Source organism: Rosa chinensis, chromosome 7 (assembly GCF_002994745.2).
Source record: "Rosa chinensis cultivar Old Blush chromosome 7, RchiOBHm-V2, whole genome shotgun sequence".
NCBI lineage: Eukaryota > Viridiplantae > Streptophyta > Magnoliopsida > Rosales > Rosaceae > Rosa > Rosa chinensis.
The window spans coordinates 45,211,268-45,283,356 of record NC_037094.1 but is presented as its reverse complement, the minus strand read 5'-3'; the positions used below and the strand labels follow the sequence as shown (position 1 = coordinate 45,283,356).

The window sequence follows — 72,089 nt, the reverse complement described above, 5'->3', positions numbered from 1 at the left end:
AGGTCTAATTTATCCTACTTCACAACAAAAATAACATTTACAAGTGCTTTTATCTTTTGGGGCTATATATTTTCTAATCCATGGTTTATTGGGTTCTTTGCCTAAATTGTCTAGGAATATATTTTCTTTTCTTAAAAGTTCTTGAAGGTTGTATATCAAAGTTCTTATGTTGTTTATATAATCTATGTTTCTTCGTAGAGCTCTTTCTATATGGTTCAATATTCTTGTTATGCTTATATTTTACATATCATCCATATTGTTATGTTTTTACAACTCATGTAAAATTGTTTTCTAATTTACCTCTTTGATTTTATAGTTGTCTACATTCTTCTGTTTGTATATCATATACATGTACGTTGTATTCTAGGTCTTATTACTATATCCTCTTTTCTAGGATGTTTTTGTCATTTTCTCCATATTTTTTCTCCAATTGGTCCTTTAATTTTAGTCATGTATGTGTTTAATATATATGGGTTAATGCTCATACACCCCAAATCCGGGAAAATACTTCTCATACACCCTAGTGTATTATTTTTGTTCCCTCTTACACAACCTTTTCTCACTTTCTTTCCTACCTACCCATCTTTTCAAATCCCTGCCATTAGTACCCTTTATTCTTCTAGCAAGTTTCTTTGCTATCTTTATTTGTTAGAGGTCTGCATATGCATATGTCTCTTTCATATATCTGTCTATATTATTGCGTATATAAGATTTTTAGAAACGTGGTGGGCCCATCAGAGTTTTATTTAAATATATATATGAAGTTGACAATCATCCTCTAAATTCAAAGGTAAACAGTGCTTACTACTATTCATAATTTCGATTGTAGACAGACTTGAGTTAATTGCAATCTGCAAAATCACTAGTAAAGAACTGCATAAAGAGAGAGAAAAGTTGAGAAAACTAAAATCCTATCGAGACAGTCTCGACAGAGAATCTCCCAATTATTGGGATATTATTTATAGACTTCAGACTAGAATCTATAGAATAGAAGAAGAGATAGATAATCTCCTATATGTTCTGGAAGAGGAACAAAAACCTCTTGATTATTTGAGCATTGGTTAGATCCGCACATCACTAGTATCAGAGCCTCATTCTCAGGTAAACAGCAAAAGCTGTTTAGCTATCCATAAGAATGAGAACAGTTACTTACTTGATAAAAGTGGTGATCTTACCCTTGATAATTATACCCCCAGAATTTGCAAATCTTACCCCCAGATTTGCAAATCTGCATTGGTTAGATCCCAGAAGGCAGCTTCGAAGCAAAAATATAGCAGTTCAAAATAGATTAGCAAGTGTGCTTCCATTCCTGTCTAGGTGTGAAGTAGTGTGTTTTTATCAAGTAAGTAACTGTTCTCATTCTTATGGATAGCTAAACAGCCTTTGCTGTTTACCTGAGAATGAGGCTCTGAATGTTTTAACTATATGTATATTTGAATAAATTCAGATGGTTGTTCACCCACTTCTTTAAACCAATATTATTTTTCATTTTATCAGTTTATGATAATTATCGTTCACAATCTACTATGCATGTCATGTTAGTTTATTTTAAAATGCATGCATCCCATGGAAATCCAAGGTTCTAAAACTTTACTGTTCATCTGAAAGAGTCAGTTTTAAAAACAGAAAAATTAGGACAAGCAGCAGTGATTCCGCCCTGTGAGTAGCCGCTTAGACAGGATGTCGTTAGGCGAAATGTGGCATGTTGAAGGCTAGTCTTGTTTTTGTTTTGAAGTTTTAATGATTGATTTCTTTTTGTTGAAAAGCACTGTAGAAGAGTCCAAAGGTCAACATAGGATACAAAAGGCATTTGTTTGTTTAAACCATCCCTGTTAGTCTTTTTCTATCAACAACAGTGTAATACCAAAGTGTTGGGCAGTTGGGAAAAATACCAAGGCTTTTTGGGTATACGGGAAAAGACCCTAAATTAAAATAATTAATTCTACTTAATCTTTTTGAATATTTTTAAATATGTAGTATATTCTCCTATAGTCTCGCTCACCTAATAGCATATGTAATAGTAGACTAGACATGAACCAAAATGCAGCATTTTGGTCAATTTACATAAAAAGGCCTATGCAGCAATTATGAATAGTGTAAGGCTTCGTGGTGGGGCTACCCTACCCAACCAATTCATTTGACAATATTTACCTAACCAATTGCCCAATCATGAATGTGAGGTTCATCTATGTTATCATCCTCACATGCTTTGTTCACTTGCACAATGGCCATGCTACCCTTACTTTTATCTCCTATACTAAAATATTTATGGGTTTTTAAGTCATTTTTATGTGGAATTAAAGACTAGATCCACATTTTATGCTTATATATTTGTCCATTATATCTAACCCTTCATTTTATTCGTTCTCTCTCCATTTATCACTTTTGGCCTATATATAGACCCTCCCTCACTTTGGATGTTTTTTATATTCCTTCATCCATTTCATCTCTTTTCTCTCTCCATTTCCACTCCATTTTCCTTAGTTCTTCATCTTATAGTTCATAGTTCTTAACTTTTGTGTAGAGAAAATTGTATAGCTTCTTGGGTTTTGTTCTAAAACCAAAGAATCTATACATTTTTTTATCAATCATAACTTTTGTTTTCGTACATTTTATTCTTCTTTCTTCATAGTTTCTAAAAGCTTAGTGAATTTGTATGGCAATTTGGGTTTCAAATTGATGTCGCTTTTGGCAAGCGACCAATTTAACCCTGAAATGTCATTAGTAGTATAGAATAAATAGGGATCGTTCTATTCCGGGGATTGAGGGTACACCTGTCATTATCAAACAATTAAACAATTAAAATTAAAACAAAGTATAATATTTACAAAAATATAACAAAATATATACATATTTACGAAATTAGGGGGATTTTTGGTTTTGATTTTCGGAAATTAAACTAAGTAAAGAAAACAATTAAAATGCAAAAACATAAAAATGCAAATGAAATGCACGAACAAAGATCAAATCGGAATTTATAATCAAAGTTAATTCAAGTTCATCATTGTTCATCATAGTCATGCAAGAGGAATTGATCATGTGAAACGTTCTAAGCAAACAATTTCCCATATTTTACTTTCAATGCTAATTAACCTAAGTGAAAGCACCTAGATTAATTCTATCAAACATGCAATCAAACCCTAGAAAGCTAGTCAATCATGTCATGTTCAACGCATTAAGCATCTAGAAAGGCTATCAATTCAAATGTGCAACTTAGTATGAAAAAGTTCACCTAATTGCAATCTCCTTTGATTAAATTTCGGTTTTTGTACAAAACCTTTACTACTTGTTGATTCAAGAACACAAAACCAAAAAGTTGATTCATGTTCTCAAATTCGTAGCAACATTCACATAAAAACCCTAAATGTTTCGAACCATTCAAGATTATCATACAAACGATTTCTATCATGCAAATTCAATCAAACACTTACACAAAAGCAACCATAAATCACAATATATGAATCTGAAAATTAACAATTAATCATAAAATTTCAGAAATCAATACTTGTTCATACATAAGTGTCAACTAAGGCAAACCAACGAAAATTACAAAGCAAAGGTACAAGGAGAATCGGATTACACCGTGATGAAGATGAGATGGATGAAGTGATGATGTGGTCTCTTGAATTTCGAAAGCAATCTTCAAGGTGGAGGGTGGATGGTATGCACGGCTTGTCTTCTTCTTCCTTGGCCTTGCTTGCACTTCGTGGTTGCCCTAGAGGATGGAGAGGAGCACGGCTAAACTAGAGAGTTTTCTGAATTATTTCTCAAGTGTAGAACGTAAAAAAATGGAACTAGGAACTCTTTGACGTTGAGAGAAGAGATGAATATATAGGGGACGGCTTCTAGGTCTTCAAGCCGTGTAAAACCCTAGAGAAACTCACGGCAATAGCTTGCCTTCTCCACATAATTTCCTCCAATGGTTTCGTGCCACATAAGCCCTATGAGGTGGTGCAACCAATCACAAAATTCCAATATGAATTTCCTAAATAATCTTGCCGAAATATATAGAGATATTTTCTTATTTCCTTCACCAATTTCGGCAACAATATATTTAGAGAATAAAGGGGGACGAACCTAGACTCCTTTGAGAGCTTTTTGTGTTCAACACATATTCTCTTTCCTTTAAAAGCTCCCTAAGAAATCTCCACGAAATCTCTCTTGAATTTCTGATTTTCCACACGGCAAAACCCTAGTTTCTCTCTTCATTATCCCTTGGCCGAATTCTCTAGGGTTTCTCTTTTATTTTGCACGGCAATTCCTTGTTTCTCTCTTGCTTGGACGGCTAGGAGTCTCTAGGGTTTATCTCTTGATTTATTTCCATAAAAATAACCCTAGAAAATCTCCTTTTAATTTCTGATTTTCTTGGACGCCACCTCCTTGTTTCTCTCTTGCAAATTCACGGCAACAACAACTTTAGTGCTAGGGTTTGCGTCACAAACCCTAGTTCCATGGGCTTTGGTGGGCTTTTATCCAATTAGCCGAAAATCCAACAAGTCTTGAGAGTTTTTGGGCCTCCATGCGTCACTTCTATGCCATGTCATCTTCCAACGTCACAACACTTTATTTTTCCATTTCTTTTTCATAGTAACGTTGGAAACTTCATTGGTGGGCTTTCCTCATTTTCGCAGGGTTTCCTGGTTGGACCAGGAAAACTTCTTTTCTTCATTTCTGCTCATTTCTGTGGCTCATTGTTCTTCATCTTTGCTCCCCTTGGTGATCGCAAGCTCCTCTTTCCATTTGTGAGTTCATTTCCACTTTCTAGCTCGGAGGTCCTGAAAATAGAAACTAGTAAGAAAATAGAAACTTTCCTAAAATGAAAAATGGCAACTTTCCTAAACTGAAAATGGAAACTTTCTAAAAAATGAAAAATAGAAACTACAAAAATAGAAACTTTCTACAAATAGGAACTTTCCCAATCAAAGAATGGAAACTTTCCTAAACAGGGTTTTAATAAGGAAATGGCGCATAAAATGTAGGGAAAAACAAGTAAAACGTCGCATTAAAATGCTCCTATCAAATTCCCCCACACTTAGCTTTTGCTAGTCCCTTAGCAAAATCACACTAAGACTCAACAGAAATTAAAGACTCTACAAAAACAATGACTCTATTGCCCTTCAACTATTTGTCTCAGCAATCTCTTACTTTCATAACACCAAGATTAGCACTCAACCAAAATTCAATGTTAGGCATTCGAGAGTTAATTTAAACACATAATTTACACATACACAAGTAGGACGTGGTTGTAACAATGGTGATGGTTCTGTTAAGCATGTTTCAGACAAGTATGATTCATATCCTCACAAAGGTATATCCACTCTTTCTTCTCTCAGATCATGGCAATGCTTAAAAGCTTATACACTCAAGTATATGTGAAAGATAACAAGTATATCACATAATGTAAGAAACGAAAGCACATGTATAATTTTCTTTAAAGATCTCATGAAGGATACTAACTACTTGCACAGATGGACCCAAGCCATAGGTTCAACTCTTGTAACTCATCTCCACATCAAGGGCTGTCCCATCTTAAGGATCAAGAAGGTCTTCTCAAGGGTTGTAATGGGGCTAAGGCTCAAGGTTTAAAGAAACGAAAGGTAAGGATTTATCAAAGTGTCCTAAAAACCTAGTAGAGCACATGTAGATGTAGAGACCTCTTGAATTTCCACCAATGCATTGTAAAAACGTCACTTTCCCTAGAGGTAATATAAAAGGGCCTAATGTCTTCATGTTGGGCCCAATCTTCATTGTAAAATACCCTTGAACTATAGTGAAATGGACAAAGGCCAAATTTTTCTGTAGTAGGCCTTCAGTTTAAAGTAGACTCCAAAATCTCCAAGTATGGGGGACTAAAATCCATAAACATTTCTTTTCTTTTGTAGCCGTATACAAATTTCTTTTCTTTTCATTTTTCACGGCTTTCACATATATATATATATATATATTTTTTTTTTTCTTTCATGGACAAGTCTACCCCCACACTTGAACTTTCACCTCTTCTCACTCTTCATCCTTAGCACCAAACCCACGTAGTATGTCTCAAAAGATAGCTCCACTAAGTTCTTAGAACAAAGGGTAGGGTTATAACTATACTAAGCTTCATGGTTAAGGTTTTTAAGGGTGATGAAAGAAAAGACTTAATGTAGGCTCAAAAGGGTTTATCTAGGGGAGTCCCACGACGGGCACAAATAGGGACACAGGTTTATTTAGCAATGGTGGTAATTCCTAGGGTGCCTCTATCCCTTCCAGAATCAGGGCCATGTATTGATACAACGTCTCAACAAGCACAAGAGTGAATTCTAGCATTCTCTAGTCCATCAAACTTAATCTATGGCAAGCAATCAATCAAATGAAGAATAATGAGATCATCAAAATATCGCCAAGAAATTAAGAATATATTTTCATTTATCACTCCAAGAAAAAGGGACATGGCTCAAATATCTCACATGGCTTTATGAATCAAAACTCATCTTAACATGCTTTATATTCTGTACCAAAGTTTCGAAATCCATATCCACTACACATGCACATATTTTTCATATATCTCAATTAACCAAAGAATACCATGTTTAAAAATCATCTCAATCTTGTGATCCTCTTTTAATCATGATTTCAGAGATATAGAATCATCCTAGACAGTTGAAAGGGCATCCTAAGACTCAAAACAAAAACAAAAGCAACGAAAATTTTTGACTTTTTTTTTTTTTTTTGACATTTTTCGATTCTTTTGTATTTTTCCATATATGACTCAAAATAAAAGACTCAAATATAAATCCCTTCCCCCACACTTAAATATTGCATTGTCCTCAATGTAATCAAGTATAAACATGCAATGAAACACTTAAGTATATAGGAAAAAGATTTACGAAAATAATGACTAAGTACAAAGAAAATTGGAGGAGTAAAAGGGAAAGATAAAACAAATCTGCGTTGATGACTCCTCCACAGCAACTTCTGAATTGGGTTGCCTCCCAAGCAGCGCTTAATGTTTATAGTCTTTCAGCCTAGACTTGTACCTCCATTTAATCCTCAGGGTTTGGAACGTTTTGGAGGGGTACGGCCTCCACTTCATGTTCCACAAATGCCTCATAGTAAGGCTTCAAGCGGTGGCCATTCACCTTGAACTCGTTATTTGTATGTTCACTCTTTATCTGCACAGCTCCATGAGGAAACACATGAGTGATAACAAAAGGCCCAATCCAACGAGAACGAAGCTTACCTGGGAAGAGTTTGAGACGAGAATGGAAGAGAAGAACTTTTTGACCCACAACAAAAGTCTTCCTTCGAATCATTTTGTCATGGAATGCCTTAGTCTTATCCTTGTAAATTTTAGCACTTTCAAATGCATCATTCCTTATCTCCTCTAACTCTTGCAATTGCAACTTCCTATGAAGCCCAGCTGCATCCATATCCATGTTGAACTGCTTCACAGCCCACCAAGCTTTGTGCTCCAACTCCACAGGTAAATGGCAAGGTTTGCCATAGATAATTCGATATGGTGACATACCTATGGGAGTTTTGTATGCAGTTCTGTAGGCCCACAAAGCATCCTCTAGACGCAAGGACCAGTCCTTCCTGTTGGGGTTCACAGTCTTCTCCAATATCCCCTTAATCTGACGATTAGAGACCTCAGCCTGCCCACTAGTTTGTGGGTGATAAGGTGTAGAAACCTTATGTGTGACATCATATCTCCTCAAGAGAGCCTCAATCGTCCGATTGCAAAAGTGGGATCCTCCATCACTAATGAGAACTCTAGGCATTCCAAACCTGCTAAAGATGTTAGACTTGATAAAATCTGCAACAACCTTAGAGTCATTAGTTCTAGTGGCTTTTGCTTCCACCCATTTGGAAACATAGTCCACTGCAAGCAAGATATAGAGAAACCCAAAAGATGAAGGGAAAGGTCCCATGAAATCTATACCCCAGACATCAAAGATTTCCACAGTTATGATATTAGTTAAGGGCATTTGATCTCTAGGACCTAGGTTTCCTGTTCTTTGGCACTTATCACAAGTTATACAATAGGCATGTGCATCCCTAAACAATGTTGGCCAATAGAACCCAGACTCTAGTACCTTAAATGCAGTCTTCTTAGACCCAAAGTGTCCCCTACATGCTTTAGAATGGCAAAAAGAAAGTATGGCATTTTGTTCATGTTCAGGCACACATCTCCTAATCAGTTGATCAGGGCAATATTTCCATAAATAAGGTTCATCCCAAACATATTGCTTAACAATTTTCTTTAGCCTATCCTTATGAGCACGTGACATGGTATCAGGAATCTTTCTAGACACAATATAATTCACAATGTCTGCATACCATGGTTCACTTACCTGAAGTCCAAAGAGCTGCTCATCTGGAAATGTCTCCACCAGAGGGAGATGGTCTTCTTCATGCACCAAGCGACTCAAATGATCAGCTACCACGTTTTCACTACCCTTCTTGTCCTTGATTTCCACATCAAACTCTTGCAAGAGTAGGATCCATCTGATAAGCCTTGGTTTCGCCTCCTTCTTGGTCATCAAGTATTTCAAAGCTGCATGGTCAGTAAAGATAGTAACTTTGGTACCAAGTAGGTAAGAGCGAAACTTCTCAAGGGCAAAGACAACTGCAAGGAGCTCTTTCTCTGTGGTGGAGTAATTCATTTGTGCATCATTGAGAGTCCTTGAGGCGTAGTAGATGGCATAGGGCAGCTTTTCCTTCCTTTGTCCCAAAACGGCTCCAACTGCGTAGTCAGAGGCATCACACATTAACTCAAAGGGCAAGGACCAGTCTGGAGGTAACATGATGGGGGCAGATGTCAACAACTCCTTAAGCTTGTCAAAAGCTTCTTGACACTCCTTGTCAAAGTGGAAGGGCACATCCTTCTGGAGTAGTTGACATAAGGGTCTCGAAATCTGAGAGAAGTCCTTGATGAACCTCCTATAAAAACCTGCATGGCCAAGGAAAGAACGAATCTCTCTCACAGAAGTGGGAGAGGGTAAGTGACGCACAATATCAACCTTGGCTTTATCAACCTCTATACCCCTAGCAGAGACAATATGTCCTAGAACTATTCCTTGCTTAACCATAAAATGACATTTTTCCCAGTTTAAGACAAGGTTAGTTTCCATGCATCGTTTCAGAATTATTTCCAGATTATTAAGACAATCATCAAAATTCTTTCCAAAAACTGAAAAGTCATCCATGAATACCTCTATGATTTTCTCAATATAATCTGAAAAGATACTTACCATACATCTCTGAAACGTACCTGGAGCGTTGCAAAGTCCGAAGGGCATACGTCTATAGGCAAATGTTCCAAAGGGGCAAGTGAAGGTTGTCTTCTCTTGATCTTCATTTGCAATTGCAATCTGGTTGTAACCAGAATATCCATCCAGAAAACAATAGTAGTCATGTCCAGCTAGGCGCTCAAGCATCTGATCAATGAATGGCAGAGGAAAGTGGTCTTTCCTTGTAGTTGCGTTGAGCCTCCTATAGTCAATGCACACTCTGTGGCCTGTGACTGTCCTTTGGGGCACCAGTTCGTTATCAGCATTCTTTACCACAGTGATCCCAGACTTCTTGGGCACGACCTGAACTGGGGAGACCCACTTGGAGTCTGAAATAGGGTAGATCACCCCACAATCAAGGAGTTTGATAACCTCCTTCTTCACAACTTCCATCATTGGAGGGTTGAGACGGCGTTGAGCCTCTCTAGTGGGTTTAGACCCCTCCTCCAGAAGTATCCTATGGACGCAAGTTGTAGGGCTGATTCCCTTGATATCCGCCAATGTCCATCCTATGGCGGTCTTGTGTTGCTTCAACATCTCCACCAATTTCTCTTCTTGTGGAGTCGTTAGTGCAGAGGACACAATTACTGGTAAGGTCTCCTTGTCCCCTAAGTAGACATACTTCAAATGGTCTGGAAGAGGTTTTAGCTCAAGTTCTGGGGCCTGGACCACTGAAGGTAAAGTCTTGTTAGTGGATAACTGAATGGACAAGGGAGAAACAGACTTACCTATATAGGGAGATGCCTCAAGGAAGGAGACGTTTTCAATGATTTTCTCCTCACAAGTGTCTTTCAACTTGTCCTCTGAAATGGTGACCCCTTCCTTTGTATAGCCTACCCCACTCTCAAGGGTAGTGACTAAAGTATCCTCATGCATAATGTCAAACATCCTCTAGGGGATACCTCATGGCTTCAAAAATGTTAAAGCCTATAATGTCACCATCGAACTCCATTGTAAGAGACCCTTCATACACATCAATCTTCGTCCTAGCTGTCCTTAAGAAAGGACGTCCCAAAAGTAATGGAGTGGAACTCACAGGGGAGTCCTCCATTTCTAAAACATAAAAATCTGCTGGGAAGATAAGATGGTTAACTTGTACAAGCACATCCTCTAACAAACCTTTAGGGTATGCATTGGATCTATCAGCTAATTGAATGATAACATTGTCAGATTTAAGTTCACCTAGACCTAGGGTTTCATACACAGAATAGGGCATAACATTAACAGATGCACCTAGGTCTAGCATGGCATTCTTAAATCTAGAGTTACCAATAGTGCACGGAATAGTAAAGCTTCCAGGATCCTTACACTTTGGAGGAATCTTCCTCTGAATCAGGGCAGAGACATTCTCACTTACCTTTACTACCTCCTTCTCACGGTTTACTCTCCTAGTAGTGCAAAGCTCTTTGAGGAACTTGGCATACTTAGGGACTTGCTTGATGGCCTCTAGGAGGGGTAGGTTCACTTGCACCTTCTTGAAAGTTTCCAAGATAGCTTGGTCACTTTCATCCTTCTTAGATTGGGCAAACCTGCGTGGGAAGGGCATGCAAGAAGAAGAAGGGTTAGCAATAACCGAATTTGTTAAGTTAGAATTACTACCTTTGAATTCCGGTTTTGCCTTTAATGGTGAGGATGCCTTGGTTTCTTCCTTGGACGTGGCAGGGTCCTTCTCAATACCCAACTTGGTGAGTTCTTGGGCTTCCTCAATCTCTATGCTCATTTGGGCCTTCTTTGATTGCTTGGGTTGATCCACAAATGGTCTTCCACTCCTTGTAGTCACAACTGATGCATTCTCCACATTAGGGTTAGGTATTGTGTTACTAGGGAGCTTGCCAGTTTCGTGGATCTTGCTCATAAAATCCACAACTTGACCCATTTGCTTCTTGAGCTCTGCAATGTCCTTGGTGTGGGTCTGTTGTCCTTGAATCAAAGCTTGGGTAGAGTTTGTCAAAGCTTGTGTAGAGCTAGTCAAGGCTTCCAACGTTTTGTCATAGTGAGACATTGAAGGTCCAGAATTCTGTGGAGGAGGCATGTAGGGCCTTTGAAAAGATGATCCTTGGAATGAAGGCCCTTGTGGACGTTGGAAATTCCCACCAAGAGGATTCTGAACGTTGTCGTTGTTGGTCCACTTGAAGTTGGGATGGTCCCTCCATCCTGGGTTGTAAGTATTTGAATAAGGGTCATGCCTAGGACGTTGAGGTCCTCCTTGATATCCTCCTTGGTATCCTCCAATAGCATTAGCAGATTCCCATCCTCCATTTTCATTGAGTTGGGGGCACTGATCTGTAACATGCCCTTGCATAGAGCATACCCCACAAGCCATTGTTGCACTTGGTCCCTTGGAACTTACCACTTGGTTCATGAGGAGGGTAAGCTTATTCAGTTGGTCTTCAATGGCAGTATTCTTGCTCATCTCATGCACCCTACGAGTAGAGTGTCCTACCCCCTCATATTGTTGGGAGTTTAGGGCACGATTTGCTATAAGTTCCTTCCCAACCGCAGGTGACTTATCCACAAAAGCTCCTCCAGCTGCAGCATCCAGCATTTGCCTTTCCAAGGGTAAGAGTCCTTCGTAAAAACATGTAAGTAGGGTCTCATCCTTCATCTGATGTTGAGGACATTGTGCAAGTAAGGAGTTGAACCTCTCATAGTAGGCAGCATAGGACTCATCATGGGCTTGCTCTATTCCACTAAGCTTCTTCCTAAGTGTGATGACCTTTGAAGCTGGGAAGTATTTCTCCAAGAATGCCTTCCTCATTGTTTCCCATGATGTGATACGTCCAGCAGGAAGCTCATATAGCCAATCTTTGGCTCTATCAGCTAAGGAGAATGGAAATGCCTTCATCTTCAGAATGTTTTCATCTGCTCCTTGTGGTTGCATGTTAGCACAAACAGACTGAAACTCTCTGATATGCTTGTTGGCGTCCTCCATATTGAGGCCATGGAACATAGGGAGCTTGTGCAACAATCCACTCTTAAGCTCAAACTCTGCTTGTCTTCCTACTGCAGGGGCAGGGTATACTATGCCTGAAGGCGGTCCTCCTTCAACAGTTGCGGTGGAGAGTTCCCTAATAGATGCCATTCTCTCTTCTCTGACTTCTTCAGGTGGTGGTGAAGGTGGTGGTGTAGAGTTGGACGAAACCACAGGTGAAGGTGAACGTGAAGGAGGAGATGGAGATGGTGTAGGTGATGTAGACTCCTCAGAACAGTAAGTCCTCTTCCCTTGCTCGTTAAATGTGTACTCTCTGTATGTTGAAGGAGAAGGACTTGTGAACTCAAGGAGTGAAGGACCCTTCAAACGAGCGAGCCTTGCTTCAATTTCCTTTATTGTAGATGGTCTAAAAGGCTCGGTCATTCATAGGAATCCTGAACATCATCAGAATTCAAAGAAGTTAGTAAAGTATAAAGTAAACTAATTACAAATTAGTGATTTATACAGCACTTTACTATTCACGAGTCACTATTCACAAGTTACTATTCACGACTTTACTATTTACGATTTATACAAGTATAAAGATAAGTATAAATTACAAACTATCCACAATCTTTTCACAAATAAACCACAAAAGAAATTTATACGAGTATAAAATGTACAAAACGCACAATTACAAGTGAAGGTTATGTTCAAGTATCTTATTATCTTTACAAAATAGAGTTAATATCCCAATTGATTACAAGTTGTAAGTCGAGCCCAATAGAAACCACTACTATTGGTGAGCTACGATCTAGGGATAATCGCCTAGACATAAGTCACTTTCCTTTGTTTCAGAAGGCTAGATGGCCAGATTAAGAGGTAAGTGAGAGGGAGGACTCATTTTGGTGACACTACGGAGGCTACTCCCTCATTGAGGTTTAGGCCCCTATTGGCTACTCCCACATTGTGGTTTACGCACGGTCTATAGTATCTCTGAGATCCAATTTGAACCCATCACCCAGGGTCTCAACCTAAGACACCACCTATATGCCCCTTACTCAGCTTGGAGAGAACTCATGTGTTAGACAGCTCTCCAAATGCTAATAAAAGCCGCCCTCAACCTCATACGACCTTAGAAAGGCACTAATGAAGGGTTAAGGCCAATATTAACAAAAGGGCCCTTATCTACTCATACGATTTTACACACTTATAATAAATCAAGAATTTAACAATATTTATAATTAATTCTTTACATTTCTTTTGTTTAGACACACTTTACAAAACTTTCAAACAACACTACAAACAAACGTCACAAACCCCTTTTTTTTTTTTCTTTTTTCTCCTTTTTTTTTTTTACGAAAATAATTACAAATATCTCTATTATTTCCTTTTCTTTACAATTATTTTCAACACTTAGGTACGGGAACAGGGAGTCTCGATGTGCAATGGGACTGAAACAGCTACCCTTCTCAAGACTATGTTTAATCCAATATACCTTAGTGAATCACAATATTTTCATTTGTTATATATATCATTGATTTCAAATTCAATTCCAAGCGGTAAATCAAGAGGACGTGCGGCCCAAGTATAGTCGTCTAGACACAAAGTCCCTCCTACATCCTTTGGGCAACCTTACTGAAATGGCCAGGTAGGGGAGGGCGACCACGAGAGGTAGAATCCATTTTGGCATGAGCTACTCCCACATTGTGGTTTAGGCCCATTTGCATGCACTTCTGGATTCAAGAACCTGTCATGAGCGTTGTCCCCTTCCTAGACACCATCCCACATAGGCTATACTTACTTGGATGAAAAAGGTCCTAAGTGTGAAGACAGTTCAATGAATGTTAATAAAGGCCGCCCTCAACCTTAAGGGACCTGGACTAGGTACCAATAAGGGGTTTAGGCCAATATTAATAAACACGACTTCACCTATTCCTTCTTTAATTTACAACTCACAATTAAAATTCGTATTCAACAATAAAAATAACAACCTAAGTAATTAATCTACTAATTTTCGACAATTACAAAATAATTAACAAGTAAATTTTTTTTTTTTTTTTTTTTTTCGAACACACATATAAACAAAACAAATATTCACAATATGACAAATGATTTTTTCAATCCCCGGCAACGGCGCCAAAAATTGATGTCGCTTTTGGCAAGCGACCAATTTAACCCTGAAATGTCATTAGTAGTATAGAATAAATAGGGATCGTTCTATTCCGGGGATTGAGGGTACACCTGTCATTATCAAACAATTAAACAATTAAAATTAAAACAAAGTATAATATTTACAAAAATATAACAAAATATATACATATTTACGAAATTAGGGGGATTTTTGGTTTTGATTTTCGGAAATTAAACTAAGTAAAGAAAACAATTAAAATGCAAAAACATAAAAATGCAAATGAAATGCACGAACAAAGATCAAATCGGAATTTATAATCAAAGTTAATTCAAGTTCATCATTGTTCATCATAGTCATGCAAGAGGAATTGATCATGTGAAACGTTCTAAGCAAACAATTTCCCATATTTTACTTTCAATGCTAATTAACCTAAGTGAAAGCACCTAGATTAATTCTATCAAACATGCAATCAAACCCTAGAAAGCTAGTCAATCATGTCATGTTCAACGCATTAAGCATCTAGAAAGGCTATCAATTCAAATGTGCAACTTAGTATGAAAAAGTTCACCTAATTGCAATCTCCTTTGATTAAATTTCGGTTTTTGTACAAAACCTTTACTACTTGTTGATTCAAGAACACAAAACCAAAAAGTTGATTCATGTTCTCAAATTCGTAGCAACATTCACATAAAAACCCTAAATGTTTCGAACCATTCAAGATTATCATACAAACGATTTCTATCATGCAAATTCAATCAAACACTTACACAAAAGCAACCATAAATCACAATATATGAATCTGAAAATTAACAATTAATCATAAAATTTCAGAAATCAATACTTGTTCATACATAAGTGTCAACTAAGGCAAACCAACGAAAATTACAAAGCAAAGGTACAAGGAGAATCGGATTACACCGTGATGAAGATGAGATGGATGAAGTGATGATGTGGTCTCTTGAATTTCGAAAGCAATCTTCAAGGTGGAGGGTGGATGGTATGCACGGCTTGTCTTCTTCTTCCTTGGCCTTGCTTGCACTTCGTGGTTGCCCTAGAGGATGGAGAGGAGCACGGCTAAACTAGAGAGTTTTCTGAATTATTTCTCAAGTGTAGAACGTAAAAAAAATGGAACTAGGAACTCTTTGACGTTGAGAGAAGAGATGAATATATAGGGGACGGCTTCTAGGTCTTCAAGCCGTGTAAAACCCTAGAGAAACTCACGGCAATAGCTTGCCTTCTCCACATAATTTCCTCCAATGGTTTCGTGCCACATAAGCCCTATGAGGTGGTGCAACCAATCACAAAATTCCAATATGAATTTCCTAAATAATCTTGCCGAAATATATAGAGATATTTTCTTATTTCCTTCACCAATTTCGGCAACAATATATTTAGAGAATAAAGGGGGACGAACCTAGACTCCTTTGAGAGCTTTTTGTGTTCAACACATATTCTCTTTCCTTTAAAAGCTCCCTAAGAAATCTCCACGAAATCTCTCTTGAATTTCTGATTTTCCACACGGCAAAACCCTAGTTTCTCTCTTCATTATCCCTTGGCCGAATTCTCTAGGGTTTCTCTTTTATTTTGCACGGCAATTCCTTGTTTCTCTCTTGCTTGGACGGCTAGGAGTCTCTAGGGTTTATCTCTTGATTTATTTCCATAAAAATAACCCTAGAAAATCTCCTTTTAATTTCTGATTTTCTTGGACGCCACCTCCTTGTTTCTCTCTTGCAAATTCACGGCAACAACAACTTTAGTGCTAGGGTTTGCGTCACAAACCCTAGTTCCATGGGCTTTGGTGGGCTTTTATCCAATTAGCCGAAAATCCAACAAGTCTTGAGAGTTTTTGGGCCTCCATGCGTCACTTCTATGCCATGTCATCTTCCAACGTCACAACACTTTATTTTTCCATTTCTTTTTCATAGTAACGTTGGAAACTTCATTGGTGGGCTTTCCTCATTTTCGCAGGGTTTCCTGGTTGGACCAGGAAAACTTCTTTTCTTCATTTCTGCTCATTTCTGTGGCTCATTGTTCTTCATCTTTGCTCCCCTTGGTGATCGCAAGCTCCTCTTTCCATTTGTGAGTTCATTTCCACTTTCTAGCTCGGAGGTCCTGAAAATAGAAACTAGTAAGAAAAATAGAAACTTTCCTAAAATGAAAAATGGCAACTTTCCTAAACTGAAAATGGAAACTTTCTAAAAAATGAAAAATAGAAACTACAAAAATAGAAACTTTCTACAAATAGGAACTTTCCCAATCAAAGAATGGAAACTTTCCTAAACAGGGTTTTAATAAGGAAATGGCGCAGAAAATGTAGGGAAAAACAAGTAAAACGTCGCATTAAAATGCTCCTATCACAAATAACCGAAATTTTCATAGTTTGAAACATCTCTCACTAGTTTTGCATCAAATGGAGCTAGATAGGAGTCTTAAAATTTCGATTTGGTATCAAAACTACCAAACGCGTTGGTAACCAACCACATTCTCTACTCTTCCTCTCTTCTGCTTGATGTTTATTATGTTTATGGCTTTGATGTGTGTAACTATAGGTTGTGAGTAGAATAAATTCGGGGCTAGGGCTTTGTGTACGAACAATGTGCTTTGATGTAGTTTTGAGTATACTTTTGAATTTCTACATTGATAGCTTAATTTTCCCTTCATTTATGTCATTAGAAGTAAATGATCTATGTGTAATAATTTAAGATGAAACAGTAAATGCTGAATCGCTATATGTAGGAATGTATTAAGATACCAAATATTAAAAATAGAACAATAAGAACCAAATGGTTAATAATGTTAAGTAATTACTTGCTAAGTTTTGGTTCACTATATATAAGCATAAGATTTTGGAAGTGTAGAAGAAGTACTAGGAGAAAGAAGTGAAGAAATAAACTTGTAGGTTCATTTGGTGCAAGAAATGAATGGAATTTTGAACTATTTATAGAAGTAAAAATTTGAAAAGTTGTTGCAAAAATTTTGAACTATTGGTAAATAGAAATCTTGGTAAAAATTGATTGGATATTTATCTAAGTTTTCAGATTCGTAGGAAGAATATATATTAGAATGTTGCAAGAACAAAACAAATGCAGGTGCAGCATAGATGGCCAAGGCTTTTAAGAGTGTTAAGGATGACCAAGGTTTGAAACTTGATGATCACTATTTGGCTTTTCGATTGGAATTTTAGTCCAACTAATTATCAGTCATGTGGTAGGGTCATGAAGTTGGCTTAGCATGTGAGAAAAGGAGATGGATTCGGAAGTTTCCGGAAATAATTCAGAAATATCCCGATATTTCCCCAAATTTTAGAAAATTTTGAAAATCTCAGTTGAAAATCAATTGGTAGGCAAAGATAATATTGCCTCTTCAAAAAAATGATAATATCGGAGATATTTTAGTCATTGCTTTTTATTAATAATAATTATATCAAATTGATTGTTGTAGGCACAACTCTTTCAGTGGGTACATTGTACTACATGCTCCATCACCGACAATCGTCAATCAAAGAACAAGCTCTGGGAAAAAATTCATGCCGACTTCAAGGAAAATTGGTAAGGAAATCCCACCAATTCAAAGCCAACAAGCTCTACAATCCTATTGATGCAATTTGAAAGTCACAGTTAAAGTTTGGCATGACAGTTTGCAAAATGTTTGCAAGATATCATGATGCTTTGAAGAGTTGACAATTTAAATAAACGAGCACCGTCCTGTAGTATCGCAACACGAGATTGAAGGATATCAAAATGTCTCTCCACATATTTTCGGTTCCGCTTCTTGCTTTTTGGCAAATAATTTCTCTACAAAATCTCTTGAATATCCTATGAATTATGAATGTCTTATGATTACTTATGAACAATAAATTATGAACTATGAGTTTTTTTTATCACAAATTATTTAAGTATGTATATTATTACGTTTTTAGTTTATACTAATTAATGTAATCGGTCCATCTCAAAAGAGTTTAGTTTTCGGTAAATGGATGATCAAGCACTTTAAATTTTAGATTTACATGATCTGTTGAATTTAGAGTAACATATATGGCCTCACTCAGCTCATATTCTATGATTCTATCCCTCGACAAAATTAGAATGATTCCAATGTCACTTAACACAACTCGATCCAATACCACTTATGCATGACCAAGAAAAAGACAGAGTCCAATCCTATACCTCATTCTATGATTCTAATGGCACTTATCCCTTGACAAATTTAGAACGATTCTCACACAGCTCAATCCAATATCACTTAGGAATGACCGAGAAGAAGACATTAAAGTTTAACTCTATCTCTCTCAATGTAAGAGAAACCGTATTTTTTGTGCAACCCTAAGAAGACCATACTAGGGGGTTCAGTGCACCACTAGAAAGACTGAACCACCATATTTCTTGGCATGACAAGCCTACTGAGTTAATTAGGAAAAGGGATGAGGATGCCCGAAATCACGCAACGAAAGTATTGGCACTTGAGGGTGAAAAATAATACACACGAATTATGTCTACCAATACTTTTGCAATGACTTCGGAATAAAAGCAATGGTGGAAAAGAAGAAAGGTTGTGATTAAAGAAAAAGCAAGGGATGATGTCGGTAATAGTGTTAAAGACACAATGGTTTGAAGACACCCCATGATTTTTATTATTCTAAATAAAATGTTGCTAGTCTTAGCTTGTAATTTTCAATTTATGGAATAAAATTTTGACATTATGAAATAATGTTACTTTTATTAATGATAAAAGCATATCACACAATTTAGAAAAGAATTAATTAAAATTACAAAACACACTAAGAATGACAATACATTTTACCAATAATTTAAAACAACAAAGTTTAAAATCCACTTCGATCACTATTCATGAGATGCTAAATTCCAATTGTGCACAACTAAAGCATCTTGAAGAGTATTGTGGAGATAAGCCAAATGAAGTTGCTCTATATGGTTAATGAGTTGTGCAAGATTTTGTTCATCTCTTCCCACTGGCTGGAATGGTATATGATGTCCTTCCTCGTCTAAGGGATGATCATAAACGTTTGCCCCTTCCGAGTTTATGTTGTCAAATTTCGTTAGATACTATAAAGTCATCTTCAACATACTCATCCTCCACAATCATGTTGTGAAGAATTATGCAAGATATCATGATGCTTTGAAGAGTTGACAATTTAAACAAACAAGCACCACATGTAGTATCACAAAATGAGATTGAAGGATACCAAAACAGCTCTCCACATATTTCTAGTATGCTTCTTGCTTTTTGGAAAATAATTTCCCCACAAAACCCTTGGATTGAGAATTGTTTTGAAGAAATTCGTAAATTCCATCAGCTAGGTAGTATGGTTTGGAAAATTTTATGTCGTTAACCTTGAATGTCACTGGAGGAGAACTTCCAGAGATGACATGTTGGAACACTTTAGATTGTCCGAGCACGTTGATGTCATTTTGAGCTCTTGGAGTTCTGAAAAATACATGCCATATCCATGTGTCGTAGGACGTCACTGCCTCATGAATAATTGTTGAGCGACCTTTATGACTAGTGTAAAATCCGGCCCAGCCAATCGGACAATTTTTTCACTGTCAATCATGCCCGAAGGGCCACGCTTATCTCCTCTTTAGAGAAGCCTGTGGAGGTCTGCTAGTGTCAGAGTGCGAAGGTAGCACTTTAAGTAAAGAGTTTGTTTGATTTTGTTGGCAAAACTTCTTCAAAGATTCCAACATGGTATATTCCCCCATCCTGGTTATTTCGATATATTGATCGGCAGATGCACCATATGCAAGCATACGTAAGACACCAGTCATTTTCTGTTGGGGTAGGAATCCCATTTTGGCAGAGTAATCGGGTTTTTGTTGTCAGAACTTGTCGTGGTTGAAAAGACTCTCCATGATGCGATTAAAGACTGATATTCTCATTCCGCACCTCCTCCGAAATTCTACTTCATCGAAAATTGGACGTTTGATGAACTAATCCTCCATAAGACACTGGCCACGTGATCCCCTATGTCTTTCGACATTCTGAGCACGACCAGATCATGAACCACACTCTCTTAGTGGATAAGAAGAATCATGCTCCGTCAAATTTGCAACAAGCTGAGTGTATGTGGCTTGGATCCACTCAATGTCTTCTGTACTTTCTTGTTGCCTGTGCAACAACCAGTTGCTCAACACTTCCATTCGAAGGAGGAGGAATGTGGTGAAGAAGAGATTTTAGAAGAAATAGAGATGTAGAATGAGGTTATGTGAGTAGATGATGAAATATTGTAGTCTATTTGTTATTAATCATTGTACTGAAGTTATGAGACAAGACAAAGACAAAATCTGAATATTTAAGGACAAAAGCAAGTGGATCTGCTCATACAGGAACAACAAGAAGTGGTCCTGCTGCAAAGAGATGGTCCTGCTGTACATGCTACCTTGTTTGTCATTTTGGCAAAAATTTGGTTGCATGGGATTTATGCCATTTACAGATTTACTTGTGTAGTTTCTGGTAATTCCCTCAAGATTATTTTCGTGGCACCATGTAAAAAATGACATGTGCCAGTCACTAAGAAACTATGCGTTAGAGAGTTTTTTTATATTAATTATTATTATAATTTGTGTGCATCCACTCAAGTACCATTGATTAGATGCATCTCCACATTATCCCTCAATGAATGATATTACTGGCAAAACCATACATTTCGGAGCGCTTGTTTATCAGCCAAACCTACTAACAAATGTTAAGCTGTGTAACTGAAAAACCTACCTATAAGGATCTAAGCAACTGTTTTAACTTGAGGGTGATTCAATGTTGGATTATGGCATAATGCAGTGAAGGAGCTAGAAATGACCAAATCCACTACAATATGCACAATTTCTGTTAAATGAAACAAAATACTCCTTGCTGCTCCTTGGTGCGTGACATCAAAACCGACTGTGTGCAACTCAATCCGATTGACCAGCATAGACATATAAAGATAACCTCCTTTTCTGAAGAGCCAAATTTGGGGTATGGTACTTTTCTGAAAATCAGATCGTTCTTGTGTGCAGACTCGTCGAACTGAGTTGCCTTACTTTGAATCTTGAACATCACACAAGTGCAGCAAAAGCTATTACTTTCAAGCATATATGACTATATGAGCCGCGCAAGCGAATAGAGTACTGAAAGCAGTGTTCTTTGACCATAAAGTCACCAAGAAATCTTTAAGAAGGCCATGGTGGAGAATAATCACCGACTGGGCTTAGCTTCAGAAATCATATTTTAGTGTTTACTATACGGAATACGGTTTTGCCATGTTAAGCACTGAACATCTCAATTCCATAAGACATCGGACATATCCTAATGATTCATTTAACAAATTGGCCAACATAAAACACCATCTCCAGATAAATTATGTCTACAAAACTTATCAGAAGCTTCTAAATTGTGAGTTACAAACTGCAATCAAATCTGACTCCTCTTAAATTTGAGGCCACCTGATCTATTCTGACTTTCTGAGCAACTAATCTTTGCAAAATTGGGTATTAGGAGTTATATGTGGTACATGAAGTTCAAGGCTCGCCCAACACCAAAGAACTTTGGGATTTCTTCAGAATCATCACGAAAAACAGGCCGGATTCTCACTCTTTTGGTTTTCTTGCCACCAATGCAATTGGCCCTTCACCTTCTATGATCCTTCCAGCTCCGTAATTGTTGGCCTCTTCATATGGTTTGGGCACACAAGCAGGTCCCCATATTCAATGTATAATAATGGAGGATATCATTAGTCAATTCGAAGAAGCAACTACGTTTGAAGAAGCAACTGCCTGCAAGATATAAATATTTCAATACTGACTCAATCTAACAGATGTCTATAAATACTGACAAGTCATACAAAATGTCACAGTAGAGTATATTTCAAACAAGAGGCATGCATGAAACAGTTTCTTGAAAGAAGTATATAAAGTTGGCTAATGTAATGCCACATTCTCTTGCTCAATTTCTTTTTCAATGCTTCGGGAGAAGGAAAATAAAAAAAATAAAAAAAGGCAGGCATATACATCAGAAGCATGGGGAAAGACCAGTGAAGGAGGTTTGAGAGCAAAAACGAAAAACAAAGAAAAGGGAAAAAAAAAATTAGCATCGGTTGTGGGGTTAATTTGGGTTATAGCCTTCGACTACAAAGGCTGCAAGTTGTAGGCAACTCCCTCGTTAAAATGCTGCACTGGCAATATGTAAGTTCATTTCAATAGAAAACCAAAAGGAGGTTTTGGACACACGTCTTTTTAACTCTTACTATTAGTGGTATCTAACTAATTAAAAAACTACATTGCAGTCTAGTGAAATTACTCTTGCTCGAAGAGGGAGATCCGTCTAGGGGAATTACTCTACCTCGTAGAGGGAGATCCCAAGGAAAAGAAGTTTCACTAGACTGCAAGAGCTTGACAAGACTTAATACAACTCATGGAGAATGTTTTACCTTGGAGAAAAAAGAAGGGGGAAGGAAGAAAAGAGATAATCAAAGTAGACTCCAAATAATGATAATTAAAAGGGGAAAAAAGAAGATGCGAATCCATAAAAAAAGGAAAAGTTGAATTATGACATCTATCACTGTTTAAGTAGTCAGACCGAGCAAAGTTACGATATTAAACTATTATGTCTTCAACATACTTTGTTTGACTTATGTTCCGCTCATGTGACAAAGTGCAACCAAGTGTTAAGAAACATCACATAAGTATGGGCCTATTAACAGTCACAGGACTCCAAGAGCCTCAGGACCTTATCTAGTAAAGTCAAAAACAAATATTGCTATATTAAGTCTGAAAACTGCAACCTAGAAAATGGCATGCTCACCACTTTGATAACACTACATATTCAACCTCAACACCTAGAATTATCCAAAAAAAAACCTTAAATAAATCACCTAGAAGGGTAAAACCTATACTGGTCATCCTCCAACAACCAAAAAATAAATAATAATAATAAAAATAAAACAATAAAAAAAAAATAACACAAAATCGGTTCACATACCCAAATTTCAACTATAACCACATGCAACGATGTAAGTCTATAAAGAAACAGAAGTGAATGCCTCAATAAGGGGATCAACTAAACAAGTGCAAACAGATGACATTACGTAAATAAAAAGAAAAGAACATCAAGAAGGTAATCTGAAATACATCATGCAATATGGCATTAATGCCATTATTACTACACTTCCTAGTCAGCTTGTTTAAATGTCAATTTTCTGCGACCCAATTTTCAAACTAACCTAGTAACATGCTAACCACTAAACAGAAAAGAAAAACGTACATACCCACTCCATTCAGGCAGAGGATTCCATGCTGATTAAAGCATATCAGACTTGGCAGATGGAAGGCTCTTTCTGACAACATGTTTGTTCTACACAATGCAACACCAGCATCATTGTTATTCTGGTTGAAGATATAAATCTATCAAGAGAAGAATGGAGAAGCATATTAACCTTATATTGCAAAAATGATTGCAGAAAACTATAATAAAAGTATAGGCGCTATCCCATGGAATAGTACTAAATATAGAAGGAAAATTTTTGAAGGAGATCACACTGGACTCAATAAAGATGAAGAGAAAATGTGAGAAAATCCTACCCGAAGCAGCATTATGTGGTACGATTCCTAACTAAATGAATGCAAAGATCAACCAACACTAGCAAGAAAGAGTGACTACAACAATGATACTGATGAAGCAATACAAACATTTTTTATAACTATACAACCCACACGGAGAAGGCAAACTCAGTCAAATACCACTTCAAAATTAAAAACCTGAGCCTGGAGATAATAAGAAACTTATTGGAGAGATTTCAAGTGTTTTAGAAGGCACTTTAAGCTTATGGGATTTGAACTGTTTTATGAGGCAACTTTTTCTTCTGTTATTCAGGAAAGCACTTGTGGATAAGTTTTCCTCATGCACAGTGCATCAATTTAAAGAATCTAGTTTGCCTCCCACTAAAGAAATATAAAGAGAATACTTGGTCTTAAATCCAGAGTTGCCTGGCCCTAAATCAAATTTCTCAGATGGAATTAGAGTAAAAACACAGGGTACAGATATAAACCGCCAACATAATTAGGAGGCAACGAATGAAATCTAAGAAACCAACATTTACACCAAATCCTGAATTGAATTGACCCTGAATTAAATTGAAAAACAGAAAGATTTATACCAAATACTTAGTTTGAACCCAAACACAGAAACTGTTTTTCTAATTAAGAAGTGAGGGAAAAGAAACCTGGTTTTCAGTTGAAACGGTTGTTAGCTATCAGAGAAATGAATGCAGGTTTAGAAGTTAATTCTCGAATTATAGCTGCCAGGTCCTAACTGGTCCTAACTGGTATAACAAGAACTATTCTTGTTGAATCAGTGTTACAAGGAGGGGCCTCAGCTTAGAGGGTTCGTCCTTGAAAAGGGAGTATAATTCAAGCATGTCATCTCTACACTGATTCTGCTATAGCTAGTTAGTGTTGTAAGGGAGAAGTTTCCCTTCTTACTGGGGTGATCAACCCTTTCTAAAGGAAATCAGAAGATATGAAGCTACCAGTTTTGCAGGTGGAACCCTTGGTCAAAAATCAGACAACACATGAATTTGGGATTTCATCACTAAAAAGATAAAATCACCCCCACAAAATGAAAAAGAAAAACAGTTGATGCAACTACACTTTGTTGTGGTGCAAGAAAAAAAAGGTTTTACCTGTCACCTCATATGAACTCAGTACACTGACATGACTTTCCCATTTGGTTACAGCTTCTTCATGAAATCTGCAATGCTGTCAGCAGCTGCAGACATATTCTTCAGTTTGACTTCATCCCAAAGCAAACGACATGTCTTATATCTAGGCTTCATCTCTTGAGCAATCATCTCTTTGAACAGACTGTAAGCCCACTCACATTTACCTGCTCTGCATAGACCGTGAATTAGAAGTGTATATGTTGAGAGATCAAGACTGAGATGATGTCCATTGACCATGTCATTCACTAACTCATTCAAACAATTGTCTGTTTTGCCAGTTTTGAAGCACATTTTAAGCAACGGATAGTATGTCTGAACATCAGGCTTACAGAGCCCTGAACTTTCCATCTTCCGGAGGATTTTCAAGGCTTCCTCCTCCTGAGCATTATTGCAAAACATGGCAATCATCGTATTGTAAGTTGATGTATTATGAGGAACCTCATTCTCAGGCATCTCAACCTCAAAAACATGAATAGCTTCACGTACTCGTCCAGCTCTTCCTAGTGTGTGGATCAGTGAGTTGTAGAACAGGGTATCAGGTTTACATCCAGCTGATTTCATTCTCTCATATAATTGCATAGCTTCCTCGAATTCCTCAGACTTTGCAAGATAACACATAACAGTGGTGAAAGTGACAACATTTGGAGGGCAGCCTTGAGCTTCCATTTCATCAAACAGTTCATAGACCTTACCAAAGTTGTACTTGTGGCAATAAAAGAGGATAATGGTTGAGTAGCTAATGGCACAGGGGCGACAGCCATGACCCTTCATTTCTTGGATTGTCCAGTGTGCCTCATCAACCCGATTGACCTTGCACCAGCCGTGAATGAAAATGTTAAACGTATGAGCATTTGGGGAGATGTGTGATTTTAGTTCTAAAAAGATATCGCGGGTGACCTCAACTTTGTTCTCTTTGCAGAGTGTGTCAAGCAACAAGTTCATTGATTCTGTGTTCTTGTCTAATCCAAATCTTCCTAACCCATCAAATATCCTCACAGCATCCTCCCATTTCCCCGCACCAGCGAATCTTCTCATAACCTTACCTACAGTGTTGAGTGTTACCAGACGATCCTGATGCATTCTTTCTAACAAATGCATGGTCTGATCCATCTGCCTCATTTTACCCAAAACGTCAATGATCACATCATACGCATCTGGGGGGAGTTTATAGCCAGGTCGTGACTCGGCCCATCTAAACACACCCAGTGCCGACTTCCAATCATTCTTAAATCGATGGAACAATTGATGAACAAGGACATGTGTGAGCTGAATGCTATTACATGCTTGATCATGTGAAAGAGACAAAAGTACTTGATCATCAGTACTTCCAACAGGAACTGTAGATATGATAATGTCAAGGTCTGATAGTCTTGTAGGGTCTTCCAATCTCTGCGACGACCCCAGTGGAGAAGACAAAGCAGATGAGCAGCTTTGAAAGGAGGTATGGAAAAATGCAGAAGAGTTTGAAGTAGTGGGTAGGAAGCGGACCCTTTTAAAGCATTTGTGAACACGAAGGATCATGAAGATGTCCAAGGAAATTACAAGATTGACTGCACACAGTAAACAAGGCCTCACTCAGCTTGTATACTAAGGAATACAAAACTGGGGAAGAAGAAAGAAATATAATTTAGCTTGAATATAGAAACAAGAAAATGGTACTAAAAAGAGAAAACGAATACAGTTCAAAGTGTACCAGTACTCCAGTAGTCAATCAAACACAGAAGAGAGCAAAAAATAAATGATATCCCCCAACAAAATGAATGCAAAACAGGAAGTCTGATTTTGAAGAATCAATACAAACAGAAGTCCCATATTAATATTATAGAGAGAGTGAATTCAAGGAAGCACCCAGAAATCACTAGTGTGTATCAGAGTATTGCATAGAGAGCAAATATTACCTGATCGAGAGGGTAGCGACCAAGGATATGCCTCTCAACTCACACACACAAGGCCCAGAGAGAGAGAGAGAGAGAGAGAAGAGACCTGAGTACAACTGAGAGCTAAAGGTTGAGAGACAAACTGTGCCTGGCTGCGCCAATTTTTTTTTTTTTTTTTTATTTAGCTTCATTCTTTCTAGATTAAAGTATTTACGAAATGACTTTATTACCCTCCGATGATAATATATAGTTATATACACACACACACAGGGTGCTAATGTCTTGAGAAATGGTATTTGTCTGGGCAATTGACCCTAGCTAGTGTTATTAACCAAGATATGTTGGTTTAAGACTCGTGGGATGGTAGTAATTGGGATGCAACATTACTTCATGATTTCCTTGCCTAGCCATATGTATATATATGTATACCCATTAACTAGATCACTTTCAAAAGTGCCTACTCCAGCACCAGCTCTTTCAAGTTTGAAATGGATTGCCGTGTAACTCAATGCCTTGATGCTCTTTCAAAGACTCGGATCAGAATAACCATCCCTACCATTGAGATGTTAAGTTGGATAACATCATACTCAATGTTGATGGATCCAGGGGTTTTGATTACAAGGATTTATGCACAATGCTAGTCAACTGGTCACCTGCTAATACGGACATATATCGCACTCAAAGCAAGCCTTTAGGGCAACTGCAGATAACTAACTGATGGCACTTTTTGAGACGTTTCACTTGAATCGTACTCTCATCCAAAACTTGGTGGCACACACTTGGGCAAAGAGATCACTTTGCAATTTAGGTCAAACAACGCAGCAAAATAGCATTTCGTGTAATGATGCTCCCCCAGCAAGCTTTATATCAATGGGGCTTTGATAATTCATTGTCTAAGATCCCAAGTTTTGTAAATTCATTTCAATTTCAAAAGAAAACAAAATGGAGGTTTTGGATAAATGTCTGTTTAACTCTCAATACTACTGGTATCCAACTAATTAAAAAAAAAAAAACCTAGACTGCAGGAGCTTGACATGAATTTAAACCAAGATAGATTACAAATAATGAAAATTTAAACCAAAAATGAAAAGAGTAAAACAGGAATCAACCAAATAAAAACAAGTTTAAGTAGGAAGTGTGTCCCTGTTTAAGTAATCAGACCATGCAAAATTACCATACTCGGTTCTACTTGTTCCTCCCAATTGACAGAGAGCAACTAAACGTTAACAAACATCACACAAGTATGAGCCTATTAACAGTAACAAGGGAGTTGCGATATAACAAGACTCCAGGAGCCTTATCTAGTAAAGTCAAAGACAAAAAATGCTAAATTCGAGTCTCAAAACTGAAAACTTAGAAAGAGGTTCTTAACCAAGAGGTTCATACTGATAGAGATACATACGGTCTGATCATTCACCGGCTGAAAAAGTTAGAATACATGGTTCCAGAATACATGGTTCCAATCATTCACCAGCCAAAAGAAGACTTACATAGGGGCTCCAATTCAAATGAGTCGATGCTCATGCCCTCTCATCAAACTGTCACAGAGGCTTTTTAAAACCAACATCACCAAAAAGGCCCCCCTAAAAGGTCACTACATCGACACCTTCATATGAAGTACATAACCTAATGTAATTAAGCAGAGGAAGAACCAGCTGTGGAGCTCACCTTCTGTAGGAGGCCTTTTATTTCACACTCCAGTTTGGTTCTCATCTCTGGAGAAAGAGTATCACCCGACTTCTCCAGCATTGATGTCATCATCTGAAGATTCTGCCTTATGACGTCAAGGCAAGGTCCCTTGCCAGGGGATTGTACAGGACTCAGCAATCTCTTTGTAGGCGGAGAGGCTAGGCTTGTGGCTAAAACCTTGGACACTGATGGAAGATTAAAGCGCCTGTAAGATACAAGGTTTGTGCCAAAAGGGTTGTTCTTTTCTAAACTCTGAAATGCTTCTCCTGCATCAGCACTTTCCATGAATACAACCTGTGCACTACTAGGATCTGTCAAAAACTGTGTCTCCGATTCTTTCAAGGGTCCAAACCTACAAAATGTTGAAATTAAATCATCTTTTGAAGGCATTGGGACTCCTGAGGCAAAGGTCAAGAGGAGAGCAGTTGCTAGACCTTCTCCTTTTCTCCTCCTCTTCTTCCGTTCGGGTTTACTTGGAGGTGTAAGGCATTCAGCACCATTTCCATTCAAATCTGGAATACCGTCAGCTTGAACAGGAACCCCTGGATCTACTTTCTCCTTTCTCTTTCTCTTTTTCAGGGCAGGTTTACTATCAGCTGAGAGTAGGCTGGTAACCTGGTTAGAGTCCAGGCATGGCAAAGCCTGAAGAGGAATCCCCAGATCTACAACCAATGTACCAGGTCCCAAATTGTTTCCATTAGCATCTACTAAGCCAGGAGCCATATTGGCTATTGAGTGCTCTGAAGCAGTTTCCATCCCCAATCTCTTTCCTAGCTGAATGTTACCTTCAGAAACAGCATGGCCAATAGCCTGTTGTTTATTAACCAGAACGGTAGGTAGAACACTGTTACCATTCAAATCAGGTATACCAATTGTTTGTTTAGTCTGCAAACTTGCTTGACTTGCTCCTTCCACCTTCTCTCTTTTCTTTTGCTTAGGCTTATCACAGGGCATGAGAGGGCCGACAGCTGAAGAATCTTGTACCATTTGGACATCAGGGGCAATGCTTGTATTGACATCTGACATCCCAGAAAGGGATTTAGTCTTGGATCTCCCTAACTTTGGTCGTCCCCTTTTCTTGCCAAGGTTTCCATTCATACCCTCTACAGCAGTTGCAGGGCTTTGAACTAAGCTTGACGTGTTGGCAGCGTCTTCACCCTCTGATTGCTTCGAAACTGCCTTTTTATTTCTTTTCTTTGGCTCAGATTTAGCCTCATTCTGGCCACCATTTTCCAACAGGCAAGGTTCAGCATCTTTATCCTCATCCTGACCAGCCATGTTCTTACTGTAGGTTTCACAAATGGGCTCATCATGAAATACTGATATCCTGAAGTTAGAGATGAACCAAGCAACTGAATCAAATGCTTTATTTTCAATCGGATACTGGCAGCCGATGGCTGCAGAGCAGAATTCAGAAAGCAACTCAGCAGAAGACGTATTTTTCACATTTGAATTACCAGATGTGTTATTCACACCAGTAAACCTCCTATGCCATTTCCTCCAGAATTTCTCACCAGTGCTTTTAAAATTAGACGGTGGTCCACCATCAGTAGTTGCTGCCATTCCTTCCGCAGACAATCCTTTCTGCCCCCAGTTTACATATGGGTAAGACAAGTACCTACTCTTCTTCCTTTCTCTCGACTCAGCGCCTATTTCAATCATTCCTTCATTTCCGCCATCACCATTTCCTAGACTGGAAGCATTGCTTTCTTTCACTGTCGGGGATATCACTAGGCTAGTCTCTTCAATTTCAGAATCCCTCTTCATCTTTCTCTTCCTGGACTTTGAACTTGAGATGGAAGTTTTATCAGCACTGCCCCCACCAAAAAGCTTTGCAAAAGCTTCATTCTTGTCATTCTTTTCTTGATGTAAGATAGTTTCATCTGTTTGCATCAGCAAGGTTCCGTCGGCACCACTTTCAGCATCATTTCCTTCCCGAAGTAGATGCATTGGCAGCTGGCTGTGCCCTGTGGAGCTATAGAAGGCTGATAATCGACCAAGTGTAACAGTATAATCAAGTATGCCAACTTTGGAAACAACCTGAGCAAGATTTTTCAGATGTGCAAGGAACTTTGCAGAATCAAAATGAGTAACTGAAAATTCACCAAGTTCACTAGAGTTGCGGTCAGGAACTCCTTCCTTAGATGCTGGACCATCAACTGACAGTCGATTTTCTTTCAAAATACAGGCACAAGTCATATTCAATTTTACACGGCCACCAAACTCTTCAAGAGCTTTCTCTACAGCTCCAACAAAAATTCTAGCCTTGCTTTGCCCTGAAATCTGCTCAAAGTACTGAGGGAAGGGCTTTAGTTGGTATCGACGACACCAAGCAACATGACCCATCCCAAAGTACCCAACTAGTAGACAGCCTTCTTGGTCACTAACCATCCCGTACTTTGATCCATCTACAGGATCATGAATCCTACCAGGCCACCATGTCTTTATTTTAGTTTTAACCCATACAATATCACCCACAGAAAAATCATAATCTTGATCATCTTCATCCTTCTCCAGTTCATCATCTCCAAATTCTTGTGCATTGCCCTTGCTTGTGATCCCAGGACCCATATCAACAATAAATCCTGGTGGAGGGCCAGTAAAATCCACAAACAGCGAAATACCATCACCAGAAACTTCTTGCTTGTTGCCAGTTAAATCAACAGTCGATTCAATCCCATCTGATCCCAATGCTTTGTCTTCAGTGATAGCATCGTCCACAAGGATCTTCCCAACATCATCTTCTCTTTGACTACCACCGATACTCGATGCCAATGCTTTGGCCTCATTCATACCATCGTCGTCCTTTGCCTTCTCTACTCCATCATCTTCAACCGTCTTCTCAACTCCACCATCTTTAAACATTTTCTCAACTTCACCATCTTCAAACATTTTCTCAACTCCACCATCTTCAGACATCTTCTCATCACCACCATCTTCAGACATTTTCTCAACTCCATCATCTTCTCTCTGACCACCACCCATACTCAATCCTAAAGCTTTGTCTTCATTCATATGATCATCATCCACTATCTTCTGAACTCCATCATATCCAACCATCTTCTCAACTTCACCATCTTCAACCATCTTCTCAACTCCACCATCTTCAACCATCTTCTCAACTCCACCATCTTCAACCATCTTCTCAACTCTAAAACCTTCAACCATCTTCTCTACTTTAACACCTTCAAACATCTTCTCAACTCCATCATCATCTCTCTGACTACCATCCGTACTCAGCCCCAATGTTTTGTCTTCATTTGTACGATCATCATCCACAGACTTTAACTCCACAGAAACATTCTGATGGTCATTTTCCTTTTCTGATTGCAACAGTTTCAGTTTGGATACCATCTGAGCCTCATCTCCCACATCAACATGAGTATTAATGATATAAACCTCTTCCACCCCAACCCCATTCACGCAACTCTTCTGTACACCAGAAACCGCTGCATCAACACCCAATTCCAAATCTTCTCTTTTAGTACCATCTAATATTGTTTCCTCCGGTTCCACCATTTGATTTGCGACTTCCACGGTGCTGAACCCAAAATCATTCCCGCAACTCTTCTGTACACCAGAAATCGCTGCATCAGCACCCAATTCCAAATCTTCTCTTTTAGAACCATCTAATATTGTTTCCTCCGCTTGCGCCATTTGAGTTGCCACTTCCACAGTGCCGAACCCAAAATCATTCACGCAACTGTTTCCGAGACCAGACATTGTTTCATGCACACCTAATTCCAAAACTCCTCCTTTAGTACCATCTAACATTGTCTCCTCAGGTTGCACCACTTGAGTTGCCACTTCCATAGTCCCAAGCCCAACATCATTATGACCAAAATCAACTCTTCTTCCATTACTTTCGAAAATGTTGGAAAAAGACTCTTCTAACCCGGGACAGCTTTCATTCCAGTCTAAGAACCCAGCAGCCTCTAGGGTTTCTGGGGTTTTGGGAGTCTCCATTGTCAATAGTGCCCAAAACAAGTCGACTACTTATCTTGCAAAAATCCAAAGCTGATCAACACACAAAAAGAAAAAAATATATATATACATGTCATTATCACTCCCCTATTCAAAAGAAATGTTCCCAACCAAAAACAAAAAGAAATCTACCAAGACAAAAATCATAAATAAAAATCAAGAACCAAAAGAAAATCAAAGGAAAGAACAATACTTTCTCATTTGGGATTTCACAAAATGGATGAATATATGAAATTACCTCAACAAAAAACACCATACTGGGTCTGTGATCCGAGTAGTCCAGCTTCAAAAAGTGCCATGCTTTGTGAAGGGTTAGAGGGAGGGAGAGAGTTAAAATTTAGGGTGTTTTGTGTTGTTGGGGAATCTCTTGTGTTGTGAAGAGGAGGCCAAAGGAAAATGTTTAGGCGAAAACTACGTTAACAAAAGGGTCATTCATTGTTCTTGTTTCTCGGTTTGTATTTTGCTCTTGGTTGGTTCTAAGTGAGTGGTGAAAGTGTGAAGTGTCCGTATTTAAAGCTGCCCTTTGTGGTTTCCACTTCCAGGTACCATTTGCACGTGATACACTGTTTCCTTCGCTTCCTTCCACCACATCCTAGTTTCTTTTCTTTTGTCTTCAACTAGCTTTACCTACCCAAGTATTCAACTCATACTATTTTTTTTTTTTTTTAATTCAATTTTGGTTTACATTTTATGCATCTAATGGGGATTATTGGCACACAAACTAGTTTTCTTTTTCCCATTGTTAGGTTAAAGCTTATAAAAGAAAAAAAATTTGATTCACATTGGTGTCTTATTTCAACCGTATAAAGTTTGCAACACGTATTGATAACAAAGTTATGGTCTCAAATGAAGTTGTGTTTTTCAATGCATTTTCTGTTTTTCACTCATCCGTCACATATCGTGAGTGTTTAATCTTTTATTGATTAGTCTAACAGATATTATGACACAACCCCACTCGAAATCTTCTTGTCAATGAAGGATTTGACAAAAGTAAAATTTTAAAATAATTACTAGTAATATTTAACATGAATGCTCTTTAATCTTAACCGTTGTTCTGATCAACAGGTATAAAGGTAACGGATTGCACGTAAGGTCGTACGGTGAATAGCATTGAAACTGTAGTGCACTGTAAAACATCCCATCATGACAAAGATTGATTGTTCTCATTGCATATAATTTTGACAATGACTTCTTTACCTTGGCATTATTTTGACTAGGTTAGACAAGCGAAAAGCCACTTTGATCCAAATGGCTAGATTCCGTGACATAATAATTATTCAACTCACTGGCTCATAATCGTATGAAAAGTCCAGCAAAATAAAACGAGTTTTTATTTTGCAATGACCTAGATTCCTTTGTATTATATTAAATAATTTTCTTTCCTCGGGTGCTTCCATTATGAAATTCAGGATGACGAGCGCACCTTATTTTTCATTACAGTAGGGTGGGCACACAGAGAAAAAAAAAAAAGAGCATTATTAAAGAAAATACAGCATCTCCAACAGAAACTAAACCTGGGATTATCTCTACAATTCTATCATATTTTGTATCGAGTATCAACATAAAGTCATAATCTCTATTGCAATGAGAACCTTTATCATTGTCAAAATTAAGATGATAAACCTTTATCATCTTCGTATGATTGTAGCAACCTCTCCGCACATAGGGGCCTAGCTAGGGACGCGAAGAGTTAAATGACCCCCTTGACCTTAGCTTTTCCGCTATAGAGATCTAATACTTTTTCACTTAACATGCTTGTAAAATGTTTCAATGACTTTATATTTCTTTTGCTTCAAATGAATTTTTTACTTGATTTTTGAATAAAACCTCCATGTGCTATAGATTTAAGTCACATTTATAAGGAAATTGAGATTTTTTTTTTTTTTTTATTTAGTAAAAAATTTTCACTTAAATATAAACCTTAACTTTCATGACCCCCCTTATTACAAGCTCTGGCTACTCACTGCACCCACACATGACCATTACTCCATTAGACCCTACAACTTGTTTATGAACCGGAGCTTTTAACTTGCCGGTTCGTGTCTGCAACCACATTCGTATGTTTTCTTTTAATCAATATATCTGCCATCCTATGATGCTTCACCATTGCAAGCTGCAAAAGTTGTTCGTGTTAACTTGGTTTTCACTCAACACAAGAATAATTTCAAAGAAACAATCTGAAAGAAAATGCTGAACTGGTGATCAAATAAAACCAGTCCCACATTTCAAAGTAAGGCTACCCAAGAATCTCACCTTTAAAGCATCACACTTAAACCTGGCATTGAAGTTGGTATGAAGAGCTCTGCCCATACCTTCCAAGATAATCTGCATGGTTAGTGTATAATAAATATCAGCAAAAGTGATTTCAAAAGTTTTCTTTTCTTTCATGTGTTTTTTATGTTTAGTAATGCTATGATTTTAGTAACTGGAGCGAATATCATATCAAATCAGCCTCTTTTGCAGCAGCAGCTAGCTTAGAGCTGACCTGCATTAAGTCTATGCAAGGGCTGCCACAACCATTAATGGAACCGAAGATGAATTTCCTTTAGGTTGCTAACCATGGATCCAGAAGGACGCCTCCCACTTCAGCAGCTCTCCAAAGAATGTCACATTGCTATTGACTAGAAAAATCACTTTCTTGTCTATACTTATGTACAGGAAAGAGAAAGTTAAATGACTTGATCGTGTTTGGATTTAAAAAAATATTAAATAGTTTGAATATTTGACTAAGGGATCTAACTACTTATGCATAGAATTCAGATTTGATAGTAGGTAAAAGAACTGAAAATCTAATACATAAACCACTGAACAGAAACGGTTAGACAAGGAATAGTGAGAGAAAGAAGGCAAAAGGCTTGACATTGAGGGCCCGCAGAAAGATTTTACTTCCATTGGGAATGGGAACTCAAATGCAAGATGGAAAGAGAAACATAGAACTGGGTATGCATTGAGACCAACCTTGGCAGCTTCAGCGACAATCTCAGGAAGCTCCATGGCAGTGACATCATTTAGAGCTGGAAGGGAGTTGGCAACCAAAACAACCTGCAAAGACAATCTCATTACTGACGTTTTACTGCAACATTTACTCATATGCAAAATAAGCTATCTCAGTCAAGCATGTGCAGAAAATGAAGTCTGGAAAACAGAGATCACAAAAGAAGACCCTTTTTTTTTTTTCTTTTTTCTGGCAGCTATAATTATTTTGCATATCCATGTTTTATATATTAGTGTAAGACCTAAAGCACCTTGTACTTGCAGAAATGAAGCCACCACACTCTAAATTTCATAGAAGACAAACAAACCAAACAAAGATATTGAAAATAATAGAAGATGGACTAGTCATCCAACAAGGTGATTAACAGCTTCACCAATAAGGGAACTTACCTCTGTTCCACAGGCAGAGAAGTTCCTGTGCTAGGGGAAGCATTCCTAGAACAATGTCAGTACCTGAGTTATCCACAAAGGGCAACGCTCTTTCATGTGGGCGAGGTTTCTTGTCTCCAGATCCTAACATTCTCTTTTGAAAGACATCAAAATCATCCACCTAAATTAAGATAACGAGCTCCTTTACACAAGATTAAATTATATTAAAAAAAATAAAAAAACTGAAACGAGTCAAACGACACAGGAGTATTATTTTGGATCCACTTACCCGCCAAGGTCTTTGCATCTTATCACGACTCATTCAGTAGATTTCAATAATTGTTCCTTTATGATAGAATCCACACAGGCACGGGACCCCCCCAGTCAAAAAAGTTTGCAGCTAGAACACCTTCAATAAGGGAAAGTGTTATTGTTTCCTGCAGATAATCACATCAATGGTTTGAAAAGAGGCAGATGTAGTGGTAACTGTGCTGGAAAAAAAAAAAGAACATGCGTTTGCCAAATGGAGAATAAAAGGTTCAACCAGCCACCCACTACAAACCATATTTTTGATAGTTTATCTACAAAGAACAGGCTTTTCGTAATTTCAGGTAAGGTTTTGCAATGATAAAGCATGCAATATGAACAGCAAAATATCAGGTGATACCATAATTATGCGTGTGGTGATTTCACCTCTAATCTCTATGGATGAAGTATGGGAAGTGTACCTCACTCATACTATCAAGTTCCAGGAGCAGATCAGGTAAAACAGCAAGTGATGCCTCGTTTTCCCTGCTACGTCATAAAAGAGGGGGAAAGAGGGTTAGACCAAAAAGGGGAGACATGCATCAGGTGCACCACTGGTGCAGTTTAATGTCCTCTGAACCCTGAAAATCTTGTTTTTTTCAGATGATTTTGTGATTTTTTTTTTCTTTAGACAAAATTACAGTCCAAACAGTATAGTTATTAAGCTCGCCAGGAATAAGGTAGCCTCAGACTGAAACTTCTTAACAGCTTCATCGAAAAAAGTGCAGTTACCTTTGCTTTATACTTCTATAAGCATCAACGTTGGAACTCCCTCATGCATTCTTCCCTCAGTTCCAATAGATTGGCCAACCCTAACTTTCCATATGCAGCAGGCTCTTCCATCAACCTACACAGCCAGTTGTAAGTTGTTGAATGCAACAAGCACGCCTAAAATTTCATCAATCTGTATGAACTAGTGATCTACTCATTGAGAAGACCAGATCTTTTGATTTGTGGATAACTTTATCTAGGAATTGAAAGCATTTTTCATTATAGAAGTCATTGTCGAGACCAAATTATATAGAGAAGAAACATAAACCTATGCTACAATCATGATACTGGGATACCTAATGGGAACCTCAAACTCCATTAGATTCCAAGCCAAATTACATTTTTTCTTTAGGAATACCCAGAGAGCATATTTACCATGCCAAGTGAGCAGAAAAAAAAGCGAGCAAAGGCATTACGCCTTCTTTTAGCATCATCCATCCCACCTTCACTTGCCACTGCCTACCATGTTTCACACTGACCTCTCAAAATCATAAAGCAATGATAAAACGTATCCAATCTGATTTTTCATTTATATGAACATAATCAAGCAAGAAACTTAAAACAAAATGAAACAACAACAATGGACAATCACATAAGCAAGACCAAAAACATGAAGGACATTAACTTTCATATCAAGGACCTATGAAACAGACTGGCATATGCTCATGCTTACCTTATCAACAAGGTCTGGCAGAAGCCCTGCCAGAACAGTGAGCCAATACCTAAAGTAAAAGCCAATTGGCTACAGCAGACATACGCCCAAATTTGTTTGGAATCATAGTTGCAGATTATCCACTATAGAGAGATAAACTTTAAGGATTCCAAAAGTATTAACATGTACTCACTCTATTTCACTCTGATCTGAGAGATATAATAGTGTCAGACTTATATGAGTTATATCTGCAAGTCAACAGATTAGTCAGAAAAATGACCATGATGAGCATTTAGTATAAAAAGAAATGTTTTTCTAACAATTGTATAAGTGGCATGTAAAGATTAACACATAATTAATATACTGCAAGCGTCCGTATAACAAGCATGAAGTGTAATTTGGCCACGTAAAAAGCATAATTAGTAACCGTCCTTCCTCACACATTGTCTTACTCCTTAATACAAAAAAAATTAAATGGATATGGATGACAAATTAATACACATAATTTGTTGCAGAATTGCAAAACTCATTTCATTAACGTCACTATCCACTTCAAAAGCATTGGAAATAATTCGTGCTGAAAAACTGATGGAACTTTGTTAGCGCATAAAGCAATGTGGGGAAAGACCAGAGGGAAAAACATACAAAATAAAGGTGTAAATATGAAATGCTACATTATTAGAGATACATAAGGTCAGATCATTCACAAGCTGGAAAAGTTACAAAGAGGTTCCAGAATACATAGTTCTGATCATTCACCAGCCAAAAGAAGACGTACATTGGGTCACTGCTCATGCCCTCTCGTCAAACTATCACAGAGGTCTTTTAACATCAACATCACCAAAAGAACCTGCCCTAAAAAGTCCTACATCGACAACCTTCACAAGAAGTACATAACCTAATCTAATTAAGCAGAGGACGAACCAGCTGTGGAGCTCACCTTCTGTAGGAGGCCTTTTATTTCACACTCCAGTTTGGCTCTCATCTCTGGAGAAAGAGTATCACCTGAAGTCTCCAGCATTGATGTCATCATCTGAAGATTCTGCCTTATGGTGTCAAGGCAAGGTCCCTTGGCAGGCGATTGTACAGGAGTCACCAATCTCTTAGTGGGCGGAGAGGATAGGCTTGTGGCTAAAACCTTGGACACTGATGGAAGATTAAAGCGCTTGTAAGCAACAAGGTTTGTGCCAAAAGGGTTGTTCTTCTCTAAACTCTGAAATGCCTCTCCAGCATCAGCACTTTCCATGAATACAACCTGTGCACTACTAGAATCTTTTAATAACTGAGTCTCCGATTCTTTCAAGGGTCCAAACCTACAAAATGTTGAGATTAAATCATCTTTTGAAGGCAGTGGAATTCCGGACACAAATGTCAAGAGGAGAGCGGTTGCTAGACCTTCTCCTTTTCTCCTCCTCCTCTTCCGCTCAGGTTTACTTGAAGGTGTAAGGCATTCAGCACTATTTCCATTCAAATCTGGAATACCGTCAGCTTGAACAGGAAACCCCGGATCTACTTTATCCTTTCTCTTTCTCTTTTTCGGGGCAGGTTTACTCTCATCTGTGAGCAGGCTGGTCACCTGTTTAGAGTCCAGGCATGCCAAAGCCTTAGCACGAATCCCCAGATCTACAACCAATGTACCAGGTTTCAAATTGTTTCCATTGGCATCAACTAAGCCAGGAGCCATATTGGATATTGAGTGCTCTGAAGCAGTTTCCGTCCCCAATCTCTTTTCTAGCTGAATGTTACCTTCAGAAACAGCATGGCCAATAGTCTGTTGTTTATTAACCAGAACGGTAGGTAGAACACTGTTACCATTCAAATCAGGTATACCAATTGTTTGTTTAGTCTGCAAACTTGCTTGACTTGCTCCTTCCACCTTCTCTCTTTTCTTTTGCTTAGGCTTATCACAGGGCATGAGAGGGCCGACAGCTGAAGAATCTTGTACCATTTGGCCATCAGGGGCAATGCTTATATTGACATCTGACATCCCAGAAAGGGATTTAGTCTTGGATCTCCCTAACTTTGGTCGTCCCCTTTTCTTGCCAAGGTTTCCATTCATACCCTCTACAGCAGTTGCAGGGCTTTGAACTAAGCTTGACGTGTTGGCAGCATCTTCACCCTCTAGATGCTTCGAAACTGCCTTTTTATTTCTTTTCTTTGGCTCAGATTTAGCCTCATTCTGGCCACCATTTTCCAACAGGCAAGTCTCAGCATCTCTATCCTCATCCTGACCAGCCATGTTCTTACTGTAGGTTTCACAAAAAGGCTCGTCATGAAATACTGATATCCTAAAGTTAGAGATGAACCAAGCAACTGAATGAAATGCTTTATTTTCAATCGGATACTGGCAGTCGATGGCTGCAGAGCAGAATTCAGAAAGCAACTCAGCAGAAGATGCATTTTTCAAATATGAATCACCAGATATGTTACTCACACCAGTAAACCTCCTATACCATTTCCTCCAGAACTTCTCACCAGTGCTTTTAAAATTTGAAGGGGGTCCACCATCAATTGTTGCCGCCATTCCTTCCGCAGACAATCCTTTCTGCCCCACATTTATGTATGGGTAAGACAAGTACCTACTCTTTTTTCTCTCTCTAGACTCGGCGCCTATTTCAATCATTCCTTCATTCCCGCCATCACCATTTACTACACTAGAAGCCTTGCTCTCTTTCACTGTTGGGGATATCATGAGGCTAGTCTCTTCAATTTCAGAATCCCTCTTCATCTTTCTCTTCCTGGACTTTAAACTTGAGATGGAAGTTTTATCGGCACTGCCCCCACCAAAAACCTTTGCAAAAGATTCATTCTCGTCATTCTTCTCTTGATGTAAAACATTTTCCTCTGCTTGCTTCAGCAAGGTCCCGTCGGCACCACTTTCAGCATCATTTCCTTCCTGAAGTAGATCCATAGGCAGTTGCCTGTGCCCTGTGGAGGTACAGAAGGCTGATAATCGACTACGTGTAACAGTATAATCAAGTACGCCAACTTTGGAAACAACCTGTGCAAGATTTTTCAGATGTGCAAGGAACTTTGCAGAATCAAAATGCGTAGCTGAAAATTCACCGAGTTCACTGGAGCTGCGGTCAGGAACCAAAACTCCTTCCTTAGATGCAGCATCATCAACTGAAAGTCGGTTTGCTTTCAAAACACAGGCACAAGTCATATTCAATTCGACACGGCGACCAAACTCTTCAAGAGCTTTCTCTACAGCTTTAACGAAAATTCTAGCCTTGCTCTGCCCTGAAATCTGCTCGAAATACTTGGGGAAAGGCTTCAGTTGGTATCGACGGCACCAGGCAACATGACCCATCCCAAAGTAGCCAACTAGCAGACAGCCTTCTTGGTCACTTTCAATTCCTCCGTACTTTGATGCATCTGCAGGATCATGAATTCTAGCAGGCCACCATGTGTTTATTTTGGTTTTAACCCACACAATATCACCCACACAAAAATCATAATCTTGATCATCTTCACCCATCATACTCGATTCAAATGCTTTGGCCTCATCCACCTTCTCCTTAACTCCAACATCTTCAACCATCATCTTCTCAACTCTATATTCTTCAACCATCTGAGTTTAAATAGAGAAACTAACTAAATAAACCAGAAATTAACATGCCCAAAATTGCAGAGAGAGAGAGACGTCGTACCAGGACCCAAATTAGTAAGCAAAGCCTGCAATTTGAGGGGAAAATCGAACAGCCCAACGAAACCCTAACCCGAAACGAAGAAAAGAAACGGATTCAAGACAAGGCGAGAATCAATGGAGAGATATGGGGCAAGTGATGTAAAAAAGATTTTGGTAAGAAACATAGAACAACAACAACAGAAGCTCTGTTTCTCTCTTGGATTAAGGGAGTGTAAAATATTCACAACATAAGCAACACAAAATAAGAGAGTTAGAGCAGCTCACTGTTACAAGTGTTTGATGCAGATCACTCAACTTGATGCTCCCCTCCCTCAGAGCAGCTCGAAACCAACCATATGGCACGTTTTACTGGAGCATCATTCACATCAAGTTAATATCATACAAGTTATATAATATTGGAGAAACATGTTTTTTTTTTTTTTAGAGAATTTTACAAATGGTCACTCAATTATGACTCATTCGACATTTTGGTCACTTAACTTTCAAATATATAATACTCTGTCAATCACTTTAGTCACTTCTCTCAATCATTCTAATACAGATTTCTCAATTTTTCACAATTTGTTGGACGAAAATATCATTAATATTAGGGTGTGCAAAACATGGTACAAACCAGCCAAACTGGCCAAAACCAACCGATAAATATGGTTTGGTTAAGGTTTTTAACTTTAAAAATTGAAAGCCGGTTCACTACTGAACCAAACCATTTATGAAATGAGTTGGTTTGGTTTCCTCTTGTGCTTAAACCGCAAAACCCGAACCGACTAGCATATTAGAAATATAATAGTAAAAAAGTTAAAATTATATATTTAATAAATATATATTCATTTGTCCAGTCTATTTGTGTAAGTTTTAGATCTCTAATTACAACTTTATTCTTAAATGATATACTACCATATTAAATCTAAGGCCCAAAGGCCTAGAACTCTAATATGTAATCGCTACAATCACTTTGATTCTCTCACATCACATCTCTCAATCTCTCATTCTCTAACCCTCAATACTAGCAAATTAAGCTATTACTAATGGCTAAGCCATCAAATAAGTGAATCACTTTGAATCTATTCTAAATTTTGATTTTTGATCGAATATTGGTTTTAGATTTTAATTATTGAATTTTAAATTTAGTTATTGTTTATCATCACATCTCTCATTCTCTAACCTTCAATACTAGCAAATTAAGCTATTACTAATGACTGAGCCATCAAATAAGTGAATCACTTTGAATCTATTCTAAATTTTGATTTTTTTAGAATATTGGTTTTGGATTTTAATTATTGAATTTTAAATTTAGTTTTTGTTTATTTAACATAATTTTTATTATTAAGATTGAATTTTACTATGATTTTTTTTATAAATAATATTATTAGGGTTAAACCGCCTAACCGACCGAACCAAACCATCTTTAATTGGATTGGATTGGATTGGACTATGATTATTTTTTCTGATGGTCGGTTGTTCAAAATGCATAAACCGCTCATTTTGACATAGAGATGGTTTGGAGTCAAAACCGATCCAATCCAATCTGTGTACAGCCCTAATTAATATTACGGCAAATAAATTTTTTTTAATGAAAAAAATTAACGAAGTGACTAAAGTGAATAGCAGAGTTAAAGTTGAGTGACCAAAGTGATATATTTAAAAGATGAGTGACCAAAGTGTCGAATAGGTAAAAGTTGAGTGACCATTTGTGATATTCTCCCTTTTTTTATTACAACAACTAGTTCAGAGGACCTCTCGCTTTTATTTGTAAGACTTATGTCACTAAACCAAATAATATTGAGCCATTTCCATTGAGAAGTTTTATATACACACCCCCAATTACTTAATGCACATGCACGCCTATATTTTTTTGTCATTAAACTTCCATCTTTACCCCTCCTCATTAATAAATAAAAATAAATAAAGAAAAGAAGAATCCACAAAAATAAAATAAGAATTAAATGCTTTATATATCTAAATATTAATTAAATCTTTTCTTATAGGTTAAAATTTTCTTCTCGTCTTTGATTATGATATAATCATCTTTCTTCAAGATCATACATGAACATTAATGGCAAATGAAATAATTGTAGTTTATATGAAGATTAGCAAGCAACCAAATTGGATGAAACATATTGAAATAAGTTATAAAACCATCAAATATATCTTGGATACATGATCAATCACTTAATTTACAAAACAACCACCACGACATTTTTTACTGATTTTACTATTGACCATGACTATATGGATCATGAAGATATTGAAATATATTGAATCTTTAAAAATCTTAGAGGCATGAAGTTTTTCAACTTGACGAACAACAAAGGTAAGAAAATTAAGTTATTGTTTTAGGGAAACGATATTGGGAGAGAATTGAGTCGTCCTTTCATTGATAATAGGGGCCTCTTTATATAGAGGATTACAAGTGTTAATGTCTAAAAGTCTAGCGGTAGCCGGACTTTAGCTAACGCTGATCCGATGGGCGGATCGATACTTATGTTGTTGTAGTTCCCGTTACCTGTCAAGTGAAATACAAAGGGGCGTCAGAGGGAGACCGCGCTGGGCGATGCCTAAGTTAGTCGATGTATTTATGTTGACAAAGTAACAGTAAGCAAGTATTGAATGCGTAATAAATGAGGAGAGAGGAGAGGACCTTTATAGGTGAGGAAGAGGATGATCTTCTCCTTGTTTTCGATGTGGGACTGATGTGCTTCAGTTCCCAGTTTCAGTAGCTTCTGATGCTAACTTGACACGGCGCGTGGCGGCGCGTCGGCGGTGCTTTGGGGTTGCTCCGGGGCTCAGGCGGTAACCTGGCTAGCTGTCTTTACGCCAGTCACTTATATGGTGGGCGTTGGTACCCCTGGCGGTACAATGAGCGTGGCTCATTATAGCTAATTATGCTTGCAAATGCACATGTATGTACAACAAGCATAAAGATAGAGTTGTACATAGAAACATAATCGTACATTGATTGGATATCTCCTAAGATTCTCCAAGAATATCTCTAATATAAACCCTATTCAACTAGAGCAAGTAACCTCGAGTTTGGGCCAGACACATATTCTGGATTTACTTGAACACTCCCCCTTATGTCGCCCAAATGTGGTGCTTCTCTCGTTGCCGAGTAACAAAAACTCAGTGGGACAAAAATAACCTCGGTCGAAGGGGAAAAAGAACACAACACACCCTTCACGTTTCGAGACCGTACATGTAGACACCTCCCCCTGATGTCTGCATCTCTCCCTGATGACTATGATCATTGAAGTTAGGATAACTTCCGCAAACGATGCTACCAACATGTTTCTCGAAAATGAAATTTAGGCAATGACTTAGTGAGCAAGTCTGCCATATTGTCCTCAGATCGAACCTAATTTACTTTGATCTTGAGGAGAGTTTGTTGTTGCTGATTATACTTGGTGTGGTAGCTTTTGATGTAGCCTTGCTTCAAAACAAGCAGCATTATCCTATATGCTTGTAGACTCATCTGTGGTAGACTTCAAACCATAATTGTTCAAACATGTGTAACTATGGATCCCATCCATATACATTCACGAACCACTTCGTGAAGAGCAAGAATCTCTGCATTATTCAAAGATATAGCGACTAAGGTTTGTTCTATAGACCTCCAAGATATCACGGTCTTTTCCCATGGTGAACACTTAACCAGTTTGGGAATGACCATTTTATGGGTCAGAGAGATACCCAACATCAGCAAAACCTTCCAAAACACTTATGTCTTTTTGGGATGGGGATAGTGGACGCAGGCCAGTGTTGGCGGCGTTCCTGGTGTGTGATGGGTCCAAATCCATCATCTCTTTGTAGGGATAGAACAAGTTCTTATCAATCATACATCTCAAGTATCGAAAGATATCTTTTACACCAATCCAATGGCGTCGCGTTGGCGCAGAGCTATATCTAGCTAACAAGTTCATGGCAAATGAGATGTCCGGTCTTGTGCATTAAGCTAAGTACAATAATGCGTCTATTGTACTCAAGTAAGGCACTTCTGCCTCTAGCACATCTTCATTATCATCCTTTCAATGAAGAGGATCCTTTTCAGGATCAAGACTACGGACGATCATGGGGGTGCTTGAAGGCTTGACCTTGTCAAAATGCCTAAGCATTTTTCGACACGATGCTCAAGTTCCAAACCGAGACATAATCGTGTTCTCCCATAATCCTTCATCTCAAAATTGGATTTCAAGTGTTCAGCGGTTTCCCTTAACTCTTTAAGGGCTTCTAATGAAGATCATGTCCAAAATGAACAGAATAGAATCCGAAACTTGATATGGAAACGCGTGGGCATATCCCTTCCCAATTAAGTAGTTACTTTAGTGAGCGTTTCAACCTCATTGGAAACGCGCTCTGTGGTCTAGAGCCACTTGACTTGGGTTGACTTGGGTAAATGAAGTTCACCATGAACCTTAATGTATATTCCATATCTAGATCCCTATAGAGATACATAGTGACCACATTTGTAAGCTGCATGTTCAGTTATTCGGAAACTACCAAACTGACAGGGTAGTGGAGTGCAATGACATCCATTACGAGAGAATATGTCTCATCGTATTCGATTCCAGGGCGTTTTATGAGAAGCCTTGCGCCATAAGGTGAGATTACCATCTCTTTTTCTCACTACGCTTTCTAACGAAGACCCATTAGTCAATAGGTTTTATGTTAGGAGGTGTTGGCATCACTAGCTCGAAAACCTTCCTCTTCGTTAGAGAATCCATCTTAACCTGGATCGCATCTTTCCATTTAGGCCAAATCTCTCTACGTTGGCATTCATTCATCAACGGAGTGTGGTTCGATATCATCGGACTCAACAAACTCATGCGCAACTACATCAACAATTATGATTGAGTTTCTATCCCACGTCTCATGTACACTAGTGTAATTTTCATAGAGCTCTATATTCTCAGGAATAGGTTCTGACGTTGAGGCATCCCCCAACGATAACCATAACCCGGAAGATTCTCATGAGACGGATTTTGAGTGTCGATGATCAAAGGATTAGAGTGTGCCAAAGCATCCTTCGAACCCACGGGCCTCCCATGCATCCTAGCTGGGGCCATGACCTATAACGCCAGAGTGCCACTCTCTTTGGCGTTGGCGCCATGCCTTCCTCCATGTAGGGTGGCACTACGTCCTCTCGTAGGGACTTCCTTCCTTGCAGGCTTGTTTGCAGCATATTTGTGTGATCTCATCACTTTAACAGGGATCGAGATGAGACATAGTAGGGACAGGCCACGACAATTCCTGTCGTTCCTGCTGAACATCCGTGTTCTTATCTCCTCCTAACGACGGGAAGACTGTCTCATCAAAGTGACAACCCACAAATCTAGAGATAATGAGATCGCCTTGCAAGAGCATTAAGTGGCGGACGATTGTTGGAGTCTCAAGTCCAACATAGTTGCCCATTCGTCTATAAGGACCTATCATAGTGCACTGTGGCGGCACAATTGGCACATAAATGGCTCACTCAAATGTGCGTAAGTACGATACTCGTACCCAGTCACTAGCTGTAACTCAAAGGTAGATTGAGTGGCGGTAGATCGTAGATGAATTAGCGTAGCTGTATGCGATATTGCATCACCCTAAGCGGATATAAGGAAATTGGTGCACCTTACCAATGTCCGAGCTACCATCGTAGTCGTTTCCACGAGACCATACGGGTGTGTTCATGGGAATATAATGTCCAACATTAGTCCCAATACAATAACCATCGAAAGTCTTCGATGTAAACTCTCTAGCAACGTCAAGTCCAATTGATGGAATAGGATGATCCGGGGAGTGAGCCCGTTGTCATATGATATGTGCTAGGAGCGTAGAATAAGCAGCTGTTACAGGTGAACAATGGCACAACACGTGACCAGCGTGTTTACGTGTCAACCAACCTCATGAGATATTTAAACGTCCGCAAGTTGGTTGAAATAGTCCACAGAATCCCCATGGATTCTATGTAAGAACAGAATGAGTATGTTCATTTCCTTTGCATAGAACGGTCTTAGTCCTAATTTCCCTAAGGGACGAGCTTTGTAAAACGAGCGAGAGGCTTTAGAAGCAACCAATGAGAATTTTGGTTAGGCCTGAGCGTTTGAAATGCTATTTGAAGCAAGTTAGTGATTGCAGCATCACCTGGGGCGCCGTCACCATGATGGACGCTATCCATGGTGTCATGAATAGGGACTGTGCCAGCCCTAGGCTAGTGGTGGACGGAGGCGGTGCCCTAGGCAGCTGCGTCGGTCACACTTAGTCCAGAAATCAACTTTTGATTCATGCTTCGTTTCGCTCGAAAGAAATGATGTCCATCTGAAGTCTTTAGTAGACGGATCATCATATCATGACTAGGATGATCTATCCTGTCGTGACAAAGCCAATATGTGTCTAAATCCAAGAGATCTTCTCTCATAACTTTATTGGATTAATAACTCGAATAGTGACATAGAATCCACTAGAGTGACACATCAACTTCTCTAAGATGCACCTTCGTTCGCAATCATTAGAGATATTGCAAAGGAACTCATTTCCGTTCTCTACATGAGATTTCACATGGAATCCGTTGGCTATTCATAAGTGCGATTGGCCCTAGGAGCGTAGAGAGTTTCTGTGACACTAATTAAGGTGCCATTTGGCAAGTGGAACTTGGGCTATTCCATGTCCTTGAATTAATACTGATGGCCCAGCCATCGTAGTCACAAAAGTCATATGCTCAGAATCAAAATGGAGTCATAAAGAACTCGAAATTTTATTCATAAGCCAATGGAGTTACATCATTGTCTCTTTGACTAAACAAAATCAAATCCAAAGTGATAGCAAATGCAAAACAATGGTAGTCGTCTAACTTCTTTCGGTAATTCCAAAATAAATGTGACCAGGTGAGTAGAGAGATGTCGGTGGAGCAAAGCTCGCTTCAGTACCACTAATCTCAGAACCTTCCTAGACATCACACTTACTTTGAGTGAGCCTACTTTGAAGAAAAACTAAACCATTAGCATTTACTACAAAAATATATGGCAATTGCCTATTACATCTCTTGGAAAAATAAAGACTTAAACAGAATTGACGATCTATTGATTCCAGCCAGATTTGTAGTCTTCAACCCTTTACTCTAGATCATCTTCTTGATCTTCTTGTTCGATATAGTGAGCTTCTCTTGCTTCACAATATGCTTTGTAAGCGGTGACAATTTCTTCACGAGCTCTACAAATGTGTGCCCAATGATCAGACACTCCACATCGAGAACATACATCTCTTTGCTCAAACTCCATTGATTGAGGCGCTTTGAAAGCGTCATTTAGATGGCTCTTAGTGTTGGTGGCGCCACCAACATGGCCAGAGGCGTTGCCTCCCTCTCTCTTTCCACGTTGAGCTCTTCGGTTCCGTGTTCGCCTATTTTGGCGATTACCTTCCCAAGTAGAGCGATTATATGGACCAGAACGTCCAGAAGTATCCCTAAGATTAGGGTTTCGATCTTGGCGCCCTCTTTTTGGGGCGTGACTATAATTAGATTCTGGAATATGCTATGTTCCCACGGATCTCGAATTATAGCTCTTCACAAGGATGTTGTCATGCTTTTCAGCGACATTCATAGCTCTAATGAGCTCATGAAACCTTGTGATTCGTCTTGCAGTAACATCGATTCGATAGTTTTTAGCAACCATCAATGCAAAGATGGGGAAAGTAGAGAGAGTCTTCTCAATCAACATCGCATTTGTGATCTCTTTACCACAGAATTCCATTAAGGATTTAATGTGAAGTGCTTCCGAGTTGTAGTCAAGAACTGACTTGAAATCACAGAAGCGGAGGCTATGCCATCTCACTTCTAGGTCAGGAAGCAAGGAGTCACGAACGTTGCCAAATCTATTTTCGAGTGAGACCCACAGCCTTCTGGGGTCTTCTTCATTCATACACTCGTACTGGAGTGAATCATCCATATGACGAGTCATTAGGATGATGGCTTTCGCCTTATTTGCCTCTAAGGCTGCTCTATTTGCTTCCAAAGCTTGACCTTGCTCAACAGTTAGCACGTCCTGGCTAGGCTCGAGAATCGTATCTAAGATTCCATCGACCTTGAGATGCTGGCGGATATCACGAACCTACCTATGATATTTAGAGCCAGTTGTTCCCAATGGAGCAAAGTCCAATTTGTTCAGGTTACTCATCCTGAAAGAGAACAAGAAATTAGGGTTAGTTTCGGAGCGAAAAGGCTACCACGAAAACAAATAAAATTTCTGAGCGTAGTCGCTTCCAAGAAATTAGGAATTTCCGAGCGTAGTCGCTTCCAAGAAATTCTATTCCAAGAGGGGTTGGATTAGATCGAAACAATGATGTAAGTGGTCAATCATAAATTCTCTACAAACTCTAAGTTTGGAGATCTCAACAAGCTCTAAGCTTGAAGTGAGCACGAACCCCCACAGTTCGGCTTAATTTGGTCTCCCTTATGATGAAGAAAGGGGGGTAGAAAAAGGGAGGTTACAAGTCCTCGAAAAAGAAGAGAAATTGAATTAAAAAACTCTAAAAAAAGGGGAACGTTTAGTAAAAAATACCTCGAAATATATAGGTCGCCAGAAAATGGCTAGAAAATGTGGCCGGAAAGTTGACATGAATCGGTCAACCGTCGTTGACCGGTCGCTGATAGGCGTTGACCGATGCTGACCTTCGCTGACGTGGCAGTGGGGTCCTAATGCTGACGCGGCAGTGGGTCCCTGGGTGCTAACGTGGCAATGGGGTCCAGTGCTGACGTGGCTTGTCTGTGGGCTCGGCTTGATCTCGGCTTGGGCTAGGCTTGGGCCTTTGGGCTGCAGCTTCTCCTTCCTCCTTTTTTTTTTTTTTTCTTTTCCATCTGCCGGACTTTCAGTCGGCCGGTTCAACAATGTTTTGGCCTGTTTTTGTGATATTTCTTCCGGTTCCTGAATCTTCAGGTGGAGGAGTTTCTTGTGACAAAATTTGGTGAAAATTGGAGGTCCGGAAGATGGTGAACCGGTGGAATATTTGCTGCGAGTTGTATGGAGCTTCCGGTGGCCGGTTCGGTGGGTTTCCGGCCAATTCTTTGGGTGGAGCCGCCGGTTCTGGACTTCTGGGATCGAGTTCTTCAATGTGTGAGGTGGAGGCAGAAAAGGCTTCAAGGTTTTGTATTCGGATTCAAGGTTTTTAGCTTCTTGAATCAGGGTTTGACTAGTTGTTTCAGGGTTAGGGCTTCGTGCTAATAACGTGTTTTAGAGAAACGATATTGGGAGAGAATTGAGTTGTCATTTCATTGATAATAGGAGCCTTTTTATATAGAGGATTACAAGCATAGAGATAGAGTTGTACATGGAAACATAATCGTACATTGATTGGATATCTTCTAAGATTCTCCGAGAATATCTCTAATATAAACTCTATTTCAACTAGAGCAAGTAACCTCAAGTTTGGGCCAGACACATATTCTGGATTTACTTGAACAGTTATTCAATTTTCTAGCAATATACCAACATTATTGATGTGAGAAAGAATAAATATAATTAATAATTACCATATTGATATGTCCTGGAATTAATTAGCAATTAATTCCACAATAAATCAAAAAATTATAGTAAAAGAATGTATTAAATAAAAATTTGTCATACACAGCCGACCTAATTTTTTAAAAAGTTTTTCTCATTTGTTTATTTAATGAGGAGGGACATAGATGGAAATTTGATGAAAAAAATGAGATAAAAAAAATATAAGGGATGTGTATTAAGTAATTGAGAGAGTGTATTTAAAATTTCTCATTTGTAAAAGTAAAATGACAACTGGAATCGGTCTACTCATTTCATTTCATAGCCCCTTTATATAGGGAGAAAATTACAACGGAAATATCAATTACAATGATGACATTAACTACTGATTGGTCCTTGATCCATGCTGATTGATGGTGATTGCTAATTACTTGATTCCCTCTCCGTCAATCTCTTTGATGAAGGCACATAATATGTTATTCCTTCAACACTCCCCCTTGTGCCAAGTCAAAGACGAAATGGTGCATGAGTTGTTACCTCACTAAAAACCTTGCCAAGTAACAATAAAAACCTTGTGGGACAAAAAATACACCTTAGTCGAAGGAAAAGATAGCACAACGCACCTTTTACATTTGAGGATGACATGTGTGTGTTAGACTCCCCCTGACGTCTACACCTCCCCCTGATCTTTACATTAATCAAGGGAGCTTGGAAAGTCTTCGCATTCCTATGTTTTTCACATGTTTCTCAAATGTGGCCTTAGGCAGTGATTTACTGAACAAATCTACCACATTCTCCTCAGACCTTACTTGATTCACTTGAATCTTGAGGAGGGCCTGTTGTTGCTGATTGTAGACAAACTTTGGCGATATGTGTTTTGTATTATCACCCTTGATATATCCTAGCTTCATCTATTCGATGCAAGCTGCATTATCTTTATAAATGCAAGTAAACTCTTCAGTGGTAGAACTCAAACCACTAGTCCCTTGAATATGTGTGATGATAGCTCTTAACCATACACACTCACGAACCGCCTTATGTAGAGTGATGATCTCTGAGTGGTTCGAGGAGGTAGCCACAAGGGTTTGCTTTGTTGATCTCCAAGATATCATCGTGTTCCCAATGGTAAATACATAACCAGTTTGGGAATGACCTTCATGTGGGTCAGAGAGGTACCCAGCATCAGTAAAACCAACCAAAACGTCATTTGGCGTTTCGGTGTAGTGAGTGGCGCTTTCGCCAGAAATATTTCCTTTAGGGATTGCAGTTCCATCTGCGGTCCCTCTTGTGTCTCTGTAGGGAAAGAACAGTCCCAAGTCAATGGTTCCTTTTAGGTATGAAAAATGTTCTTGATACCATTCCAGTGACGCTGCGTTGGTGCTGAGCTAAATCTAGCTAACAAGTTCACTGAGAATGCAATGTCTGGTCGAGTACATTGGGCTAAGTACAATAATGCGCCTATTGCACTTAGATAGGGAATTTCAGCTCGCAACACCTCTTCGTCATCTTCCTTTGGACGAAATGGATCTTTCCTTGCATCCAAACTTCGACCGATCATGGGAGTGCTAGCAGGATGCGCTTTGTCCATGTTAAATCTCCTGAGCATCTTTTGGACATACGCAGACTGGTGGATTAGTATTCCACAAACTCGGTGTTCTAGTTCAAGGCCTAGACAGAATCGAGTTTTCCCAAGATCCTTCATCTCAAATTCAGATTTCAAGTAACTCGCGGTTTCTCTTATTTCATCAAGAGTACCTATTATGTTCATATCATCGACATATACTGCTACAATTGCAAATCCGGAACTTGTTTTCTTTATGAATACGTAGGGGCATAATTCATCGTTCTTATATCCCTTCCCAATCAAGTAGTCACTTAGACTGATATACCACATCCGCCCGGATTGTTTCAATCCATATAGTGTGCGTTTCAACCTAATTGTAAAAGCACTCCGTGGTTTAGAGTCACTTGACTTGGGTAATGTAAGGCCATCAGGCACTTTCATATATATCTCTGAATCTAGATCCCCATAGAGATATGCAGTCACCACATCCATGAGCTGCATTTCTAGTCCTTCGGAAACTACTAGAATAACTAAGTAGCGGAACGTTATAACATCCATTACGGGAGAGTATGTCTCTTCGTAGTCAATTCCAGGGCGTTGTGAGAAACCTTGGGCCACAAGTCGAGCCTTGTACCTTAGGACTTCATTCTTCTCATTACGCTTTCTGACAAAGACCCATTTATGTCCTACAGGCTTTACACTTGGTGGGGTCAGCACTACCGGACCAAATACCTGTCTCTTTGTCAGAGAATCTAATTCTGCCTGGATTGCTTCTTTCCATTTAGGCCAATCTGCTCTTTGTTGACATTCGGCAACAGAGCGTGGTTCGATATCATCGTGCTATATGATTTCTTGAGCAACAGTGTATGCAAATACATCATCAATGTGTATGGAAGATCTTTCTATCAACTCATACGCACTCTCATAATCCATTGAGATTTCTTTGTTCTCTTGAATCATTTCAACATCGGAGCGTCCTCCAGTATTGATTCATGGACATAACTATAATCAGAGACAATCTCATGAGAGAGATTCTCTACATTGATGATTAATGGATCGGTTTATGCCTTACTCGCCCTCTTCTTCCTTGGGTGAGTGTCAATCGAACCAAGTGGCCTCCCCCTCTTCCTTTGAGGAGCCATGGCCTCAACCACACCTCCACTAATTGTGGTTGCAGTGCCTCTATCTGCGGCACCGTGCTCCTTTTTGGGGACTTCTAACCTTGCAGGCACATTTGCAGCTGGTATATGTGATCTAATCACTTTTGCGATATCAGTAAACGCATCAGGCATCGAATCTGCTACGTTCTGAAGATCGATTATTCTTTTCACTTCACTTTCACATTGTGAAGTGCGGGGATCAAAATGAGACAGAGTGGGAACAAACCACGACAATTCCTATCGTTCCCTTGGAAAATCCTTTTTCCTATCTCCCCTAACGACGGGAACACTGTCTCATCAAAGTGACAATCAGCAAATCTAGCGGTAAAGAGATCGCCTGTCAAGGGTTCCAAATAGCTGATAATCGTTGGAGACTCGTATCCAACATAAATACTTAATCATCTCTGTGGACCCATTTTAGTGCGCTATGGAGGCGCAATAGGCACATATACTGCGCAACCAAATATGCGTAAGTGTGAAATGTCAGGCTCATATCCAGTTACCAACTGGTACGCAGAAAATGGTTGGCTAGCAGTGGGTCTGAAAAGAATGAGTAAAGCTGCGTGCAATATTGCATAACCCCATGCAGATATAGGCAGGTTGGTGCGCATAACCAATGCCCTAGCCACCATCTGTAGCCTTTTGATGGTGGCTTCTGCGAGACCATTTTGTGTATGCACATGGGGTACAGGATGCTCTACATCGATCCCAATAGATATGCAATAATCATCAAATGTTTTGGATGTAAACTCTCCAGCGTTATCAAGCCTTATAGACTTGATAGGGTGATCATGGTGGTGAGCCCTTAAGCGTATAATCTGTGCTAGGAGTTTTGCAAATGCAGCATTTCTTGTGGACAATAAAACGACATGTGACCAGCGTGTCAAGGCATCCACCAGAACCATAAAGTACTTGAATGGTCCGCATTCTGGATGAATAGGTCCACAGATATCTCCTTGTATCCTTTGTAAGAATGGAATGTTTTGTTTTGTATCTTTAGCATAGGAAGGTCTCGATCCTGTTTTTGCTAAAGAGCAGGCTTTGCAAAACGAGTGATGTGCCTTTGAAATAGTCAATGAGGCATAATGGGAGGGAGGTAGTGCTTCTGGTACTTCAGAAGGTAATGGCTGCATTTGAGCAATACTATGACCGACACTTTTCAGTGTGGCGGATTTTTCTCCCATTTTATCTTTTACTCGAAAGAAGGGATGTCCGTGTGAGTTCTTTAAAATACGGATCATCGTGTCATGACTGGGGTGCCCTAGGCGGTCATGCCAAAGCCTGTATGAGTCAGTGTCCTACATTTCATTGTTGGTGACAGCATATGATTCAATGATCCGAATCGTAGTGAGGTACAGTCCACTAGATTGCCTCATAAGTTTCTCTAAAATGTGTTTCCTTCCACATTCATTAGAGGTAATATAAAGGTATTCAGTTCCATTCTCACAGTGTGTTTCTACATGATAACCGTTGGCACGAATATCTTTGAAACTTAACAAGGTTCGATTAGCTCTTGGTGCATATAGAGCGTCTATGACTTTAAATGTTGTGCCATTAGGCAGCAAAAATTTGGTAGTTCCTCGCCCTTTTATTACTTGTGATGATCCAATCACCGTAGTCACAGAGGAATTATAGGCTATTAATTCAATAAATAATTGCCTATTCCTTAATATGGTGTGGGTAGTCCCACTATCAACTAAGCACTCAAGTTCTCCTCGATTCATTCCTACAAATAAATGGGAGGTATTATTAATTTTGAAAATATAACTCATATTCTTTAGAGCATGTCTATTTTAGTAGAATGATAATTTTTTTCATTCTAATAATTTTCTCTAGATGTATTGCTTTACATCTTTATAGTGCTTTTTTGAACCATGTGAATATGTGTAGTACATAAAAATCGAATAAATTCAATGCTTTAGAATAAAATCCGAAATTTATTAATAAGCCAACAATAATCAAATCAAAGTCTTATTCAGAAATCTAATTCATCAAACTATTATTGAAATAAACTTTAAGACTACGTAATAGTCTAATTAAAAATGAGGCATTATGCGTTCACAACTGTTTTTGGAAAATAAAATAAATAAAGCAGATTAGTCAAAATCTGAAGCATTCAATCCCATTCATTGACTGAGCAAGTTCCTTGTTGCCATTGAAGTCTGCAATTGTGAGGTTGACGTCTGGGTCATGGCCTCTTTCTTCCATATAGTGAGCCCACTACTAGAATTTTCCTCATATACATCGGCCAGAAACCGATGTAAAAAAAAATTTGTACACATGTGTTAGTGGCTGATGTAAAAGATCGCAAAAAAATAGACATCGGTTAAAAACCGATGTCCCATATAATAATAAACATCGGATTATGTTCCAGAATCGATGTTAAACTGCTATTATGATCATAAATTGGTGTTTTTAGATATTGTTAAATCTTCATATTTATGCATTTAATGCTTAATGAAATATAGGTCCAATAGCACTAGTATTCATTTTAACATCGTTACTCATTCTAGAAACGATGTGTTATATTCTCTTACACATCGGTGTTTTTGAAGTTTGCCTGCTGTTTATAAGCGTTATGGGTACTTGCCATATATCACACTATTTACGATTGAATCTACATTCTTTTGTATTACGTGATCGATGTTCATTATTCTATTAAACATCGTTTCCTTTTATGAAGTGATGTCCATTTTTCTATTAAACATCAGTTTTTGAGGTTGGCACCGATGTTCATACTTATACTAGACATCGTTTTTAATTTAATAAATCGATGTCCATTGATTTGTTTTACATCGTTTCTTACACAATGTCGATATCCATTGCGTTGTTTTACATCGTTTCTTACTTAATAACTCAATGTCCATTGGGTTTTTTACATCATTTCTTACTTAATAAGTCGATGTTCATTGGGTTGTGTTACATCATTTCTTACTTAATATTTTGTTATCCACTAGCTAATGGGACATCAATTTTTTCTTTTTGAACTGATGTATTAGTTCTTATATGACTTCATTTTTATAGTTATATATAAACTGATTTGTAACTATTGCTAATGAGAATACATATCGTAAGTAAATAAATTTTGATTAATGTTGATGCTCAAAGTACATAACAACATCCCAAGTATTTCTATGCATAACATGTCGAAATAAAACAAAAATTTAAGTCTAAATAGTACATAATACTAGAAACAGAAACGAAAGCAAGCCTCGCCGTACTTATATTCCATTTGTTCTTCTGTTTTCACCTGCAAATAAAATGAAATGAACAATTAGCTATAACAAGAAAAACAGAAGGAAAGAAAGGAAAGGAAAAGGGAAAGACAAAAAGACATTGAGCTTACAAGACATTCCTATCCTAGCATCCATAACACAATCTGTTGGCAGGCCAATTATTACCTATCCTAGCATTGAGCTTACAAGACATTCCTATCCTAGCATTGGCCTGCCATTGAGCTTACAAGACATTCCTATCCTAGCATCAAGACTTGCATTTGAAAAGAAGTAACATAGTGTGCTAGTGTGCTACTTAAAGGTTGTGCTAAAGAACTGGTACAAAAATTGTTCTAAATAACAGTGGGATCAGAGGTTCAAATCTTCATTGAAAAGGAAATATAATACATCACTCACCATTTGTATGCTCCTGAAGTTTTTCCATGAGAATTTTGGCCTGCAAATTAGATTCAACGTCACATCATCTGCGCATATATATCAATCAGAAAGACTAATCATGGAACACTAAGTTCCCAAGCAATACTTAATCTTGGCATCTCTGTCCTTCAAAGCAAATCTTTGGATGCTTATGCTTATGATAACACTTTTTACAATATAAAGGTGATCAAGAACTTTAGATTAATTACTGGAAGTACCTGGTAAGAAATCATGATTACATTGATATGCACATGCCTAGTAAAGTGGTAAACCACAAGTAATCTATACAGGATGAGTCGGTAGGCTGCCTGGCTCTTCTTTCCCTAGTTTATCTTCCACTTACAACCTAGGCAGCTCTAGAGAAATCATTTTAAGAAACACAGTTTATAGACACTACAAACACAGAAAAAGTGGCCAAACTTTACGGACAGAAAATTGGTCGGTAAAGTATGAGAAATCAAAACAAGCAAACTAACATAACTGAAAGTCTGAAACTAATAGCCTAACCTGTAGAGTTCAAACATGTACACACAAATATCTAGTACTCCTCCAGGCCTGAAGAAATGGAATTAAAAAAAATGCTTATTCCATATTTGCAAATGGATTGAGTTCTACAGGTAAAGTAAGAGCTCGAGAAAATGAATGAAGAAAAACTGGTAAAAGATCAACCAACATATATCCAGCAGTCATTAGACATGTAACTACTATACTAATTTTCTCATTAGATATGTTCTATCAACCTTCGATAGATCTAGAGCTGCAGGAACTTCAATGATTTGTCCTTGCCAAAATCAGAACCTAAACAAACAAGCCAATAAACAAAAATTTAGATAATTGATACAATGTATCTGCACTAAAAAATAGAAGCACTACATACAGTTATTAAAGAATCGTGGTACAAAACTAATAGTGCTAATCTACTACATACAATAAGAAAATCCACAAGATAGTCATAGTTTAGAGGTTTACATTTTGCTGATATAAAATCATCAAGCAAATTGACACACAGATCCGTAGCCCAGAAGCTCTTACCATTAGGATTAAGTTGAAAAGCTGCTTCAAACATAGGGTCCACTACCTGGTTAATCATTGAAGAATCATTCAGAGAGGTATCAAGTCTAGGTAATAGATAACACCATGTGTTCAAGCAAGACATGCGGAAAGATACATCGCAGTTACTCAACATGATGCCTATCAGTGGTGTCATGATCAGCCTTACGCTTTTCAAAGATCTAGTGTTTTGGATTTCACCACTATTTCCTTTGTGTTCCCTTTTTTTGCGTACCATCATCCTCTTCTGCAGCATTTGTCGCACACGGTAATAACATTGGAGGGTGAATAAGAGCATTAATAAGACCTTCACAGGCAACCTGTGAAATCAGATATCTATGTTAATCTACAATATGGCATCTGACAGTACTCTGAGACTAGTTAAACTATTAATGCTAGTAAACTGTGGTAAACTTTAACAACCCTGGCTTGTAAAATCACCAGGACTCGAAATGCATGGACCCTAGACATTCAAGAAACAGAGACAGAATGATAACTTGGGTTCCTAATAAACTCACATGTATACAAAACCCACTCAATACTCAATACTGGAGCAGTTTTACCATTTCCACTGCCATCTTTGTATTCAATTATTGATAATGGAGTAGTTTTACCATTTCCATTGCCATCTTTGTATTCAACTATTGATGTGGTTGTGGTGTTGTCAAAACCAATCACTAGGTTACCTTGGTATGCCCTAACAGCCATGTAATAACGACCAGGTTGTTGGTCTGTGAACGACAGGGCATCAATGGTTTGTCCAGGAGATATTGTGATGTAGGGTGTTGAGATTGGCGCGGTGTAGGCTGCGTCTGCTGCAACCACCATCAGGTTATGGTTTGCGACTATGAAGTGAGTGCCCTCAACAAAACAATGATGAGCCAAACATCATCCAGATCCCATAACAAAGTTCTACTGCATGCTACATCTTGTTACTATTTAGTATTTACAAGCTTTTACCTAATTAATGAGCAGGACGGTTGCCAAGAGCCACATTCTTGGCAATCATGTTCTCCCTCTGCACAACTCCCACCACATAGCAGCATGACAAGATAAGTCCAACGGTAATACCAGTTCCAAAAGCCACAAGAACACCTGCATTCAAAGGAAAACTTTCAAAATCACCAATATCTAACTATACCAACACATATTAATAGGGTCAAACTTACCATAGATGATGTTAAACGCCAGGATAGGCATGTGAATAGCACCAACAATGATCCCGAATACCAGCAGACAAAGCAATATGATCAAGTATGCCAAGCAAAAATGAGAAAGCACCGCGTTGCAACAAAGAACAGCTTAAGCAAACTCTGCTCACAAACATACTAATTAAAATCAAATAAATACTTGGAATTTCAAATCAACATGAACGTATAGGAGAAATGCAAGCAATCTTTTAAACAGACAAGATTCAGGATAAGCTATTTTTCGAAACAAAATCAGGAATCTTGTCTTTCGAAACAGACAAGATTTAGGATAAACAATCTTTCGAAACAGACAAGATTCAGGAATTTCAAATCAACATGAACGTATAGGAGAAATGCAAGCAATCTTTAGAAACAAAATCAAACCGATTCGATTCGAGAGACGAAATGCGATCAGTTACTTGCGCGAGAGTTCGAAAATGCTAGACCGCTTGGCCTGAGAGTTGTCTCTCTTGAAAGGTTGAAAAAATGTGAATACCCAGTCTTTCCCAAGCTTTTGTTTGAGAGGATTTGACGGCGGCAGCTGTGGCAGCAACAAACTCTTCAACTTAGCTGCCAGCGAAGGCTTCGAATCCAAGGCCGTATAGTTAGATCTGAAGGTGCAGGCGCTTTTCTCCTTGGAGGCTTGCCGGGGCTAGGTTTGGTGACTGGGGAGGCTCCATTGTGTCCATGAGAAATTGTTGTGTGGCATAGACTTCATCTTCGTCAATCCCAGAGAGAGACGAAGAGGGTTTTAGAGAGAGAGAGAGAGCGAGCTTGCCAACTGAGGCGATGCCGCTGGAGAGATAGTAGCAGGAGTGAGCGGAGGAGAAGGAGGTGGTGGTGGCCGTGAAAAGAGAGCGGAAGAGGAAGGAGGAGTGGGCTAGGGTTTTGAGGAAAAGTCGAAGAGATGGGTCTCCAGTTTTGTTAGAGATAGTGAGTAAGGATGAAAATGGGCTGCTAGAGAGAGTGGGAAAACTGACCAAGTGTGTGGAAACGAAAATTTTGTTCCCCGCGTATTGAAATTTTTAACTTAGTCTTTTTCTGCGTTTTTGAAAATTTTTGATTCAAAATATAGACATCGGTCAACAGTAAAAAGTGATGTTAGTTATATTCATAGAAATCGGTTTTTGAGGAATCGATGTTAATGACATTGTTTTACATCGCGTGTATTTCTCACTGATGTAATTATCGTGATGTCTATGAGCATAATTCTAGTAGTGGCCTCTTGTTCTTTAGACTCCTTATACCTCTTGTAAGTGGCTGCAACTAGGTTGCTTGCTTGGCAGTTCTTGTACCAATGCCCCATGACTCCACACTTATAGCATGGTTCATTACCAACTCTACCCTGTTTGACTGAAGGGTTCTTAGGTGCCCTTTGCACCTTGTTTCCATGACCACTAAGGCCAGCACCACCATCTCTGCGCCATACATTGGGAGGGCCTCCACGGCCCATACCACGACCCCCACGTCCCTTGCCACGTGGTGCATTGTTGCCACGTGGGTAAGGATCAGCACGTCCAACCCCCTTTGCATTGGGGTTCTTTCCACCTTTGACTTTGTCATAATTAGCTTCAGGAATTTTCTTTGTCCCAATGGGCCTGGCATTGTTGCTCAAAAGAACCTCATTATGCCTCTCAGCCACTTGCAGTAGGTTGATCAGCTTATTGAAAGTTGTGATTCTTTTGTTATCATACTCCAGCCTATACTGGTTCGCTAGTATAATTGCTGAAGTAGGAAAAGTGGAAAGAGTCTTCTGGATCACATCATCTTCTGTGAGTTCCTTTCCACAGAAATTTAGACGTGCCTTTAGGCGCAACATGTCCTTGTTGAAGTCATTGACCTTTTTGTAGTCAAGCAAGCGGATTTCATTCCACTGAACGGTCAGTTCTGGGAGCAAGGTGTCATGAATGTTCCCAAAACGTCCCTTAAGGGCATCCCACAATTCTTTGGGTGTCTTCAACTGAAGGTATTCCCAGCGTAAGCTAGGATCAATATGTCGCCTCAGAAACATTAAGGCATTTGTTTTCACCTTATTAGACCGTCCATCGTCTTTGGGGTCAGTGGGAGTTTGGATGGTGGCAGTGTAGTCTTTTGCCACAAAGGCAGTTTCTACATCGGAAACCCAACGGTGGTACTCAAGTCCTTCTAAGTCCAAAATGTCAAATTCAGGTCGAGTTGGATCAGCCATCTACATAAACAAGAGAGAAGAAATAAATTACGCAGTCATAAAGACATCCACGTTAATTATTTTCCAAAAATATGAATTAGATTTCAAGACCAAGATTCGTGATGGTCACATTTTTTCGATGCTACGTGAAAATGCATTATCACGGTAAGTATGTATGTATAATGCTCATGAATTTTCATTATCATGACAAAGCGGATTATATATGTTGCATTCTAAAAATAAGCATAACACATTTAAACATAGCATATATGAGAAATAAACTACATGGCATGCTCAAGTTTCATAAATATACAACAAATTATATACTACACATAATAATAGCAAGAATATATCATGCATAAAATAGAATGTAGACAATAGCATAATACAACGCATGCTTAGACATACTTTATATAAGCGTAAATAAAAAAAAAAGATGCTCAAAATTTCATAATAAAAACATAAATAATAAAATATAAGGCATGCTTAAAAATAGTAAACATAAATGAAATTCACATGTTTTAGATTCCACAAATATATCACATATATAATAAACAATAATATAGCATGCTCAAAAAAATTCAAATTAGAAATAATTAAATATGCCATAGTATGAAATTAAATAAATAAAAGATAACATACTTGGTTTTGGAGAAAATAAAACAATCTTATCGCACGCACGTGTTGATGCAGGCGTGCGTAGCGATGTTTTTATATTTGAGATATGGGCCGCTTCCTCTTTTTTTTTACAGCAGTGGGCTGGGTCTTTTCTTTTATTTCTGTTTTTTTTTTCTTTCCTTTTTGGGCCCGGGGGGCCTGTTTCTATATTTTTTTCTTTTTCTTTGGGCCGCAGGGCCTTTTTTCTTTGGGCTGGCTCTTTACGTTGGGCCGGGTCCCCCTCTATTTTCTTTTCTTTTCTTTTTTTCTTTTTTATTCTGGGCAGCACTTTTTCTAGGCCCGCCTTTTCTTTTGCTGGGCCTTTTTTCTTTGGGCTGGCTCTTTACGTTGGGTCGGGTCCCCCTCTATTTTCTTTTCTTGTATTTTTCCTTCGCGTCTTCTTCTTTCTGGATTGCAGATGGAGAGCTGCAGCGATGGTGCTCCTTGGGGAGTCTGGAGGTTGGGCCGAGGCTGGAATGGTGGGTCACCGGTGTTGTTGATGATATTGGGTAGCTGGTTATGGATTCAAGCAAGGATCAACTCGATGAGGAAGATGATGGGCGGGGTGAGGCCGGTGTGGAATTTTTTTTTTTTTTTTTGGTTTAGAGCGGCGGCAAAGAAAACGTTTTTTTCTTGTAGGGTTTTTTTTTTTGTTTGACGGGAGAAAGAAACAAACTTAAAAATTAGGTTTTTTCTTGGCTATTTGCTCTGAGCGTGCTGATAACGTGTAAAAGTAAAATGACAATTGGAATCAGTCTACTCATTTCATTTCATAGCCCCTTTATATAGGGAGAAAATTACAACGGAAATATCAATTACAATGATGACATTAACTACTGATTGGTCCTTGATCCATGCTGATTGATGGTGATTGCTAATTACTTGATTCCCTCTCCGTCAATCTCTTTGACGAAGGCACATAATATGTTATTCCTTTAACATCATTTCCATTTTGTAAAGAAAAAAATAGGGTAATTATCACAAATGGTACCTGAACTTATCATTTATCTTATCGATGGTACTTGAACTTTAATTTTGATCACAACTAGTACCTAAACTTTTCGATTTTATTTCAAATGGTACTTATCACTAACTTCCGTTAATGTTCCGTTAAAAACTGATATGTGCCAAACATGTGACTCATTTATCAATGATAAATTTGTAAAATTACCCTTTTTTTTGGTAATATCACTTATTTTCACTTATATTGTGGTTATAAAAAAATGAGACTATCAAAAGGAAAATTTTACAACTTCAATTAAATATATGAATGAAAGGAAAACAAAAGAATTATGAAAGTTTTGAGAATCTTTTGGTTTTAAATGTTTTATAGCTTGTCCAAAAAAATAAAATGTTTTATAGTTTTATTTGAAATGTTTTTCTGTATCTATAAAATAAATTAATTTTTGTTGAGATTTTGTTTTTTAATTATATTTTTATAAGAGGGTGGAGATACATTTTTAATTCTATTTTTGATTGAACTTCTATTTTTATTAACATATCAAACCAAATCTCGCAGCTTCAGGGGTTTGTTCTACCTCTGCTTTCCTCTCCTCGTCTCTGCATTTTCGTCCGACCTCAATTGGCCGCACGCTGAGATTTTCCAGCCAAATTCTTGGTCGGGAAGCGTAAGGCCTAGGGAGGGGAGGGCTAAGGCTAGCCTTGGGTTTTGAGTAAATGTTCTAAATGGGGTGCTTACTTCTAAAGGGAAATGGCAATTTCCAGGATACGAGGATCCTGCCTCCCTCGCTTCACAAACAGCATTTACTGTTAGTGAAGTTGAAGCACTCTTTGAGCTATACAAGAGTATCAGCAGTTCTGTGATTGATGATGGGTTGATAAACAAGGAAGAGTTCCAGTTAGCCATTTTCAAGAATAGAAAGAAAGAAAATTTGTTTGCAAATCGGATATTTGATCTATCTGATGTGAAGAGGAAGGGTGTCATTGATTTCACAAAAATACCCTTTCGCTGATGAAAAATGGCATATTGATTACGTAATAACTCTGCTTCTCCTGGATCTTCTGCTATCTTATTAAATGCTTCCATGAGAGCTGTAATCACTTCTATATCTTGATTAGGGCTTTTTCGAGTTAATCCTCCCGGTGCTGGTTTGCTGAGATACTCTCTGTCATAAAATCTTGGCGTTAGGGCAAATCCAACACAATGGATAGGGTAATTCATTTTTTTCCACCTTTGGAGCACAATCTTTTCGACTTGTGGAAAACATTCAGAGTACAACCCGGTCCTCATAACTTCTCTTATTTCTCCAAGCATATTGTCCATCCTTTCATAAACTTCACCCATTTTTTGACCATCGCCATCACAATATTTAATTAGAAAATATATTGGCTTTGTGATTTTCACTATAGCCATCACATTCTCCCAAACATTGTCTGTCAGCACAGCCAGTGCTATGTCCTCCCCGAGTTTTCTTTTCCCAGCATCTAAAGTCTTCAACCAATCTTTCCATTTTTGAAGAACAACCGTACTTGCTAGTGCTTCTTTGCAATCAATAAGTCGCTTCAACAAGATATAATGTGATGCAAATCTAGTTTTCGCTACTTTCAATAACTCCAATTTCGATTGACTTCTGAACATGGCCAAAGCATGTGAGTGGTTCAAAAAGAACTTAACAATACTTTTGCCAATATTGTAAATTTCCTCAAACCAGTCAAGCTCTTTTGCCAAATCTTTAAAAAAAAGATTCAAGGTATGAACAACACAAGGAGACCAAAAGATATGTTTATATATCTTTTCAATCTCTCTCCCAGCAGTTTCACAGTTTGCTGCATTGTCAGTGACTATCTGGAGAACATTTGACGATCCCACCTCTTCAATTGCAGTAATCATAAAATCAGCAATCACTTCACCTGTTTTTGGTATCCCAGAAAAATCTTGAGCATAAAGAAACATAGCTCCTCTACTGTTTGCAGCAATAATGTTGATAAGTGGCTCACGCTTCACGTTAGACCATCCATCTGATACAATCGAAACACCGTGAGTAAACCATGTATCTTTAACAGGAGCTAATTCGTTTTCCAGACTTCGTTTACACTCATCAAGCAAAGTAGTTCTTGCTTTTTCATAAGATGGAGCCTTATAACCTCTGATTCCATTATTTATAGCTGAAATCATCTCATGAAAGTGGGGGTTTCTCAACACATTAAATGGAATTCCATTAGCGCATAATCCTCTCATCACCTTCATATCAACAGAATTTTTGTCCATAATCTTGAACATGTCATCAAGAGCACTCGCGGTAGATTTTTTTGGTTGCTGCCTCAAGAGTGTTGAATTTTTCAAAGATGAAGAAACTCCTTTTTTTTCAGCTTCCATAACCATTCGGCGAACCCTCTCATATTCCTCCCGATTGGCGAGTAATTCTCGACATCGACGAATCTCTGATTTTTTTCCAGGGGGAGTACCAAAAAAATGATAGTGAATGCGAGTATATGAACTACTAAACTTGCCATTGCAATGTTTGCATGTCCAAGACTTTGCTCCACCCGGATTTTTGCCTTGCGCTCCACCTGTGATAATAACTTCATTGAGTAATGGCTTTACATCAGAATTCATTGGAATTTCTTGGGATTCTTGAGCTTGGTCTTGAGTGTTTCTACTTGATGATTGATCTGCAGCACTTGATTGAGTTTCTTCAACAGAATTATTGTCGTCATACTCACCGACATCTTCATAATTTTCTTCTAAAATTGGTACTTGAAGCATTGGTTTTCTTTTTCCAAAAGTCATTGTTGAGCTTAGCTAAAAGATGCTATTGCAATTTTACTGTTATGATAAACTAACGTGTGCATGCACCTATTTATAGAGTTCAAACTATACTATTTTGGAAAGTAGGATTCCTTATTCTTCATCAAAAAATAAAATCTTTAGAAATTAGGATTCCTAATCCTAATCCTAATAGCATATGTTTTTGACGTAAATAACCCTTATAGATGTACTATGAAAACTACATTAATCTGAAAGGGTAAACAAGTAAAATTAGATATTAGAGGTAAATCAGGTAATTAGGATAGAAAATCTTTTAGATATTATATTCTTCTTTTTTTTATCAGAAATTCAGAATAGTAATTATCTTAAGAAATTTTTTCACAAAAACGAAAAGAGGATAAACTAAAAAAAAATAAAAAAATCCCAGCGTCATCGCCTCATCGGAGCTGCAGTATTGCAGAATGGAGGCTTGACACTCTGATCAAGAACACCACCGATGAAGGTCTGGTAACAATTTGATGCTTCCATAATTCTATGGTTTCCTTTGAAATCTGTTGGGGATTCTTTTCAGCGAATAGATCTCTGAAGTCTGTTGGGGATTCGATGCTTTCATAGATCTCATAGATCTAGAATCTAGATCGTCTGATCAAGAACACCGATGCACTGACGAAGTCTTGATTCTTGATCACCGGTCTTGATTCTTGAAGACTTGACCGTGCACTCCGTCGCGACGGTGCAGTACGCCTCCCTCATGGCCTCCGTGGTCTGAAACCGGCGGTCCAAAGCCTCGATGGACTCTAGGCTTCGTGGATCGTTTCGGTGAGTGAAACCCAGATTCCAGAACAGCAGATTGAGCAGAATTGATGCGCTGAGCCAATGGGATCGCTGGAGTTACCGATTTGGATCGCGATCGTACCGCGTTGCGGGTCGGGCGATCGGGATCGCGGGTCACCGGCAAACCCAGCGATCCTGGCATCTCTGCTTCCATCCCAATGCCCCACAAGAAGACAAGATCGATTTTCCATTTAAGCTCTATGACTTGGATAACACGGGCTTTATTGAGCGCCCAGAGGTCAAGCAAATGTTAATTGCACTTCTTTGTGAATCTGAAATGAACCTGGCAAATGACAACATCGAGTTAATTCTTTATAAGACTTTCATGGAAGCTGATGTGAACCAAGATGGGAAAATAGAGTTTTCTGAGTGGAAAATTTTTGTTTCAAAGTATCCATCATTGTTAAAGATTATGACCCTCCCCTAGCTTAGGGATATTACCACCAAATTTCCAAGTTTTGTATTTAATTCAGAGGTTGATGAGATTGCTACATGACAGACAATAACTTAGATTGCAGTTAGAGTTCCATTGTCAGTTGCTTGTAATTTTTCTAAAACATATTAATTGATCAAATATCTAGTAAACAAAATTATTTAAATGGGTATTTTCGTCAAACTATTCTTGAGTATAGGTCATGTTTTTTGCACATGTTAGTTTTTAACGGAATATTAACGGAAGTTAGTGATAGGTACTATTTGAAATGAAATCGAAAAGTTTAGGTACTGGCTGTGATCAAAATTGAAGTTCAGGTACCATCAATAAGATAGAGGATAAATTCAGGTACCATTTGTGATAATAACCCAAAAAAATAGATAATTACATTCCTTATCATAGTTAGAATGGCACATATGTCAAAAGTCTTGGACCAAGCCTTTATGACCAGGCCAACTCATTGCAAAGAAGGTTAGCTAGTTTAATCTAACAAACAGCCTATCAAAATGACTAAAATTTCTTAATTAACCTAACTCTCTGCACAACAAACTCAATCGCCTAAAGAACTCATTTATTGTACAATTAGAAAAAAGTAATTAAATTTTTACTTGGTTCTCCACCCTAGTCTTCCAACAAAGGACAAACTATGGCCTGGACTTAACTACATCGATGTTGTGAGACAAAGCATCAGAATAATTGAGAGCCGCATCTCCTCTAACGAGATAGATGCAAAGAAGAAGTAATAAAATTCTAAAAAGACACAAAGTAGCTACTTCTAAGTGCTAACAGGTAGGCAGAAACTTTTGTGAGGACAACAACTAGCGTTGCCTCCTTGATCGACGACTCCATAAGAAGATGGCACTTTTAGAGATTTTTGGGAAATAGAGACAAACGGTGACATTACCGTGTTTTTTTAATTATTATTATTATTAAATATTTCTAGAACCATATTTGTTGAGAGTTTCTATTGGGACCTCCAAATCTACTCACTTGACCTCACTCTATTATGAATTATTAAATGACATATATAACCTACTATAAAATGACTATTAAGGACAATAATTATACCAAAAAATATTATATTTATTTTATGTAAACTTTCCAATTCAATAATATTAGATTGTATTCCTTATTATTTTCCTTATCTATTTTCATTTTCCAATTTCACTACATCTCATTAAAGCATTCATATATATTTAATAAGAATTAAAAATATGATTAAGATCATGTGACATAAAAATGTATGATATATATGTTGAACGCATATTGGTGAGGGAAAACAAAATAAATCATCTTATAATTTATGACCTAAATCTAAGTCAATCCATTATATTTTGGAAAAAAAATAATAATAATAATACTATTTAAATAATTAATCATGTGGTACAAAAAATACAGAAAAAAAATAAACATTAAAAAACAAATGATTTTTTTTTTTTGAGAATAAAAACAAAATGATTTCTTCATTTTTTTTTTTTGCACAGCTAAAATAGAAAAAAAAAACATAATAGTTCATGGCATTTTCTTATTGATTAGACATTAATTTTTAAAACTCAAGTTTGATTAAGAAATGTATATTTAGTTAAGATTTATAGAGTGATTAAACCATTGAAATGACTAAATTTTTTATTTTAAAGATAATTAATAATTTGTTTGCAAATTATATGAGTGAGGTTATTTGAGGAAGTTTAGTGAGGTTTAGTGAGTAAATTTAGTATTTGAAAATTTGATAAGAGGTGTAAAAAGTATAGAGGTCAAGTGAGCAAATTTGGAGATTTCAATAGAAAAACTCAACAAAGTGTTATTGATTAAGTAAGGTGCTAGAATAAAAGAATCCCAATAGTTTTCAGTATGAATTTAGAATATAGAGGAAATTTTGCTGGGATATATGTTAAATTGTAGGTTTGGTGGATCTGGTATGTAGCAATACTTTTGGGAAAATGCAAAAATATCGATGCGATATGTCATATTGTGGAGATGAGATGTGTTATCCTATTGATCTTACTGGGCAGGAAAAAATAAATTTGATCTTCCAATTTCAAGATTGATGTGCATAATGATCTGAAACTGCAATCACCGTCATCTATTCCAAAATTATGTTGAAGGTTAGTGAAGATTGAAATAATAAGCAAACAATCAGAGACGCTTGGCCTATAAGCTGACCCCATAAAAACTCATTACTGAATAACGATTTGATAGGCGGGGTAGATATTAATTATATTATCTTATTGATTGATTCGTCTTGTATTAATTATATTTTTTTTTTTGGGTGACTATATATATTTTTTTTTCGGTGAACTGTGACATATTATTAAGTTATCATTTTAACATTATAAAAATCATAATTCAATTCTCACTGACAAATTTTTTTTTTTTAAAAGAAAAATAAAAATCGTTTAAAGAGTTTTGTCTTGCACATAACACAACTTATATGCCGCCTAATATCATTTGGTCAAATGATATTACTGTGTACTTTGTTAATGTAAGCTCCTGAGTTCGACTCAGCCTCCCATTGAGTTTGGAAAACAAATTGAAATCAATGGAAATGAATCTACGCACTTGAACCAAATGGCATTGATTATGTTTTCATCGAGATAATATATACATGATTACATACAAATCATGAGCAAGCATTGATCATGAAATCACTCATCTACAATAATCATTTACATGAAGCCAAATAATATACAAGTTTCATTTCAATTCCAAATGGCACTTCGATCTGGTGGCATGACTGGGATTTTTCATAGGTTCAGCACAGATAGGGGTAAATATTCTGCAACATTGTCTCCGCAGCATGCATCCATTATAAATCACATTGACCAATCACCGAATGAAGTGATCCAGAAGCACTTAAAACTTGAGGTTCATACTTCCTTTGAAACTGCATCTCCTTTTCTTGGATGAGTGTTTTTGTGGTCCAATATATCAATACAGTGCCAACACAGCAGGACCAACAGCACTGTGTCATTCTCACATCTTTGTGAAAAAGACCGGAAGCATTACTTCTCCTTTCCAAAACCACCTTTGCTATGTTCTAATATGGCTTGATGTAGACTGCAGCCACCACCAGTATGTCTCAGGTTCTTGCTTCTAGTGTAGAACATGGAGGATCAGTATTTCTCTATCTAATACCTAATGAAAACCAAAGGTTGAGAGCTCTCAGGATCGTAAACTGTTGGAATGGGGAGAAGCAGGGACTGGAGAAATTTGAGGCCTTTTCAAGAATGGATGCTCCAAGAGCTGGGCTGCTGTAGGCCGGTTGTTTGGGTTAACTTGTAAACACTCCAAAATGAAATCTCTTGCATCTCTTGATAAGGAATCAGGAATTGCAGGAGGCTCACCCCTTCCAATCTGAAATAATGCTTGCATCTGCCAATCAGAAGACGATATATGATTTTATAGATTTCCTAAAGTAACTCCACAAGTGACATTGTACCATTTATAATGAATCATGTCGTAAACAATCTTCTGTTCTTTAGAAAAGGTATTTTTATAACATTTTCTATATGATTCAATGTTATCAGTTTAACAGACCAAGTAATATCTTTGATGGCTATATCTAATAAACTGGTAGAATTCATTATTGACTGAATTTCATTCATCCACTTTACTACATCTGCTTGAAGGTTTTCTCAGGTTCATGCTTCTAGTCTAGTATATGATTATGCATACATTATGTGTATGTGAATAGAGGGTTGTTTCTAGAGACCATGGACAAGAAAGAAGATAAATTTGGTTTGTCTAAAAGATCTTGGCCATAAATAGAGTATGTTCAACTACATTACACGTAGATGGTTCTCTCATAGTTCTTTTAAAAAGATGCAATGCTGTATCAAGAGCGAGAGTGGTTGGGCTCATCTCTATTGCTAATCAAGACCAGTTTACAAACAAGTCGGCCTAGATCTCATCCTGATCTATCTATCAAGGACAGACAAAAGACAATGTTCATTGCTAGAAAGGGTGATAATCAAATCCCAAATCTATTCTACAGCTCTCTGTCCTCTCTAAACTATAACCATACCCAACTTCATTTGGAATCAGAGTGAAAAACCAGATCAGATCTGAGAGAAAATCAAGTTTAATGCAATATTGGCATCTTTTAACTGGAGACTGAATCAGCCAGTCATTGCTCTTGTAACTTTTCTCTAACTTTTTCTTTCTATTTAACAAAACTAAGTACTTCTATCTGATAAAATCAAAATTACAGAAGTACGAACAACATACGCCTTCCAGGTGAGAGTATGGAGGCTGACGGGTTAACATCTCCAACACAGCACATCCAAGACTCCATATGTCAGCTGCAAGCCCATAGCCACGATTCCTTCGATTAACAACCTACATTTAACAGCTTGTTAGTTAACCGATTAACCTGAAACCTATGATACACACAAGAATGGTTGGAGCAAGCTATTCCCAAATTTTACTTAAAAGAGCCAAAAGAAATTGTATGGATATATCACTTGTTCTTCAGAGTGCTTGATGTGCATTCAGTTTCATATGAATTCACCAAAAAGTAATAGGAAAATTACAGTTGACTCCTATTTTAATTCAAAATGACCAAATCCTAGAATACTTTTAGAATATGAAGATATCCTACTTATCTATAAAATATCTGATACCAACATTTCCTTTCTTGTTATATAAATATTATAACCTACAGATTTTATTTTTCAAAGAAAAAAAAAAAAAAAAGTAAAAATATAGCACTTCTCATTCATATGAAAAAAGAAATCTAATTTTCTCGACTATGATTAATGATCCAGAGAGCTGATATCCTTTTTCTCTACAAAAGAAATATACTTTTGCTAATGTAATAATAAGGCAGAATACAAGGGAGGACAAGAAGTGCATTAATT

General features: G+C 38.0%; 4 protein-coding genes and 1 long non-coding RNA gene across 10 annotated transcripts in view; all 5 read right to left on the bottom strand.

Moving 5' to 3' along the window:
* Window positions 1–21,667: 21,667 nt before the first annotated feature.
* On the bottom strand, window positions 21,668–27,061 carry LOC112180509 (pentatricopeptide repeat-containing protein At3g04130, mitochondrial). 5 transcript variants are annotated; one of them, XM_040512079.1, is made up of 5 exons: window positions 26,927–27,043; window positions 26,722–26,804; window positions 24,990–26,578; window positions 23,577–23,662; window positions 21,668–22,086 (listed from the first exon to the last, which is right to left on the bottom strand). In XM_040512079.1, exon 3 carries the CDS (start codon window positions 26,547–26,549, stop codon window positions 25,038–25,040), a length of 1,512 nt encoding a protein of 503 aa, XP_040368013.1. In that variant the 5' UTR covers window positions 26,550–26,578; window positions 26,722–26,804; window positions 26,927–27,043; the 3' UTR covers window positions 21,668–22,086; window positions 23,577–23,662; window positions 24,990–25,037. The 5 variants fall into 5 exon arrangements, with proteins under 5 accessions (XP_040368013.1, XP_040368011.1, XP_040368010.1 ...); XM_040512077.1 differs by lacking the exon at window positions 26,722–26,804 and having other exon boundaries at window positions 23,577–23,712; window positions 26,927–27,061; XM_040512076.1 differs by lacking the exon at window positions 26,722–26,804 and having other exon boundaries at window positions 26,927–27,061.
* Window positions 27,062–28,183: 1,122 nt separating this feature from the next.
* Window positions 28,184–33,081, bottom strand: LOC112180885 (serine/threonine-protein kinase ATM). The gene is made up of 2 exons (XM_024319458.2): window positions 32,817–33,081; window positions 28,184–32,611 (listed from the first exon to the last, which is right to left on the bottom strand). The coding sequence occupies exon 2, from the start codon at window positions 32,558–32,560 to the stop codon at window positions 28,541–28,543; it is 4,020 nt and encodes a 1,339-aa protein (XP_024175226.1). The 5' UTR covers window positions 32,561–32,611; window positions 32,817–33,081; the 3' UTR covers window positions 28,184–28,540.
* Window positions 33,082–34,450: 1,369 nt separating this feature from the next.
* Window positions 34,451–37,670, bottom strand: LOC112180887. Its single transcript, XR_002928546.2, has 8 exons — window positions 37,394–37,670; window positions 36,980–37,094; window positions 36,670–36,733; window positions 36,231–36,378; window positions 35,963–36,122; window positions 35,064–35,620; window positions 34,832–34,903; window positions 34,451–34,691 (listed from the first exon to the last, which is right to left on the bottom strand). It is a non-coding gene; the product is annotated as an uncharacterized LOC112180887 (long non-coding RNA).
* Window positions 37,671–38,312: 642 nt separating this feature from the next.
* Window positions 38,313–41,681, bottom strand: LOC112180886 (serine/threonine-protein kinase ATM). Of its 2 annotated transcripts, XM_024319461.2 has the most exons (3): window positions 41,587–41,681; window positions 41,324–41,387; window positions 38,313–41,244 (listed from the first exon to the last, which is right to left on the bottom strand). In XM_024319461.2, the coding sequence occupies exon 3, from the start codon at window positions 41,242–41,244 to the stop codon at window positions 38,578–38,580; it is 2,667 nt and encodes an 888-aa protein (XP_024175229.1). In that variant the 5' UTR covers window positions 41,324–41,387; window positions 41,587–41,681; the 3' UTR covers window positions 38,313–38,577. The 2 variants fall into 2 exon arrangements, with proteins under 2 accessions (XP_024175229.1, XP_024175230.1); XM_024319462.2 differs by having other exon boundaries at window positions 38,313–41,387.
* Window positions 41,682–69,782: 28,101 nt separating this feature from the next.
* Window positions 69,783–72,089, bottom strand: part of LOC112176626 (mitogen-activated protein kinase kinase kinase 1) — an 8,888-nt gene continuing 6,581 nt past the window's right edge. Inside the window, exons 7-8 of the mRNA XM_024314655.2 lie at window positions 71,458–71,568; window positions 69,783–70,602 (exon numbers count right to left, since the gene is read on the bottom strand). Coding sequence (XP_024170423.1) covers window positions 70,393–70,602; window positions 71,458–71,568 — 321 coding nt within the window. The 3' untranslated portion in view covers window positions 69,783–70,392. The remainder of the gene's footprint in view (window positions 70,603–71,457; window positions 71,569–72,089) is intronic.

Bases quoted from the DNA above. Each gene is read 5' to 3' on its own strand.
- LOC112180509 (XM_040512077.1), bottom strand. From the start codon at position 26,549: ATGATCCTTCGTGTTCACAAATGCTTTAAAAGGGTCCGCTTCCTACCC.
- LOC112180885 (XM_024319458.2), bottom strand. From the start codon at position 32,560: ATGGAGACTCCCAAAACCCCAGAAACCCTAGAGGCTGCTGGGTTCTTA.
- LOC112180886 (XM_024319462.2), bottom strand. From the start codon at position 41,244: ATGGTTGAAGAATATAGAGTTGAGAAGATGATGGTTGAAGATGTTGGA.